The sequence below is a fragment of the Myripristis murdjan genome, chromosome 2, assembly GCF_902150065.1.
Source record: "Myripristis murdjan chromosome 2, fMyrMur1.1, whole genome shotgun sequence".
Taxonomy (NCBI): domain Eukaryota; kingdom Metazoa; phylum Chordata; class Actinopteri; order Holocentriformes; family Holocentridae; genus Myripristis; species Myripristis murdjan.
Window position 1 is genome coordinate 13,459,676 of NC_043981.1, and position 72,089 is coordinate 13,531,764.

Sequence of the window (72,089 nt, forward strand, 5' to 3'; positions counted from 1 at the left end):
TTGCACTGCTCGTGAAATATACCGTAATAGGCTATTGTAAAGTCATTTGTCTTGGGTTGTGTGAAATCAAAGCACTCAGATGTGAAATGAGGAGCTTATTAAGGAGTGCGGTGTATTTTCAGGTAAAAACTAAAGGACTTATTTATGGTTTTGTGTTTCAAAGTGTCATTTCGGGTTTATGCCATTAAGTTCTACTTTTACATGGTACATGAGTGTTTCAAATAAAGAGAAAAGAGAGTTTTTTTTTTTTTTACCTTCCTACTATATTTAATGTCTCCATGCAGTATAATTTTTACTCCACTGAATGTCTCAAGTCACTTAACCGGTCATCTTGTACCTCTATCATATTTCTACCGCCGGCATATTCATGTGTACATGAGATGTTAAAGGTGCAACATGACATTTTTTTCTGGATTCCCGGAGAATTACATGACATTAGGCTACATTGTAAATATCAGCAGGGGTTGCTGAATAGTCATGAGTGAGACAAAGTGGATAATTTGTGACACACGTCTTCCTGGGATTGACGAATTCACAGAGGAAGCCGGGGATGTATATCGTTTGAGAGCCAAAAGACACGGCTCACGCTCACAATCCCTGAATTATGCAATGATTACGGCAAAATTAGAACCGTTTTTAAATAAATACGTCCTTAAGGCATTCAAAAATGACAGGTCAGTGGGTCCCATGGGAGCTACATCATGTTAGCATGGGTAGGCCTCCTTTGCATGTATGTCATTTTATTCTAATCATATTTTTGAAGACAGAATAAACAACGCCAATAATAAGTGGCTCGTGTAAGTCATGACCTGCCTCACATATAGATTTCCTAATTCTAATTTCGTCTCAGACACTTGAAAAAGGACGCACGCTGGATTATTTATTTAAAAATTCTGGTATTACGGCATGTATGTGTGTGTGCGCATGGGCTCACGCTTCACTCCGTTAAAAGCTTCAGGCTTTCTTTGACAATGAATAATGCATTGCAATGATTGGCCCCGAGGATATTTTGGAAATTGCATTTTAATCAGGGCTGTGTATGAGTAGCATGAAAGAAAAAAAAAAAAAACATTTGTGTCCTGTTTGTCTCGGCTTGTTGTATGTGTAGGGTATAATGTGATCAGGGCTATAGATTAACAAATGCAGTAAACAAATGTGTGTTGACAGTGATACCCCACCCCACCGCTGTGATTAAGCAGTCCCCTTCTGGCACGGATTACAAACTGTCGGCATAATTGAGATCCAAACAATTATGTATAGTTTACAACCTGGCTTCCTATGGGTGAGGATTCCCAACTCGGAATAAGGCTACTTCCAGGGGGGGTACCTATGTTTAAGCGACAGCAAAATCAAAATCAAAGCATGGGGTTCATTGCACAGAGATTTCCCCAGTAACCTTCCCTGACTGAACCAAACAGAATTGATTTGGCGCGTCAGCTGACATATTAGACGGGCGGACGAGTCAATTCCTTAAAGCTGCACGCCGGCAACTGCACCTCGACAGCTCCGGACGGCAGCGAGAGGTAACCGGTTGAAAAATTCGAACATCAATAACCAGAAATCATATAATGCGATGTGTCATGTCTGCACGCCGCCCGCCCGGCCGCTCCGTGATCGATCCATACCAAAGGACGGAGAGAAAGGGGACAAGGGAGATCACAAGATCTGACGTCGCTTGGTCCGGCTTTCTCTTTAGCGCTGCGTTAGCCCGGTGCTGATTAGATGACAGCTTGTGTTTCACCCCCAAGTTTTGATTTGCCGCTTGCAGTGGGTGGTGAGCATGCTCAATCCCGACATCAGAATTTCATTTTGCTGCAAATCGAGCAAATTAGAGAAGATAGAAGTCTCCTCTCTGTTGTCGCCCCGGTTTTTGATTTAGGCTGAAAAGACCACAGATTCTTACATAAAATCTTGCCCAGTGTGCCTTGAGGCTATTGTGAAAACATGCAATTTAATACATTTTAGGCAATTTGCTGACATTCTTAGCCAGTGTGACTAACAATGAGCGAAACAAACAGTGAGAGGTGCAGGCATCTGTGCCGTAATGAATTGACAAAACCAGTGTTAGTATTCTGCCACTTTCTGCTAACAAATCCCCCACTCTGTCCTCTATTTGATTGTTCTGTTCCTCAAAACTGCACTGTGAAATGGCGTACACTTTGTAAACTTTGTCAATTTCAATTTCTAATGATTTGACCTTACTGTTATTCATAGTTAAACACAAATGATGAAAACTTGCAAATAAGATCTCCATAACTGATGGAACTGTGGTTGCAGGAAACTGGAAGACTATTAAAATATACAGTACAGGCCAAAATTTTGGACACACCTTCTCATTCAATGCGTTTTCTTTATTTTCAGGACTATTTACATTGTAGATTCTAACTGAAGGAATCAAAACTATGAATGAACACATGTGGAGTTATGTACTTAACAAAAAAAGGTGAAATAACTGAAAACATGTTTTATATTCTAGTTTCTTCAAAATAGCCACCCTTTGCTCTGATTACTGCTTTGCACACTCTTGGCATTCTCTCGATGAGCTTCAAGAGGTAGTCACCTGAAATGGTTTTCCAACAGTCTTGAAGGAGTTCCCAGAGGTGTTTAGCACTTGTTGGCCCCTTTGCCCTCACTCTGCGGTCCAGCTCACCCCAAACCATCTGGATTGGGTTCAGGTCCGGTGACTGTGGAGGCCAGGTCATCTGCTGCAGCACTCCATCACTCTCCTTCTTGGTCAAATAGCCCTTACACAGCCTGGAGGTGTGTTTGGGGTCATTGTCCTGTTGAAAAGTAAATGATCGTCCAACTAAACGCAAACCGGATGGGATGGCATGTCGCTGCAGGATGCTGTGGTCGCCATGCTGGTTCAGTGTGCCTTCAATTTTGAATAAATCCCCAACAGTGTCACCAGCAAAACACCCCCACACCATCACACCTCCTCCTCCATGCTTCACAGTGGGAACCAGGCATGTGGAATCCATCCGTTCACCTTTTCTGCGTCTTACAAAGACACGGCGGTTGGAACCAAAGATCTCAAATTTGGACTCATCAGACCAAAGCACAGATTTCCACTGGTCTAATGTCCATTCCTTGTGTTTCTTGGCCCAAACAAATCTCTTCTGCTTGTTGCCTCTCCTTAGCAGTGGTTTCCTAGCAGCTATTTGACCATGAAGGCCTGATTCGCGCAGTCTCCTCTTAGCAGTTGTTCTAGAGATGGGTCTGCTGCTAGAACTCTGTGTGGCATTTATCTGGTCTCTGATCTGAGCTGCTGTTAACTTGCGATTTCTGTGGCTGGTGACTCGGATGAACTTGTCCTCAGAAGCAGAGGTGACTCTTGGTCTTCCTTTCCTGGGTCGGTCCTCGTGTGTGCCAGTTTCGTTGTAGTGCTTGATGGTTTTTGCGACTCCACTTGGGGACACATTTAAAGTTGCAATTTTCCGGACTGACTGACCTTCATTTCTTAAAGTAATGATGGCCACTCGTTTTTCTTTAGTTAGCTGATTGGTTCTTGCCATAATATGAATTTTAACAGTTGTCCAATAGGGCTGTCGGCTGTGTAGTAACCTGACTTCTGCACAACACAACTGATGGTCCCAACCCCATTGATAAAGCAAGAAATTCCACTAATTAACCCTGATAAGGCACACCTGTGAAGTGAAAACCATTTCAGGTGACTACCTCTTGAAGCTCATCGAGAGAATGCCAAGAGTGTGCAAAGCAGTAATCAGAGCAAAGGGTGGCTATTTTGAAGAAACTAGAATATAAAACATGTTTTCAGTTATTTCACCTTTTTTTGTTAAGTACATAACTCCACATGTGTTCATTCATAGTTTTGATTCCTTCAGTGAGAATCTACAATGTAAATAGTCCTGAAAATAAAGAAAGCACATTGAATGAGAAGGTGTGTCCAAACTTTTGGCCTGTACTGTATGTCTTTTTCTTTTTTTTTTCCCTAAGAGGACAGAGCAGGTTATATTAAAAATACCTTACTCCTGATTTTGCATGTTTAACGCAATATCCACTGGGAGTCAAATGTATTTATTTCACATTTCTGCAAATCTTTTCCCAAGCAAGTGGTTGTATTTTAGATTTGCCATATAATTTTTGCCATAGGTTTCCATTTATTCCACTACGATATGAAAATGAATTTCCAGAGACTTCAGGCTTTCTTCACATCAGTTTTCCATCACCAAAATAAAGTCCTCCACATTAGTTTTCCTAAAAGCAGCAGCACTGATGTGTTGTGATGACTTGTTGAAATGCTCCTTCCACCAGAAAATAGTCCCCAGGGAATCTTTACTGAGTGAATCATAACTTCCATGGTTTAAGAATATAGGTGACTTTGTTCACTCAAAAGACCTTGCTAAAAATGCTAAAGTGAAACTTGTAGCATCTTGGTTAATTTTAAGGATACCCATCGAAACCTGCAAGATTTATTTGGAAATTAGTAGAATAGACATAAAACTGGATGCACATTCACTGGTTGAAGGTCTCTTTTCCTGCAGGACTTTGAGTGTGGCTTGTTTTGTGCACACAGGAACAACCCAGTGAAAGCTTTTTGGTGCTTGAGTTAATTAATAATGAACACTGAGTTGCTGTTTGGAGAAACTGTGAATCTGCAAACCTTAGAGGAAAAAAAAAAAAAAAAAAAGCTGACCTTGGTCAAAGTTGGCAGCACTTTGGACCAAGAAAAGCTCCACTTGACCTGATTACACCTCCAATCAGCTAACATAAGTGAAAACACCTGTATTGGTGCCCAGGGACTATAACATACGGTGCACTACAGCATTTGCATGAGCGCTGGACTGAATTATGAGTCGGATAATGTGGAAGGTGACCAGCGCATGGGCAAACTTTCCAAAAGGTCACTGTAGTCTGTTGCTCTGTGCTGCCAGCAGACATAATTTGTTTGCTGGAGTGTTGCTTCATGTAAGCCATGAGTGTTTTTTTTTTTGTTTTTTTTTTTGGTCTTTTGATCCCCCCCGGGCTGAGGCTTGACCCTCGTTTCAAAAGCAACACTAAACATACAGTATGTGATTATGGAGCAGTGCTAAAATTTAAATTGACCTGCACAGTTGATTGTACAGCGTAATGGCTGAGTTAGTGTTTATGGTGGACAGAAACATCTCTGAGCATGAATCACCCACATAATGACACACTAATTAACCTTTTCACTTGCTAAGATGTACGGCCAATTACCCCACCGGACTGGCACGGACCGTTGATCACCAAAGATGTAAAATGGGGAAAAGTGATAAGCACTGCTGGCTCCGGTGATGGGTTTGTTGCTGCCCGGTGCTCATCAACAACATCGGCCGTCACTCCCGGCGCTCCTTACGCTGAAATTTGATCAAACTCCAGTGGAGTGGTACTGTACAGTTCATCTCTGAAAAATACCACAGAGAAATAACTCATGAGCTCCGTTAGCCAATGGTGTATTATGCATGGGGTCCGCACGGAGTATGATAAACTCCCCCATTGGAAATTACTTTTGATAAAGGTCATATGGTTAAAGAGTTGCCGGATGCCGCTCACATATTTAATTTGCCGGCTGCTGCTGCTGTGCTGCACTTTCGCTATCTGTATGCTGCTTGGATGGGAAGTTAAGAATAAGTGTGTCAAGTTCAAGAGCTCGCGGCTGTAAATTAACTCCAACAAATATGACAAATATATCAAAATATCAGCCACACCTTATGCTTTACGACCTCCAACTGCAGAGCCAGGTAAAGTAAAGTGCTCCAATAACATCAAGATAATGACATTATTTATTATTAATTATTATATTATTCATTGGTAGTTTAAAAAAAAAAAAAAATAACATTCAAAATTGAATGACATGTGCGTCCGCATGTTAGAAGTGATATGTAGTTGCAAGCATGTACATCAAATGATGTTTTCTAAACTCCAAATCAGGTTTCAAGGTCATGGAGCAATCTAAGGTGACTGTATATTCTCCCATACCCTGCGGCTAAATTTGATTTCATGCAGCTGACTAAAATTATTTTTGATTATTTTATATGGAGCTCCTTAGGCTCAACGCCTGGGGCAGCAGCGATAGCCGCCACCCCCCAACACCACCCCCAATCCAGACGGCCTCCCTTTATTATGAATCTGCAGTGTGAAAGGAGGGCCAACTCTCAAATCCATATATGGATCTCCTCCCTGTGGCCTGGCTGACACTCTGTACTTTGATCTCTGTGACCCTTTCTCATGTCTACAAGGAGACAAGATGCACGAGATGGGTCGACTATCCCTCTGTCGTTTGAGAGGGCGAAAAACCAGACATATCCTTTAATACTGCTCAGCGGGTGGGGGGCGATTCATCTTCGCCTGTGTCTTGTTTCCTAATCAGCTCATGAAGTTGCAGTGCACTGTGCTATTTGTGAATGGCGCTGACAACAGAGGCTACTTGGCTGATCGCTCCCTCCATCTGCCAAGATGGACACTGCCAGATTGGAGGCGCTTCCTGGGTTTTCTCCACATGTCCATGCTCTCCCCGGTCGACTGGGTCCACACAAAATTACTAGTCACTTTGATATCATAGGGTAAACATTGCTTTGCCATTAAAATGCTGCTGTATCATTTGTAGTAATAGTAGTATCAGTAGCAGCAGTCGTTCTTAGACACACATTTGGGGTGGCAGAAAAGGTTTTATGTGTGACAGATTCTGTAATGCATCAAAAAGCACACACCATATGTGCAGCTCACTCCATGTTCCCTCAAAATTTCAGTTACACTTAACTTTTAATAACACCACTAAGCGGGTGTTACATAATTCGGAGCGTGCTTTATAGCACTGTGTGTCCAAGAACAAAGAAATTATGTAAAAGAATGGTCTAGTGTTTTACTGGAACTGACTCAGGCTTTGATGTTATAACTATATGTATGCATCTAATGATTAGAACCAACATATTGACAATGGAATAATGAGTATTATTTAGCTTTGCATAGCATCCCACTTGCCATTTCAAGGGAAGGATTTTGGGTGCATTGTGAATCGGGGAGGATGATTCAATACCCAGGAGCAGTAGAGTGAGTTCTGTTTTCTGTTTCACTTACAGAACAGAGCCAAAAGCAGGAAATGCAGCGAGCGAAAACACTCATTTTGTGATAGCTGAACTTGGGATTAAAGAGAAGAGATGCCACATGAAGGGAGATACGGAAAGCTTGTGGAGTAAGACATTGGGCTTGGCTGCTATTTCCTACACGGGCTCCGTCAAAAGAGATGGCTTTGAAAGCTGGGGCCTCCTTGATCTTCGCTCCCCCTTGAACATTTTAGCGAGGGGGAAGGGGCAGCGAGACATCGGGTTTAGGTACAATCCTACATGGCTTTCATCAGAAGAAATGGCTTTGAAGGCTAGGAGTCAAAATATAGGGAGTTAAATTTGTCAAGTCTGATTTACCCATTACTCCTAATGGAACTAGTCTGGCTGGAAGATATAAAAGGCTAGTTAAGAGGGGAGGTGACATTTTGGCTTTGAGTACTATTCCACATGGATTCACATGGGATAGCTATGAATACTGGGATTGTTCTGGGATTTTTCAGTTTATTTAAACATTTTGCAAACTAGAAATAACTTCAGTTTGGTGTGACCTTGAAGAGATGAGCCCGGCGTTTGTGTCAATCCTTTTGGTATGACGCAATTTATCCTTGAACATCATTTAACTCACTGGTTTGGTAAAAATGGAAGGTTTTTTCCCCCTTTTTATGTGATGCACTGCAGAAATTTCCATCTGAGCAAGCCATTTAGGATTACAATCAGCGCTAAACCTTGTTTGATAAAAAAAAAAAAAAGTGCAAAAGTCTTCCAATGTGATGAGATGAGCCTTTTCACTTGTTGCAGGATTTCTTCATTGAACAAGTATAAATATGCTGAAACAACATCAACCAAGAAAACAACACTCTAGTGAGGAAAATTGTGATTAGCATTGGAGACACAATGGATTTCCCTCATCCCACTGGCAAATTGTGTGTTGCTTTTAAGAAAAAAATATGTTTTGAAGACTCAAAATGAGATGAATGAATGACATGCTGAGGACATTTTTGCAGTGAAGGGAAGGTTGTATTGACTAGGTGACCGGGGGGCTGTTCTACAACGGAGGCTGAGATTAACACGAAAAGCCTGACTCGAGTTAACCTGACAAATTGATCTTGGGATTAATCGGTTCCACAAAGCCGACTTCCACCTTGTGTAATCAGGTTAATTCAAACTTGGTTTGAACAGTCAAAACAATTGCACCTTTACAACGTCAACACGGCCCGGAGATGTCAAGCACGGATCGCATCGATTTACAATACAGCAGACAGAGACTTTAAGAAAGAACGGTGATGCTTAAGGCCACCGAGCGGCAAATATTAATGCAATAGTCTGATGAATAAAAATGTTACCACAACCAAAGCCAGAGAGAAAGTTTGGCAGCATAATGCAGAGCAGAAAAGACAAGAGCGGGGAAGAACTCCCACATTCAGAAATGCTCGGCTGGCTCTGTTGGCTGTTCACCTTGTAACTCGAGTATCCTGTGTCCAACTCAAGTGGGAAAACTGTGTGTTCTTTCTCTACCACCTTCTCAAGATATTTGGTGGAAATGGAAGAAAAGATAAGAAAGCACTCAGCACCCAGTTAGTATCATTATATCTGCATTATGCCACTTGGTGAGAACAAGTGATATAACTTAAATACCCTTCATATTAGCTGTGAGTCCCTTTTTGTTTGCAGTCTCAATAAATGTTACTTTAATTTGCAATTAAATGTATTTTGTATAGCACATTTAATAAAAAAACACTAAGTTAAGCTGACCAAATTTCTCTCCAAAGATTTTAGATTACAGCTCTGCGCCCCACATTGTAAGTGCAGTAAATAGATAAAAAGAGAAATTATTATTAATATCATATTTTTTCATGTTGTATTTTATTGTGTCATTGTAATGAGGGGCCACCAGGGCATGAAAACACCATAATTCTGCCGGGTGAAAAGACTGTAATAACTGTTAAGCTGAAGCCAAAGCTAAATGCAAGGTAATTTATATTTATAAAGCGAGTTTCTTACGTAGAGGCAGATTCAAGGTGCTGAACAGAGGGAGATTAAAACAGTTTAACTGCAATCATGCGTAAAAAAAGAGAGAAAATATTAAAAAATAGAACAGATAAATAAAAAGGATAACATAAAAGATTAAAAAAAAATACAATACAAGGTTAGAAAGATAAATTTAATTCCTAGAGTGGTGCAAACATTTAACTAAAAGTACTTGAAAATAAAAGCATTTAGAGTGTGGGTTGAAAACCGGCAGGGGTTGGGACATTTCTAAGGCCAGCAGGAAGTTGGCTCCGGTGCTGTGCAGCAAAGAGACTAAAAGCATCTTTCCCCTGTTTGGATTTTGCCCTGGGCACTACTAACAGTTCCCTCTCCAGCGATCCGAGAGGTCTGGCAGGGTTATATTTCTTGAGCAAATCAGTCATACATTTAGGACCAACTCCGTGTATAGATTTATAAATTAGTAATAAATCAATTCTGTGACTGCCAGCGTGGAGATTTAAGAGCCGGAGAGTGATGTGTCCTGCCTTTTGGTCTCGAGGCTGAATTTTGGATAAGTCGCCGGTGCTCGGTGGTGTTCTTGGGAATTCCTGTCAGGAGTCTGCTGCAGTAGTCAAGTTTACTAGAAATAAAAGCATGAATCAGTTTTTTCCAAGTCATGTTTTGTCATAAACCCCTGAATTTGGCTATATTTCTGAGGAGATAAATGTTTATTTGTTATTTCTTTTATATGACTTAAAAACTTAGGTCAGAGTCAATTACGAGAGTGGTTCTCAGCCTTTTTGGAGTCAAGGACCCCCAAACTGATATATATGGTCCCATATTTGATAAGATGCCGTCACAGGAATCCCTCTCTTACAAGAGTTATTCAATAACTATCTATATTCAGTATTCAATAACAATAATTATTCAATAACTATCTATATTGTAGATTGGCAGATTAAGAGTGTGAACTGAACAGAATAGGCATTCTTATGCCTTCTCTCAAAAAATAACATATAGTCAATGAAATAATAGTGAAATTAAAATACCCCCCATATTTCTTGAGACCCCCTGGAACTCACTGAAGGACTCCAAGGGGTCCCCCAACCTCAGGTTGTGAATGGTTAAGACCCCAAGGTTCTTAATCTGCTCTGTAGTTTAAGTGCCTTGGACTGTAAATAATAATAAATAATTATAAACAACTTTGAGCCTCTCAGTTTGCTGCCAAACAAAAAGACCTAGCTTTATCTTTGTTTAACTGAAGAAAGTTTTTGGGACATCCAGTTATTTATTGTTTGATGGCATTTATTTGTTTGATTGGCCATAGCACGTCTACATGTCCATTATCATTTTGTGAAGTAACTTGTGTGTCATCGGCATAAACTATGACAGGCAATGTTGATGTCCTTAAGGATGTGGCATAAAGTGCATGTTATAGTCAAACATAAAGTGCAAACAACATACTGAAGCTTTTATACTTTGTACTGCAGAGACACCAATTTCACTGCAGTATGAAATGCACTTTAGCCTGCAATTTGCCTGACTGGAACCAAGACAGTCATAAATTTGGCTCTGTTAATAATGGAATGCAATAAAGACTAATGGTTGACTTGTGTGCCATTTTTGACTGGGAACTGATGATTTAGCCACACAGACGTCTAGCCAACCATAATATCTGACTAATTTATCCAGGCTACAAAGATATGACAGCTGATATTAAATTTTGAGGGAGTTCATCCTCCTTCATCCATATGGTGGAGTATGGTAAAACTCTGAGACAAACACTTCTGCTGCAGGATGAAGACCCTCAACATACTCTTAGCAAAAGTTGTCTCCCGTGCATGCTCTCTTAAGTTACATCAACACATTGCCTTGCTGTCATTTTAACCTCCACAATATCTCTCCGTTTTTACCCTCCAATCAGTTAGCTGTGATTGCTGTTAGTCAATCATGTGTTGCGGCCAAACTTTAAAACCGCAATCTCTCTCTCTCTCTGTTGTCATTCAGATGTCATTTCAGCGCCGTCGTGTTTTGCATCCCACCTTTACCGCGTCAAAACTCAGCCTTGAGGATGCCGCGTCCTTCTCCAATCACTATCTACAAAGGAAAAAGTTCCTTTAGAATCTGAGTTTTTCAGCCTTCTCCATCAACACCGTTCTGTCCTGGGGGAAATTATGATATATATAGATGTACGTGCATCATGGGATGCCACCCATGAAGATCAGTCTCCTGCTGTTTCAGTTTCCTCCTGTGTGACTGCCAAAGACTCATTTTTCCTTCTTCTCACAACTAATAAATATGAATCTACTGCCTTCTCATCCCGCTCTCTTTTTCCCCTCTCTTTGCCTATCCTGATTGAAATGTTGAAAGTATTAATCTGTTTGTTGGGTTGCACCTGCCCTGACCGACGCTGCCAATAAAATCTATTCAAAACAGAGCTGCTCCACAATAAACCAGATTAATCAACCACAGACGGTCCGCTTGCAATCTCAGATACACCCAGACACAGGGAGATTAGCTGGTGCTACATGGAAAGTAATTTCTGGACAACCTGGGTAAAACACGCAGCGCCAGCTACTGTTGATCCTGCTGTGACATCAACATATTTACATTACATCATCCCGTGCAAGTTTTCCTCAATATTTCAACTCTTCATTTGCTGCGGTTCGGCACCATGGAGGGACAACGTGCAGAAAGTTATGGATTTCAGCTTTAACTAGTCCAAACTATTCTGATAATCCTGATCTGATTAACTCTGCTTCTCGGCCATACGTGCCAGGTTAAGTAAGATTAGGATTTGTTGGATATATTGTATATATCTGGGAACACTGCACACTCTTACTTTGAAATAACGGGAGAGTAAGGAATCAAGAATCAAGTAACTAATATAGAATCAGTGGAGAGTAGAATTGACAGAAAACATCAGAGTTCACTGAAAGGCAGATTTGATTCAATCCTCTGTAACCCTAGATAAGTATGATGAACTTGTCTGAGCTGTTTGATAGAGTTTACTTTCTTCTTTGATCATGCCAGCTTTAGAAAACATGAAAGTCAAGACTGCTGCTCGACTTCCTCAGGTCATTTTGTTACGCTCGGCTTTACAGTATGAGCGAAAGGAACTGCTGGCTATGCATTCAAGCTGTGTGAGTTGGTGGGGTGGCTTTCCTCGGCTTGGGTTCTAGCCCGACTCCTAATGAACGAAGATTTTTGCACATATTTAGTGCGTGCCCGAGTTCAAATGACAGTGTTTTCACCTGCCCAAACGAATCGAGTTAGAGGAGCAAAAGCTGCACGGCTCACAGTTTAATGTGAACGTGCCCTGAGGCAGATTAAAGCGGCTCTAACAGCTATTTGTCACCCAGTCCTTCTGCAGGACAGAGTCACTATCACCGTGTTAACTCGGCTGCTACCTGTAGAGCTCACAGGTAATTAATATGTCTTGGTTAATGAGGTTACTGTGCGTCGGAGGCAGGGTAATGACAAACAGAAACTGCAGAGGGATTTCATCTTCAGCCGAACAAATAATTTTTGAAAGGAAAAAAAAAAGCAAGCAGCAAGATAAGAGGCAGGATCTAAAATATTTAAACATGAAATCACCCCAAGAGTTAATTGGAATTCTAGTAAAAAGTAATTATTGCTGATGCTCGCTGATAACTGACAACTTCAACGGTATCCGGCGTGTTCAGTGATGCATTACTTTGATGTTCAGTGGAGTGGATGAGCTTAAAAATGTGTTCCCCTCCCAAAAAAAAAAAAAAAAAAATGACTAACTATTCTTTGCAAGGAACTATGTAAATAATGATTTTAACCATAAGCTGCAGAATGATAGTCTTTACAAATTTATCTCTATGCTGATGATGATTCATGGATGTATAACTTAACTTTAAATTTTATTTTATTTTGGCTTGGTGATTGAAAACACTGCTTTTAAGCCATTTTATGTGACTTGTGTGCCAAAGTATAATCTGAAGTGACTCCTCAATTACTCCTCCGTCTATCCATCCATCCATTTATTAACACTCAGGAAACACAGTGCATCATGGGGGTTGCTGGGCTGCATTTACAAATCGCAGCTGCGTGTGTGACAGACGTCAACACAAAAACCGTTTCATCACGTTTACGGCGACCGCTGTGCGCATACATATTGGGGATACGTCCTTGTTTTAAATGACTCAAGACATGCATATTTCAACAGAGAGCAGATTCAAATGACTCACTCTCCAAACACAATTGGCTAATTATGGAAATGAGCTCGTCTGATCTAAATTTAACTCATTCGGATTCATTTCATCAGATTTCTTGGCATTTTTTCCCCCCCGCAAGTCTCCGCAGCAATGAGCTTTATTTTCTCATTTATATTAACAAGAAGGGCAAATGTTGAATATTCCGAAAATAATCATTTACAGGCAGAGAATTGGTTTAATGTTAATCAAGACGTGCAGTTGGAATAAAACATTATGAGGTCGTTCATTTCAAGGGAGTTGAAATCGAATGTTAAGGATGTTACACTTGCTAGGCTTCCAAAAAACAAAATACAATCCATGTCTGAGTCAGTGCAATCTATTCAGAGAAGGAGCCGGTGTTCATTAGGTCGCTCAAGGACTTTTCCATACTCTCATAACTCACACAGCTAGATGCAACATCTCCGACTGCTGAAATTGACTGGACTCCCCCAATGTTGTCCAATTATTGGCTCACACCCCTCCGCTCGACTTGAAAGGTGACAGGCATAAGCGGCCATGTAAAAGTGCCATTTATTTGAGGTGAACAGCGTGCTGCGAGTCACGCTCAATGACACAGACGCCTGGGTTTCTGGAACTTGCCGAAACAGGAACGTCTGCACGTGGCATGAAAGGTGCGACGCCGCTGATGTCTCATTTCAGAACCATTTTTTTTTTTCTCTCTTTCACCTCGCGGTTCTTATTATGTTTACCGTGTTCATTTGCTTCATGTTATTATTGAATCTTTGCCCTCTCTCTCTCAGAGCATCCTGAAAGGGCGGGGCGGGGACGAACCTCCCTGTGAGGTTCATCCCAAGGTTTCTTCCGCTTTTTGATTAATGAGGGTTTTGTGCGAGTTTTTTTTTTTTCTCGCTCTCATTAAGCGCTTGAGGTTGGCGGGTCTGAGTTGCGCTTCTCATTTCCATTTATCGTTCCGTAATGTGGGTGTTATGACGGCCTTTGACACCGTACCCGCGATGAGGGCCTGAACAAATAAACCCAACTCGGCTTTCCGTCAGACGCCCAGTAATTGTATTGTACCTAATGCCAACAATCCCCAAACCAAACGAAGCTCAATAACCGCAGCAGCAGAGCACAAACTACCGCCACTCTTTTGTTGTCGACACAACAAAAGAGCTCTGGTGGATGTATGTCTAGCCGAGGCTGGCAAGACGGCATGTGGGTCCACTATTAATGGATGGCTTTGGTACTTTTCACCTCAGCCCCTATTAAAATGTTGATTCCCATCATTTATAACCATACATAGCACAACCTCACCGCTAGTTTAAGTGACAAGAAGCTTCTTCCTGGCTAGAAATATCCTTAGAAACATTAAATCCACTTCTCTACCACCTCAGACAAGAATTTCACACTGCAGGAGACCAAATACCCAAATGGCCTTCCTTCAGTGAACATCAGCTGCGTTTGCTATTGTAAACACATAGTGCACATTTTTCCAAAATGGTAAGGTCTCATCATCCCTTATTTTTCTATCCTGGATTCTGAGACAGCCACCACGGGGAGAGCAGGGCTCCTGTGACGGCTATGTTTGCATTTTATAAAATTAATATATGGGTCAAAATGACACAGGGCTTAACTGAATGCAATTTTCTCTCCAATTAATTGCACAATATAGCAGCCATGGTCCGCCAAGCAAGGTAGCTTTATGCATCATCTGTTAAAGATGCCCTTCGCTTGGAAGATAACCTTATTGTTAACTCATGATAAGGCCTACCAACCAATGTCCTCTCTCACCAACTGCTGCCGCACTTGAATAAAACATAAGGTCACAAATGACTGGATCCATTTTTAATGCCACAAAACAAGTTGGGAAAATAACACACGAGTACATGTTGCTTCCAGCTTACATGATTTGAATAATATCTTTTTGGAATATTTCAACGCTGGGACATTTTTTGTTTTTCTGAAGCATTGCCATGGTCAAGTGAGCTGGTGGATGCAAAAAATTCAAATTCAAATTCTGACTCCACCCTGAAGAATGGCATCAGACAAAATGATTAATTAAACACTTGCCACACACTTTTCTTTTCATTTCTACTTTTTAAAAAAAATTATCACACATCACTTTAGCATCATAATCGGCACCAGTAACCATAAAATCTCTGTATACGCCACCATAGATGAAAAATGTATTCCTGTCAAGCAGTCATTGCCACATGCTATTACACTGGGATAAATGAAATGTTATAAGGGGCATCTCCAGGTGAAGAGCAGCTGCACAGCAAAGGCCGGCTTCAATGGTGTACTGTATATCGCCTCTGCCTAATGCAACTGAGGGATTTCTGTCAGGAATGTGAAGCTAATGCTTTTATCACACACTGTTTGTTTTTGGTACAGCGGTTAAGTCAATATTACTCTGTCGCATCTGGAAGACATAGGGAAAGGGACCCGGGCAGGCTTTGATATCGGCATTGTCTCTCTGTCATCCTTGTTCATTCAGTTCATTTTCTCTTTCTTTCATTTCCTCTTCCTCTCTCTCTCTCTCTCCCCTCCTCCCTCTCCCTATTCTGCCAAGAAATTCAACTCTTTCCCCTTGCAAACAGCTCAATCTAGAGCCGAATAAGAAAAGGCAGAACACCCTCTTTATTCCCTTTCCCTTCCTCCTCCATTCGAGGCCCTGATTTAGTTGAGGCTGACCGCCTTGTTATCAGGGCTCCCATGCATCCACACACATCCAGACCTGTATCCTTTCAATTAAAAGCCTTTTGGAGTCCGGCAGAAGTCTGCTTGCCCATTTTGCAGCCTGTCAGTCTTTTTTTTGGTTCGTCTGCCTCTGTCAGTGCGTTTGATTTTTCTCTCTCAGTATGTCTCTCTGCCTATCTGTTAGTCAGCCAATAAGTTTTTCTATCTCCTGCTTTGTCTGTCTGCCTATCTTACTGTATTTATGTTTGTGTGTGACAATAGCCTTCATATAACTCACCAATATTGAATTATTAATGCAGAGGCATTTTACACAGTCATGATATGTGCAGCACAGCATTAAATAGTGTGTGTGTGAGCATGTATGTCAATAAAAAATGCCCTTTCGCCTGTATCTTTGTCTGCCTGCACACAGGTGATGTAATGCACCCTCTGGCAGTCATAGTGGAAGCCCTTGGCTCTTTCGGCTGTGAAACCGTGATTGCATTTTTTAAATGTATGACTTGGCCGTCTCTGTGGAATTCAGCCGACATGATTAATTTATGTGGTGTTTTCTGAGGTGGAACTGATTTTTTTCCTCCCACTAATAAATCTGATTGATTTTGTGTTATGATAATGTCTGCACGTTAGCTGGCGAATCAGGCAATCTAGTCAGAAAGCAGATACTATCCTGGTAACACGTCTGCAGAGTAGCCCAGAGGCTGGCGGCCGTGGGTTTTGGTTGTATGTAACATTGCTTGCTTGACTATATTAGCATGCTGGCAGTGGGCTCTATAAGCAACAACAACAACTACAACAACAACAAAAAGAAAAAACAGGAGGAAGATGTATTATTGCTTCCTAATGTGCTGGATTGATTGTCACACTGCATGGACTTGCTAGCTGTTAATAACTAAGCCACGTTTATTGAATCATAAATCAGTTCAATCAGTCAATGTTGACGCTGTTCTTTTAATATTTTTTCAATCAACAATTTCTTTCAGCCACCGCCTTAGAAATTGAATGGGCTGAACCGATGTTGGGGCTTTGTGGGTCTTTGCTTCACGGCAAATCAGAGTATTTCCGGGTGGTTCACCTTGCTAAGACAGCTATAGCGTTCACTGATGTTGCCATGTCCGTAAAAGAGTTTGTTTGAATAGTTTTATTGCAATTTCTTGGCGAGGTGAACCACCTGGAGATCTCTGATTTGCCGGTTCGACCCATTCAAATTCTATGTCCACCACCCATTTCATGCTTACAACAGCCGCCACTGGGTTAAGCCACACCTGCTTCCAGTTTAAGCCCATCCCACTCCAAGTATGGATATGGATCCAGATAAAATGTCTCACTAATAGTTACAGATTTAGATAACTGTGTGCTCGCTCACCCCTGGTTAGGACGCATGTTTAGATTTTCCTTGACATGAACGTTATGGATAACCACCATCATGGTTGGAAGGTGTGGTGATGAAATTAGAATTAAAGTTCCTCTTCTTCTTCTTGTTATCATTTAGTTTTTTATGCAAGAGAGGACCAGCAGCTAAACAAGGCAAAAGCAAAGTATCAAATGCATGGTAAAAACTGATAGGATAGCTTTTGAACAGTAATTTAAAAACATGTTGGAGTTTGCACTGGCCATGTGGGTGAACATTGGACAGGAAGACTCCCCTGGGGATGAGGGCACACACACTTGGACAGTGAAGAAAGCGACAAAGTCTTTAACAAGCCAGTCGTCGTGATGGCAGCAACTAGGAAAATAATGCCCTCGCTGAAAATAGCCAGACTAATTCTTTAGCAAAGTCCTATCTGCCTCTCTCATTCTCTTTTTCATTTCTGTGCACTCAATACCCCCCAAAATTCAGGCAACAGTCAGAAGTTGCAGCGCAAGCATAACAAATGTCATAAATCAACATTAAACGCCATCTCCAGTGCACTTCCGTAACTACTTTGCCGGGGTCATTTGTGATCATGTAATTACACAGTGTCCTGCGCATCAACTTTTAAGAATGATTTACAGTACGGGGTTCATCTGGGCACATTAATCATTCTCACGTTAATAGGTTCCACTGCTGATTGTCTTTTTCATGGCCCTGGGTGAACAGAGGAAGATATCAAAGAGCTCAAAATTAATGTTGAACCTTTGCATGCCATTACTCACTGAGGACTGCGTTGCCAATGTGGAGGCTCATTGTGAGCGGAATTTCAATGAAAGTTAGCGATGTGAAGGCCATTATCTTCTACGTATGCGGAATTTATACATCGTTTTATACGATGTACTGAACACAAAGAATGGACATCATAAAATCAGTGGCGTGAAGACTTGCCCGAGCTCTGAAAACGTGTGGCTTGTTTTTATCTGGTGTGCCTTCGGTCCAGTCATCTCCTAAAAGAAAAGGTCAGTGCCATTCATTACTGGCATACAGTAATGATTTTTGGTGCAGATGGGGAGTCCCTTTTTATGACGGCGGTGGAAAACTCTGCCTCTGACATATTTTTCACAGTCTTATGTTATGTGCTCAATTGTGATCATATTTGATGATTCTTTCAGCTGCTGGGTTGTGTCTAATCGATCGCGTCTTTGGTTCCCCCGTAGTTTCCATTGAGCAATATGTTCAGCACAGAGGAACTCAAAAAGGTCATCACTTATGTCGAAGTGATAAGACTTTGCCCTGTCTTTATACAGCTCGATGATTTCAGGAAATGCACAGAGGATGGATTAATAGCCACTTGCGTCATTCTCTTTTTTTCTAGACTAGCAGCAATTCATATTTTAAAGAATATATCAATACAGTCAAAAGTTTGGACACACCTCATTCAATGTTTTTTCCTAATTTGTATTATCTGGTTTAACACTTTTTTGTGTTCTACATAATCCGGTATGTGTTCCTTCATAGTTTTGATGGCTTCAATCTTAATCTACAGTACAATGAAGAAAATCATACAAATAAAGAAAAAAATATTAAATGAGAAGGTGTGTCCAATCTTTTGCCTGGTACTATATATCTTGAAACCATTTATTTTTCCCAGGACTTCCGCAGCATTCGCACGCGCTCCAGACTGAAATAAATAAAAGCTCAAAGTAATTGAAAGTGAGCATAAATTAATCTTGTTTACAGAGCTGTTCTAAATCTCGCAATGCTTTAGTATCGTGACTCTTGATATTCTAAAAGTGATTTGCAATCAGGTTTCACTGTGGTCAAAATAAATAAATACATTAAAAAAATAAATTCTGTGGACAAGAAATGCTTTATGGATGTGTACATGTTGGTATTAAAATGGGTTTCTTGGGCCTCAAGGTCAATGCAATTCAACAAGCCCATTAAGGATGAAGTTCAGTTCAATTCAATAAAAACAAATAAATAACCCAATAAATTAACCCATCAATACAAACACAGCAGACGGATCTAATATGCCAATTGCAGAACAATACTTTTGTGGTCATATTAGTCATAAACTTGGTCTCAAGTTGAGATTAAAGTTAATACTATTAATGCTATTTTTGATGCCTCATTGTAATGCCAGGCTATACAAATTGGCATTGTGTATGAGATCTGAGGGATGATGTGTTCTGGCTTACAGCTAAATCCCCTGATTTGGTGCTTGCCGTACTTAATGAGCACAACTGAGAGCCAGATAGACAAATTCCAACAGTGTTCTTTTTGGAATTAGTAAATGTGACGTCCTGGTGGTTAGGAGGTCTAATCCTTATTTGAAGAAAAAAAAAAAAAAGAAAAATCTATCAGTTTTATATACTTAAATCACATATAAGATAAGAGTAACGCAACACACGCCATAGATTTATCCTATTTGCCCAACAGAGATTCTGCTGTTTGGTATAGATAATTTCCACATGAGGACGTTAGATATCAAAGATGGACTCAACATTTCTTGCCCCCCTCATCCCTTTGATGTCTGTTAGTATAGAAGTGATCACAGATCATATGAGCTGGTAAACATGAGCATGGTACATGCAGTTTACTGACGTCACATGATTTCTGGGTAAGTTCAGCCATTTCAGACTGTGAACTCCTTCCTGCCCTTTTGGAAAGCGGCTTTAACTGCATGCACATGTTGCTGCTCTGACCCCAGACAGATTTATTTGCACCGTTATTGTTCCTCTGTTTTCCCTTTGCCTCTTTTGTAAAATTCAGTTTAAACTTAACCCACAGCACAGTTGTGAAAAACTGGATGTTATATTTCAGTTTCAGCTTTTGCTACTATATATCAGAAATTTGAAGACAACCAGTATGAATGATTTTGCATCTCGGTCAAATTTTTCACCAGTCACATCTTGGTTCGGTTTAGATTCGTGTGTCAGCATAAAAGTTGGCTGGTTCATTTTTACTGTGAGCCCTTTAACATATTCTGGGTTCATGAGATTCGGGTGCACCTCATTATTTTGGCTGCACACTTGTCTCTCCTCCATTTTTCTGCTCTTATTAACCGATGTGGACTACCAGCAATCAGGAAAATAAGTGTTACTCACCAGCACTTCAAGCTAAGCTTGATAGCTGCTGATTTACTGGAGAGTCTTGAAGACGCTACATGCCAGTGAAATGTTTTCTACCAAATTCTAGTGGAATAGGACACACAATCATAATAAATAAAAAAGTACAATGTTATTTTGAAATGTTCCCTATTATGTATTTTCACAGTTCATTTGCATCAAATGATGTGAAAACAAATTTCTAATAATATTGCACAGTTAGTATGCCATATTTTCTCACATTTGCCTTCTGTATATTCAGTAATATACAATATATGGTAAACATTATACCTATATAGTATGATTAACGCAGTGTTAATCATACTATATACATATAACAATACTTTTGTGGTCATATTAGTCATAAACTTGGTCTCAAGTTGAGATTAAAGTTAATACTATTAATGCTATTTTTGATGCCTCATTGTAATGCCAGGCTATACAAATTGGCATTGTGTATGAGATCTGAGGGATGATGTGTTCTGGCTTTCAGTAAACATTATACCTATATAGTATGATTAACACTGCCTCCCACCCTCAAACAATGTTAAAATACTACTACTGCCACTACTACTACTACTAATAATAGAAATAATAATGATCATAATAGACCCAGTACTTGTGACTGCAGACTCCAAAACAAAATGTTGCCTCAATATATATCCCTGCTGCTGACTGAAGGCACCTGTGTGTTATCAGCAGCACGTGGGCCTTAAAATGTAATTCAGTATGCACACAGCTGCTTTGAATTATAAATTATAGGGCAAAGATGTACATTTCAGGAACTAAAAGACAGATCAACCTGATGAGATCAAAGGGAAATAAATTTGGTTTCTGTAGTTACACATAAGCTCCAAATGATTGGATCATACCCGTCTGCTCTCTCCAGGTAGGTCGTCTTTCTGTCCGTCAGGCTCTTCGTCAGCTTCAGGTTTTCCCGTCGAAGAGGAATTTAATGTCCGCTGAAATCCACTGTTTGCTGTTGGGAAGGCAGGGAAGTGTTTTTGTCAGAAGTGCAGCATCCACACAGAGGTTTAATGTAATCGGTAATGTGATCAATGTCCTCACCTTGCGCTGCATGGGGCAAGTTCCAATCAGGGCATTCAAAACAGTCTTCCTTGGAGCCACCATCGATCACAGAGACCACACACACACTCACAGTCCTGGAGGTTGAGCACTTCTGCTGGCACACAGCTGGACGCCAGAGGGATAAGGGCAATGGCAGCTTTGTGCGAGCTTAACATTTGCATAGAGCAAGTCCAGCGTCTTGTTCTTCCAATTCTTATATCTGACATTTCGGGAGAAGCTTAGAAGGAGTCACCAGAGATTTCAAAGGAGGTGCTTAGATGTTGTCGACAATATCCTGACAACTGAGTGGAGCACAGCATGCGATGTACACCATAAAGCATGGGAAAACTCCTGCAGCAGGTAATATGGCTGCAAACCTACAGCCAGTGGTTCTGGACTAGAGACATTACATTTCCCGCTGTAACATCCTCCAAATTACACCATCAAGAATGAGCGGAAATGGCAGGACCCCCTCCCTCTTCTTCTTCCTGCAACCGCTTTGTTTTTCCTCTCGCACCAGTTGAAAGCGCTCCAGCGTGACAATAGAGTCGAGCGCGCTAAGTTGAATCTATGTCTCGGTGAAACATTACACCGCACTGCTTATATTCCCATGGTGTCTTGACCAATGCAGAGAGCTCATCCATCTTGCTAGTCAGAGATTTCACATTCCTCGTGATAACAGATGGAAGGTAGGGTATGAATCTGCTTTCTCTATTTTTCTCACCTCCACCCTCAGCTCATGTGAGGAGGTTCTCTGGACCGGGGGCAGGTGCTGGCTTCAGGGTTCAGCTCCCAAATGTATGATGACATACTGCATAGTTATGCTGCAAAAATGTGGAAAAGGGGTGAAAATGTGCTAAAAATACAAAGAAACATGCTTGTGTGCTCAACAGAACTTAGTCGGGCCTATGTATTCACTGCAGAACATAGGCCACTGATGAAGTTTCCGTTCTCGCCTGTGCAGGGCCATTTTCTCCAGTCATTGCCAGGTCAGTCCATTACCTTGGATCTGAAGACTGTGAAGACATATCCTAAATGAGAAAGAGCAAATGATGACGCACACTGAAAATCACACAGACAACGTATGTCGAAATCTTCTATCTCCTTGGCAACCTGACAACGATGCAACTTTCAATGTCAGGACCGTATATACAGGAGGGAAGACATCACTTCCTGTAGAAAAAGAAAAAAACTAATGATAGGAGATTAATAGTAAAGAATGCAAAAGCCAGTAGCCATCTATTTGTTTGGGGAGAAATCTTTGAAATGTGCTGCTTTTCTTTAACCCTATAAAGCCTGAACTATGAAAGAAATTCCATTTTTTTGAAATTGAACCCTTTATTTAGTCCTATAACAAAATATATATTTAAAAAAAATCTTTTTAAAAACATTTATCATTTAAAAAACTTGAAGTGCCAATGGTATGGTCCAGGGTGAACAGGGGAAGTGTTCAAAGGTATACAACAGTATTTTGGTCAAGTATTGATTAAACTGAAAACGAAAAACGGAATTGAAAATGTGAATCATATATGATGCAAATGGCTTTATAGCGTTAAGAGATGAGTTTTGCAGCTTATCGGGGCAGCACAATTCAACTATTTGCAGGTCAGGAGGGTGTATTCCATCATGGCAGGTTATCACAAGAACTCAGCAGGGTTCTTCAGGTGACGGTCTGTAGGGCAGGACAGTGGGTTAGAGGTATTCACTGGTGCTCCTTTTACAGCCTTGTACTTGGTATGAGCTGGCATTCAGTGGAGAAGTGCAAACAGGGGCTGGCACTGGGAAATTGGAAAAACCCTTGGCAGGGAGCGCTCACAGAAGTCCAAACTTGAGATGATTAGAGCACGGGCGAGGATCTGGGCAGAGTCCCTGGTGAGGAAAACTGGAGGTTTTGTCTGCAAGGAGGATTTATGGCTTCGATGTGGGCCTCGCATGAAAGTTGGCAGCCGAAGACTGCACCAAGATGCTTAGCAGAGCGAACAGGAGTCACTGCGGTGTTTTCATCGGTGATAAGCTTCAAGTTGTGGGCAGACAGTGGTGGGAAAGATATGTCAACTAGTCAAGCGGAGATGTGCACCTGTGTGTAAAAAAAAGACACACAGAAGGAAAAGAAAACTAGAGTTGCACTGCCATTTTAATGTTAATAGAAATTGAAGGGCATGATGGAAGAACCAAGAGATTTATTATAAGGAGAAGAGGAAGGGCACATAAATGAACCCTGGGAAATCGCTGCAGATGGGGTAAGAAGCAAAGACAGAGACCTTCTCCACTATACCTGATAAGAGCGGCTGGTCGCGCAGGAGTTAAACCATCAAAGTGGAGACTGTGAGGTCAGCAGGGGCAAGACGAAACATCTGCTGGTTCACAGTTTTCAAGGTCAGAGGTCTAAAAGGATAGAAGAGACGCGACTCCACCAGCGTGGAGTACTTCATTGAGCGCAAAGAATGAAGCCGCCTGGAAGTCAGACTCTTTGAAGTGCATCCATTTCTGCGAAGGATGAAACAGTTTAAAGTTGATTGGCAGCAGCACATTCAAGAGTTTTACAAAGGCATGAAAGACGAACGCACACACGCGCATGTCCACACACAGAGAACCTACTGACCCAAAGTTTGGGGTCTGAACGAGCAGATGCTTCATGTGCTGCACCCAAGAACGTTCAACCTATAAACAGTAATAAAATCACAAGACATGAGAGCGGAAGACCAAAATGCAACATTAACCAAGATTCTTGCAAGATATTTTATTGTCCAGCAAGAACATGATGTAAACCAGTTTTTCCGATCCATAAGACCACACAGGTCATTTCTCCCAGAGGAGCTCCTAAATTAGAAGCACATACAGTTCACAGGCGCATCTCCAATACAACCCAGAGGACTGTTTCCTGAGCGAGCTACTGGCTGACTAGCTCGCTAACCACTAACTAATACTTGGTTAAGGTCAGGGTGGTTAAGGGAAAGGTTACTGTTAAGGTTAAGGAAGGGCAGCTTGGATTTGAACCCAGGTCATCTGAGTGAAAGGCATGTTGATTTACCCATCCACCACCCGCTTATATTGACTTTGTTGCCCCCTTAATAGGCCCACTAGACACAGTGTCGTTACTTACAGGACCACTAGAGGTCGCTTAAGTTTAAAACGTAACTATAGGTCATAATAAGCTGCTGTCGGGTTGGGGTTTTCTAGTCTCCATGACAAGACAAGCATTTTATCATTTAACATTATAGATAACATGACAACTAGTGCACATACTGGACTATTATTATATTATTAACTACTATATTAATCGTCTACTGTTATTACTATGATGTACTCTGAACACATCCGGTGTGCCTGGGAGCGACATGAATCACTCCCTAAACCGTACCCACACCCTATCCAGCTTCCACTTAAAAAAAAAAAAAAAAAAAAAAAATCATACATCCTGTGTGTGTGGTCTTGTATGCAACATACAGTAATGTGTGACAGGCATTAAGTGGCGTACATTTTCCATGAGCATATATAATCCTTCACAACACAATGTGCTCTGTGCTTCAACTTTATAAATAACACACAGAAACCATGGCCGACAGCAAGCTGGGTCATTCCCATTATATCCTTACATCGTCATCTCCGACTTACAGTGCGTCTGACCTGTGTGAGCACCTTTGGATTATAGCCTACACACAGTTAAACCAGGCATAATGTCAAAAGCAGCTTATTAAATGTATTCATATTTGACATATATGCTGATGTTATTTTGCTGGCATGTATCCTTGTCTTGTCTTATTCTCAGACTATATCCTCATATATAATGTAAAGGTGAGTGCTATCACATCACTGCTGTGTTGTGGAAATCGTACAAATGGCCAGTCTTGCTTTTTTTATTGCAGAAAACGTGGAAGCTGATGCCTGCTTTTGCGGCCGTACTGTAGATCCTAGCCGGAGCGTTGATATTGCACCGTAAATTTCCCCAAATACTTTGGCATCAGTGAGGGAAAATTTTCTTGGTTCCTAAGAAGCTGACATTGGGTACACCATTTTATGTGGTTTTGCAAGCGTTTGCCAGAGCACTGACAACGAGCACTGACAACTACAACAGTTTTCTTGGCGATATTGTGCGTTCTAGCACCCTGAAAATAATTGCATCACTACCAAATGGTGCTGCGTAAGGGTCTTGTTTAGGACCTCCTCAACCTTGTGTGTGTTTTTTCCTTTCTTTTTTGTAAACAGCAGAAATAATTTCTTATTATCCCTGGGCGTCCCCATTATAAAGACATAATATGGCATTATATACTGGCAATGGCATGCTGATTCAGTGGTTAGGCCTATCCCAGCTCAGCAAGGAGCCATCAAAGCAGCACAATCCAGCCCCTATTACATTCCTCCTAATTATCTTGGGCTGGAGTGGACTATAAACTGATTATGCCGACATGGTGTTTGAAACACCCTGGAAAGGAGAAGGCCAAGAAACAAGCAAACACTCTGGTTTCCCATGGAAAAAAATAAATAAATAAATAAAAAAAAATAAAAAAAATCAAGGGCAAGGCACAAAGCTGGTGATTAGGTGTGTGGGTTGATTTTTGTCGATGATTGTTAAGTTTCAAGGTTGCCTCAATGGCAAAGTGAGTGGTGTTTTTACAAGTTTTCCAGTCAACAATGTGATGCATATAAAATAAATCCATATTAATACTTAATAGTTTTTGTTGCTGCTGCTCATGTCTATCCATATTATTATTTTTTATTTATTAAAAAAAAAAAAAACTCATCATCCTAATGATGAGGTTGTCAACTCACAACAGCTGCATAGTGAGTAAGAAAAAAAAAATAGATCAAAATAATCAGTTTCATTACTCTACATCACTGAAGGGCTGTATTTAAAAATCACAAGAATATATGCTCTGTGTAAAAACAAGTATGAATTTTGCATGAAACATTCCTCCTCAGAAATATCTTTCTATAAAAAAAAACTAAACTGATTCATGTGAAAAATGACACAAAAATGACTGATACTTTGCTGAACTCAAATCTAGAGGCGTATATGTCTTTACTTATAAATGCACATCACTGGCACGCAAATCCAACAAGACATACGACTAATATTTTCATGTCAGACCACCAGAGTAGTGTGAGTTTGACAACAACAACAAAAAAAACTTTTCCTTGAGGTATATTTTGGCCATTCCTTCGTTAGATATGTATTGTTTGTACTGACACAACCTGAGGCGCAAAAAAAAAGGAGATTTTCACATCAAAGCCGAGCAGGGGTGGTGGGAACGAGGCCCAGCCAGTTGTTGCGATCTATCTCTTTTACTTTGACTTACATCAGGTGTATTCCCGGGTGACACAAATAAGCAAGGACGCTAACTATTACTTGAATATCTCAAGCCTTATGCCTTGACATGCCGGTTACATGACAGCGTGCTTTAGAGATGTCAGGTGAAGTCACATTTTCTTGTAGAGGAGAGGCAGTGCAGCTGTCAAACGTAATGGCCTTAATTGATCCACCTCAACCGCCGCTGGACATGGCAGTAGTTACCTTCCCTCTCTCTCTCTCTCTCTCCTTCTCTCTCGCTTTCTCACTCTCTGCTGCTCTGCCTTTGGTCTCTCACTTCTTTATAAATTGAATTGGGGGTGTTTGTCAGGATCTGTGAATCCTGGCTGCACTCTGTGTTAACGCTGCTCTGAGGCCGACTATGGAAATAATCGAAACCGTGTCACCAGAGCCGGAAAGGTTAATCTTCACAGACAGAGAGTGGGCAGTGCAGCTGAAGAGATAGACTTTGGAGTTTACTGCCCTGCTATTTGTCATACTAAGCCTTGCTTTAGACAAGGCAACTGGACACCTTGATCCGCTTAAATTAACTGTCAACATAAATGCAGCGCAGGGGAAAAAATAAATAGGAATAAACCCGCACCCCGCCGCACCCCGCACATCCCAAAACAGAAGTGCTCCGGGATGGAAAGGTCGAAACTGTGTTGAACGCGGGAGTTACGACAGCTCGCAGAGATGAGTTTGAGATCCATAACAAGCCCTTAAGGGGTAGAGACCTGCAGAACTTGACCCGAGCCATCACAGACTTCCCTGGCATCTTGCTGACCAGCTCTTGTATGAGGAACATAATTGGAAAAAAAAAAAAAAAAAAAAAAAACTATGCCTGCCAGCACACCAAAAGAGAAGTCCTACACAAGGCAGATTGCTTTTGCACATTTAAAAAAAGATGAAAACCTATGGCGAGTGATGCATGTTTTCATTTAAATAAAGCAGTCTTGGTCAATTTATGCAATTTATGAACAATACAGCATCCCTGGGCAGGTGGTGTTTTCATCCATCATTTTAAAGAGGCAATTAAAAGAGACAAAAACAATAAAAACGTCTACAGGACGTATCATCACAATCTTTTGGCGGTACAAACTGTCTTCGCACATAAAAAAAAAAAAGCCACTGTAGATAATGTAAAAAAAAATAGGCTACATATATTTTAAGATTCATACACAAATGCACACTGCTGCCATTTTGGAGCTCTCGCTGATGTCTCAATGGTGCAGTGATGTCTTCTACATAAAACATAGAGCGTGGTAAGGATTTTAAATGATGAATCGTTAGAAGGGGGTTTGTTGTGATTAATTTAGCATAAAGAAATGCATCTGCACGGATAACATCACAGGAAAGTTGTTGTCATAAAACAGCAGATTATTTTAGCAGTGCGGTTCCTCCAGTATTAATGATACATCGGTTTCACAAATTAAAGCCAAACCGTTTTGTTTTTTAAGAGGACCACACGGTGCGTTTTTAGCTTCTGTCATGTTTGTCTCATTACAGTAGGAAACATAGGACATATCCTGCTTAGGTTACTTAATTTAACAAAATTCAATGGCACATGGATGTTTGAAGGCAAGTTTTGAATTAGTGATTAGATAACTTTACGTTACCACTAGTCATATGACGTTTTCCTTCTTGGGATTTTATAAATTTATGCAACCTTTTGGACAAAATGGGTTCCTAATAAGCAAACTAGATACCAAGGTGTTGGGAAGCCTACTTGCAAGTGATATGCATTAACACCATGTATCTACTGGCTGTATAAAAATGTATTGTAAGAACTTCTTTCTTCTCTCTGAACTCGAAATTTTAAAAGGCCCTTTAGGTCCTGCCTAATTTTCATCACCCTTGAACCCACACAACCCATTCAAAATCACCCACGCGTTTTCTCATTTGCATGGTTTTAATCCCTCCAAAAGACAGGTTTTTGTACATTCTGTCATATTTTCATATTTGCATATTTTCCTGCATGCGTGTGTTTTTGCTTAATCCCTCAGAAGTTTGTGTACATGAAACAATCCAGTCTACCAGAGAAGGAGGTGCATCACAACCACAGCTAAAGCCTTGCTTTTTTTTTTTTTTTTTTTTTATTCCCCAACCCCACTGTGTGTGGTAATCAAGGATGAAAAAAAAAAAAAAAAAAAAACACTCAGATTGTACTCAACTGTCTCCTGACCTGTGACCGTACTCTCTCTTCCACATAAATGCACCACCTCATAGTGGATGCCTGGCTTTTTGATGTGTAGATTTTTGGGCTTCTGCTCGGTTCCCCACAGGCGTTCCGTGCAAACCTCCTGAACTCCCATGCCGTCAAGAGGTTTGGGATCCAACAGCGACTCCGCTCCATCTGCCCAACTCTCTCCAGGTGGACTGCACTGACATTTTGTTCAGTTTCTGGCATATAAAATGGTAAGCGAGCAGAAAAATGTGTGGCTGTGACATGCTGCACCACATCGCGTAGATATTTCATATAACTGTCACCCTAAATACTGTATATTATTCATAAAAAAAACCCCTTTTAATAGAACTGGTTATGATAGGGAATTAGAAAGGATTTAATTTTTGTAAATACTCAACACCTACTTTTAGAGTGTTATATGATAACCCCCACCCCCCCCCCACACACACACATACACATAACTCCTCCTTTCTCTGAGCCCCTGCAATCTCCCAAGCTAAGCCTATGCTTAACGTAAGCCTAGGTCAGACTGTTCAGATCTTGCCCAAAGAGGACAGCTCAGACTAAGATCACACACTACCACAATTTGCTTTTTTTTTTTTAAAATTCAAGTAAATTTATATATATTTAAAAAAAAAAAAAAATCCATGGTACAAAGGGTGCCATTTACATTTACACTACAAATGTATTTTGAAGTGCAGTGATTACAAGGATGGCATTAATTAAGAAGTTTGTGTGAGGCTTCTCTCACTTAACTTTTAATGGCATAGTTATGTAAACAGATTCAGACACGCTGCCTTTTTATATCACGGTACGAGATTTATTCCTCCGGTTTAATGTGTATAGCAACTTATCAAGAGTACATCAGGGAATCTGTGTGGGCTGTGAGTCTTTCTTGTTAAAAGTTACTTCTTGTCTGGTTAATTCACATTTTCTTCCCTCTTGAGCCGAAATTCCCATTGGCTGTTGTCAGGGCCGCTGTCAGTCTTGGGGAGGGAGGGGAAGGGGGGGGCATCTTGGGGCACTGCACACGGGACGGGCGACAAAACGTTGGCGTCAAATGCCTCCAACCTTTTCACACGATGGGACGTCAAAATCCCTTAATCTTAACCCATAATGTGTTGTGAAAATAGCCAAAAATGACCACATACAGTGTGGTCACGGTGACAGTGCTTTTCAGACTATTACATAATCTACAAAATTAATGCTGCCATACCATATAATACTATTTGACATCCACAGCTGACATCCTCTGTGGGTCTGCAGCAATGTAACACTGAGTGTCTGCCTGTATAGTAGGAGATAATCTGGGAAACAACCAAACTTGGCCTTCCTATTGTGCAATAACAGAGTTTGTCATCTATGTTGTATTATACAATGCCTTATTATGACACTGCTATCTGCACCCACCACTGGCTTTTCTTTTTTTTTTTTTTTTTTTTTTTTCCTGGACTCCAGCAATGTGTTTGCCTCTCGCTGTCTGACAAAAAAAAAAAATAAATAAATAAAAATAAAAATAAAAAAAAAAGAGCAGTGCTCCATGTGCGTGACCATTTGGTCAAACTTTTAATATACAGCTTTTGTGTTTGCTTATATTTGCAGAGTGACATTATTGTCTCCCTGCAAATATAAGCAATTACGCAAGCTGACCATTAGACCTAGTGTTAAGAGGAACTGGCTAATGAACTGAAAAATCTCAGCTGACTCAAACCCTAACAAGTGAATAGTCAAACAAGCAACTGAGAGGGAGCAGGGCTGCCACGAAGACCAAGTTGTTTACCCCACAGTGCTCTGGAGAGGAGTAACACACATATACACACTCACATCTGCCCAGAATTATTACAGTCCAGAGGAGCCAAGACAAAAGCTCGGGATTCAAATAGCAACATTTCCATGTGTTTGTTCTCTATTGTCTATTTCTCTGGATTTTTTTTTTTCCTTCTGCGTGAAGCATTTTCGGACAAATATTTGGTCAAAGTGCTTCATACATAAATTTGACTTGACTCAATTTGACTCGAGTCCGCTGAGCCGCTCTGCTCAGCTGGTGATTCAGTGGCTTACTCAAGGCCTGCTGAGGGAAGGGAGAGTGCTTTTCGGTCACTTATCCCAACCGGACCGGTGATCTTCCGGTCACAAGCGCGCATTTTAACCACGAGGCTGCGCGCGGTGCCTCGGGGATCTGCAAACAAGATTTTACTTTCAGCCACCAAGGGCCCGCTTTTGAAAACAGGATGAAAGCAGCTGATGAGCCGCTGGTGTGTGAGAGCCACTGAAACTTTCCTTTGCTGTTCATACAAAGTAAAGTTGGAGAATAATTTTGAATTTTGAACTTTTTCTCTCAGAGGATCCAGAGGGTTTCACTAAATGGACAGCTTTTGCGCGTCTTACTTTTGCTACTCAAGGGGGCTAGATTGGAAAAATAAGAGGGTCAAGGCGATTGACCTCTAGTCGATCAGTAGACGGCCAAGATAAGTTACAATCTTGTAACCCCAGTTCTATAATCACAAGCGGAGCCCTCTACCTTTGGACCCTGCCGCATCGATATTGCTCACTGAAGAGGGTTACTGCTGTTGGTAGCTTGGTACATGGCCCTGATTGGCCGCCTATGCTGATCGGAGGAGAGCGATACCCACAGGATCCAGCAGAGGGCTCCACTCTTTCTTATAGAGCTACACCACCATGCAGGTCCAATTCACATTTTCACACTCGAGCCTCGCTCTGTGTGCGGCGACTGCAAGATGGACGGCGTGAACCTTCCTGTAGTAAATGTTCTTTCGCACCTCGTCGTGAATGAGCACTGTAAAGCTGTGAAAAAAACCATTCTGCCAGCTAAACGCTTCCTAAATAAAACCCTTTAACACATCTTCGAGGGTGCACGGGCTTCAGAGAGAGAGAAACAAAAGTGCAAGAACACCGCGACAGACGGTGCAGATTGCGCATGTGAACGGTTAAAACTCGAGCCGTTTCAGAGTTGCTTGTCTTGAATGTGAAGAGCATTAAACCCCATAAATCCCCATCCTTGTCTCGCTAATGGATTATTAGTAGCACCAAATGCTAACACTCTTTCAAAGGGATCTTTTACAGGGACTTTATCATCGATCTCATGGGGTTTCTTTTAAGTTTTCCATTTATCTATGGTTGGAACCGTATTCATCTTGATTAAAGCCATAGTTCTAAAATCTAAGAGGTGATTTACGTGGTTAGTGGTTGTTCACGTTTGATCATTTATTTATCATCTTCGAGAGCATTGGGGAATACTGAAAGCAAAGAATAACAGATCAGAAACCTCGGTTTTGAATGTCAGATGTATGAAGTGGGAGAAACAAAGTGTGTGGATGCTACTTTTTTTTCTGAGGGTGTGCAGTTTGAAACACTGCAGAGAGAAAGAGGCAAGAAATCTCACTGGATGGAATTGTGACTCGGGCCTCAGTGGTATTTGCTTTGTGTTTTGCATTTTGACAGTAATGTATTGGCAAAACGGGGAAAGAAGAAGAAGAAAAAAAAACACACTGTAGTAGCCTTGATGTTTGTTTGAGTTTGAGTAAAATCCAAGTGTGAATTTAGCCGGACAGATTTTCATTCAGCTGGCGTAAGCAGTAAAATGGAGCACACAGGTTGAGGGGGTCTCAAATTGTATGCGGCAACCTCATAAAAGATGGGAAATTGTGTTGGTTTCTCGGCTGATATGCAGAGCTAAGGTGAAGGACATGGTTTGACTGCAGCCACGAGCGCCGGAAGCAATTGTCTTTATCGTGCCATTGATCGATTTTGCGGTGCTTGCCTTGCGGATTACCATATGTAAAACAAAGTTTACGTTAACAAAACATGTGATTGAAATTCATGGGCTGCATGTATACAGCCCATACAAATATGGATCATGACCTCATACCTGTGTGTTTAGTGTAGCCCTTATTGTGTCCACCTAGAAACCTCCTGTGGCCTGGAAATACTGCAGTTTGTCCGAATGGTGCTGAATGTTTGAGTTGCTATTTCCATAGATTAAATCGAAATCATTTTGAATAAATAAATCCGCCGTTTTGCAAACATGTAGCAGTTTTATCAACTTTGCATTGTTAGAGGGGCTGTAAATAATTAATGAAAAGAAAATTATTTGCCCTTGCCTGTGCCTTCCCATTCAAGTCGACAGCGGCGGCAGATAAAGCCATTTTTTACGACAAAATCAGCACCATGCGAACATAAAACACAGCACATTAAACCACACTGGCAGTCAGGGAAATTCCAAAGGGTGCAGCAGAGAGTGCTGATAAGTTCAACAGAAATTGTTCAATGGACTATTGAATAGTGTCATTAGGAGAGGATTGCACCATTTGCAATGCCTCAAAGCCAGAGACCGGCTTTTAAGGTCACGGGATAAGTGTGACACAGACCTCAGAAGTGTTTGGAGGAGAGGAGGAAGGATGCTATTTCTGTATCACCGCTGCACCACTTAACTCCAAGGAAGCCTACTGTATACATGTGCGTTGCTTTTATTTGAGCTCTGCCTTGACAGGAGAGGAGGATGTAGTCCCAGCGACTGTCTTTATGTACACAAAATATTCTGATTTACATGCATACTCCGACATGTTCGACTGTGCAAAGTCAGCCTCCCGGTTTCATGCGCTCAACCACCGCATTGCAAAGGTCAGCGTTGTGATATTTGCGCATATCCAAAAACCAGCTGATATCCAAGTCTTTCATAATGTTTAAAAGCAGCTGTTTTTTCTCCTTCCGACGAGAAAATGAATGTGTAACCCACATTAAGTGCATAAGTTGGACCAGTAACTACGCTCGTGAGAGGAGTAAGCAATTAAATACCAAATGAGAAGACTGAACACAGAGATAAAATTTAAGAAAAGGCACTGTATTAACATACAAAATACTGATGTAACAAATATTGCCATCCTTTCATTTTGAAATGTCTTTTTAAATTGGGTGCACCCTAAATAATAATAATAAAAAATGTCCCAAACCTTAAATAAATAAATAAATAAATAAATAAAATAAAAAAATAAAAAGTCCAGTTCAAGTTTCTTTTGAGATCCTTCTCCACAGTCCTACCACACTGACAGCAGGGCAGATGATGAGGTGAAAGGACTCCGTAATCCCGGTTCTCAACATGGGTGGCTCGCCATCTCCCTCGTCAGGAAGATAATCCAGATCCAATCCAAGGGTGTTCAAAAACCCAGCCTGTGGAATACAACACGGCTTATACTGTATATCGCATAGGCAGATCTATTCGAAATCTAGTCAAACTCTTCTGACTGTACACTTTTGTTTTATCAATATCAATACACAATGCAATGATTAATAAGAATATAACTGTTACATTGCAATATCAACTTAACTTGCAATATCAAGACCACTTTAATTGTAAAAGTCTGAATAAAACTCTTAAATGGCTATTAAATATTACTTCAAAACCATTCGAGTTGCAAAAAATGATTTGCTAAAGCCACTGACAGTTAAAACATACATTGGCTACTACATTGGAAGAATGTAGAAAATAATAATAAACAAAATAAACCACCTATGAAACTCAAGCTAACCAATTTGTCTGCTTACAAAATGTAAACAACATATACACACACTCACACTGACGTAAAAAACACGTGCACATGTTCATATTACACACAAACATCTTCATTTACCTCTATTAATACAGAAATAATGAATTTTAAGAGCTTAATGCGACAATTCAGTGGTTTAACACCACTGGACTCCGCTAGCTTAGATGCTAGCTCAGAAAGATTTTTGCTTGCGCAGTACTCACCGAGAAATGAGGGAAAAAAAACAAAAAAACAAAAAAACAAAAATAAAAGTACATCCGACAGCCTCAGGATCACTCCAACTGTTGGCTGAACTTGCACTGGCTGGGAAAGTTTCTCCTTTTCACTGAATCAAAGACAAGAATGAAGAAATATCACTTTGAAATAATAATAAGTATCTCTGCTTACTGTACTGGAGAACAGCGCTTCCCTAGCCTGAGTGACAGAGGCGGGACTTGGGCTGTTTTTGCACCAATGGCAATGAGTTATTCCTCTCTTATCCAATGAGATTGTTTGTTATTGTTTTTCCCAGTAAAATAATTCCTGATTAACATTAGATCTCTGAGGTACAATGAATTAAACAGTAAAACAATTTAAATAGAGAGGACAATTAATAATGTTGTAATAATTAAATGAAAGAAATTCTCGATGAATATAATTACACATCATTGTTTTTAGTCACCATTATTTTCAGTGTGTTACAATTGCAAACTGTTGGCTAGTTGGTTTGTTTACAACACACAGAGGTGACCCTAATCAGGCAGCCGTGTGTTGCAAACTGTGGTAAAAACCCCAATTAAGTCACTCCTAATGCAATGTATTCATGTCCAAAGAATGCTCCTAAACCTTAATAATATCAGCTAATCCCAAAATGTCTTAATCGGTAAATGCTGAATTTGGAAAATAGGAATATCCATGGAATATGCTGATTGCATGACCTGTATCAAAAGTGGAATAATGTCCTATTCAGAATAATAGTGGAAAATTTGCATGCATGTAAATGTAGTGAGGGTCTTGTCTCATCTTATTCTCTCTCTCTCTCTTTCACTTGTCTTCTTTTGTCTGGCTTTATGCCTCCAGCTTCCCCTGCGCTCCCCTTCCATCCCTGCTCTCCTCCTCTCTCCCCGGATGAAGGGAAACAACAACAAAGTGTATGACATCACCATTAAACTCGGTCATATCGCGGCCGAAGGGAATACGGTCGAGTCCAAATCCGACTGTGATTAAAAGTTGGAGGACACGTGCATGATAAACAACCTCCCCAGAGTGAACGGCAGACGTCAGATTCGGTGATGACCATATTGTTTTCTAGCTGGCATAATCAAATGTCAACAGCAAAGCTTGGGGATTTGTTGAACGTGCCCTGGGTCTTCCGACCTCCAACAGCGCGCGAGTCTAAAAGCATAATCCGCTCAAGTCTTGTTTATTATTCAAAAACACCCTCAACCAAGGATTTAGAAAATACTTGAGACTAAATTGACACGTTCTGCTTTCGCTACAATCCATTTGCAGTGAAAAGCATAAATATTGGGACAGTAAGCTCAAGCTGGTCTTTTTTCCTCTTTGTTTTAGCATGGTGAACACAGACTCAAATAAAAACCCACAAATAAAAAGTTGGCAGTGTAATTTTGCTGCATATTCATCTCTTGGATTGCAAGAGGAGTATTATTGACAACGCACTTTGTTTTTTTTTTTATGCGAGTAAAACCCTCAAACCTCACAAAAGACCTAGAACTCAAATAACCGCTCCAAACCCAAATCTTCAGCTCTGCGTTAACAATTTCCTGCAATGAGGGTTTAAAAAAATCTGCCTTTCACAGTCCTGTGGCAATGCTAGTTTGTGTATTTCTGCACTTACTGCATGGCAGATTGCGTCAAACCCTTCCTCCAGACGGCCTAATGCGCAGAGACAGCTGATTTGCACATGCATTGCTATATCACTCTCAATCTTTACAGCACCAAGAGGGAAGCTGTATTCTGTTTGGCTGCCAGTTGTTTGGTAGTCACCCACATGCATCATATGCATTGATTTCCATATTGTTTGCTGTTAGGCTTATAAAATGTCAGCTGCAATGCTTCAGGATTTCATGAACGTGCCACTTGTCTGAGGACCTCTAACCACAGAATAGGTTTATAGCATAATCCACTGAAGTCTTGTTTACCATTCAAAAGCACTCTCAACTGAGGGCTTTAGAAAACGGATAGAAGTGAAGCAATGCCTGGGAACATGGCTCTTCAATTGTCACCATAACAGCCTCTGCACAGAATTGTACTGTAAAGTGTATAATTATAATAATTGGTGCTGAACAACAGTGTAAATGTTTGATGACATACAAAATCTGTTGGTGTATGTATATAGGTGTCGTGGCAGCTCATGGCTACATATCAAGGGAAAGGGTAAAGCGAGGACTTGCAAATGCCACAAAGAGAGGAAAAGGTCAGGAGCTTTCCCAACAGTGGTATTTTCAGGGAGAATACAACTCTTTTTTTTTTTTTTTTTTTTTTTTTGTAAGAATGAATGTGTCCATGTAAAATATCCAATAAGCACACAGTCCGTCCTAAAGTAAAGCCAAACCAGACCAAATTGCGATTTCCTAACAATGCACAGCCTGGCGTTGCGAGTTGGAAAGAGTTTGTGGAGTTGCAAAGTGGCTGTGCAAACTTTTACATCAAAATGAGGCTTGTCGTGTTGCAGCGCTAACAATTCACAAGAAGAAATATCCACCCTTATTCCCAGGAAATCACCGGGGGACAAAAGAAAAAAAAAAAAAAAAAAAAAAAAAAACAGAAACGCTGCCGATTACAAAGCTGCCATCTTCTCTGTTTCATCCATTTTATTATCTGAGAAGCTATTCGTTGGTGTGACATAACAGATTTTGGTCGGGTGCAAACTCTTGTTGAGGACTTTGCTTTCCAGTATAGAAAAACTGCTCTAGGGCATGAGAATAATATAATTCAATTTGAAATTCAGCACTATTACCTTTTACATTTGTTCAAATATATCACATCTTCCATTTTTATTTCATAATGGCATTTAACAGGTTAACAAAGGCCCCAAGATCTCTAATTTATCCCTAATTTATTTACAAATAAATGGATAAGAAGTCATCACACACAATGACTGCATATTCTCTTTAATCTCGGCTCTGTATGCATGAACTGGCACTGGATGGGTGGAGATCAGCGCCGCGCGATACGGTGCAACGGGTCGGAGCGCCGTTGATGGAGTGTAGCTCTTGTGTTCAGTTATGGTAGACTCCATTACGTCTCCATATATAGATGAGCCACTAGTGGCAGTGGAGGAGAGGATCCCCGGCAAATTTGATCAGTGAGATTACAAACCCCGGAGTAGTAGATCATTTAAACCTCATCTCTGTTGCCTGCAAGGACCACAATACATTATTCCCTCTGCACAGCGCATCTATCAATCCCAGCTGCAGGTCTCCCAAGATCAGATGAGGGAAGAGGGGAGGATCGCGCTGACCGAACGGGGGTCCTAACCTGACGGGGTCGAGAGAATGTGAAGCGCGACCGACAGCGTTCAAATGACTCTTTGAATGGTTGCAGATTCATCATGCAGGGGTGGCAGTGGGCAGGGAGAGGTGGCCTCGATAGAAGCTATCTGAGATGATAGACGGCCGTACAAGTGTCTCAAAGCCCTCGGAGAGTTTTCTGCCCCGGTCTGCACATTGCAGAAGGACACATAATCTACTGCTGTAATTGGACGCTGGCAAAGGGGAAATCAGCGATGGATCTTGCCAGCAAACAGCACCAGTGGAGATATACTGTATCTAGCAGGAATTATGTGGAATACATTGCTTTTGCTGGATTTTTATTTGATGTATAATTCGTTAATATTACTTTGCCATTGTTAGGTCGGTTACATTGCTCAACACAGGGCCCAAATGGGAATTCTGCACTATCACAATACCAAATTTGCTTTCGTAAGATAACTTAATGAGAGATCTCCGAGAAAACAAAAGGAGGGCCTCTCAAAACACATGCTCGATTCGCCCTCATCTGGCATCCTGACGGTGTTTTGCTTCGACCACCCATCGGCACCTTCTCATTATCTCATTTGCATGTTGGCCCTGTCTCAATGTTAATGTTGCAAAAATGGCCAGGGGGTCAGGGGGTAGGGGATGGGAGTGCGATGCCGGAGAACTGGCCTTAATTATGCATTTATTTACTCAGACGCGTGTCCAGATTTGTAACCGCTTCATCGGCCTGACCCGGCTCTCTTCGCGAAGGCACCTGCTCTAATATTAACAATTTGCCCTGTCAGATCCCTCTGCGGAGTGCAAACCACAGCTCTTGACTTCTGTTCCTCTGCTGCTGCTGCCAAATTGCTTTGAAGGGAGCAACTTTGGCATATACGGCAACACAAAACACAATTTCATTTGCACACACTTGGCTATGCTCCTCCCATCCTCTGGAGTTACAATTATCATTTTTTTACTATGACTTTTAGGAGCTGCTTGAGGGCTCGGCAGACACAATAAGACACAAGTCCTCCTGTTTACATAAATAGCATGTATATGACATTTTGCACCCTGCTGAGAAGTTGGACTATCAGGCGGATTTGCCGGCTACACTCAGCCTTGTTATGCCGCTCTTTTGTTCCCTGCATCTCCGAACATTTTCTTTGCAGCGGTTTGAGTTAATACTATCATTAGACTATTGGATCCTGTAGCCAAATTATAATGTGATCTCCCGCATCATCCATTCTTCTCTTCCCTCTGAGCTGATGAATAGCTTAAGGTCAGACTATCAAATTAGTGGCTCCCATTACTCCCCAGACACTAATGGCATCTTTATGAAAGGAAAGATATGTAATCTCTCCGAAAGCCTTTTGGAGACCAAACAGTTTGTCTGTAGATGAAATGTGAGTGTAGTGCTGGGTGAATTGTAAATGAATTGGGAGGGGGCCTCGTTGTGGTGCATGCCTCCAAGAACCAAACCCAGTCTCTCTCTGTCTCTCCTTAATACACACATACACACACACTTGCTGTGCTGTGTATTCAATTCATCTTACTCTGCCTGTGTGTTTGTCTGTTAATCTGTGTGCGTCACTGTGCCCTCAATTACGGAGCATCTCATTTCATATCTGATGAAGAAAAAACAAAAATCAAAAACAAGGTCAAAAAATATGGCGCGCAGAATAACACAGCCACCGCAAATTGTCATCGTCAAAATGGGCTGACCAGATAATTAAAAAGTGCTTCCGACAACCAGGTCAGACTTAATTTGAGGACAAATTTCAATGGCGCCCTCCGTCTTTCATCCCCCGTCGGCACGGGAGGAAACCTGGAGACCGGCCAAGGACAGCTTGGTTGTGAGTCCCTGACACGGGGTCACAACCTGGATCCACGCCCGTCCAATTGTCTTTGATTTCTCCAACATCAGTCAAGAAGGAGGGCCCGAAATGAGGCATGTCTACGTCTAATTCTGTTCACTTTGTAGAAAAATGACAAAAACACAAGAGCTCAACACCACTGCAGGCTTTTAAAATGTTTCTCGAAACATTTGAACACTATCAATGACAGAAACTTAGCCATATGTGAGCTGTCAAGTATGTTTTTTATTCTTTTTTTATATATATATAGCAGCAGTGTATGGGCTTTATTTGGAATTGCAAAGAAACGCCACATCCTAAATTGACCACATTTCACTTGATTTTCCTGCACCCCGGCACAGAGAGGCTTGATCTCAACCAAGGCTGAAATCCAACAGCTTGAGACCCCCTGGACAGCCGCAATGAAAGTCCATCACTGGGTCACAGCCTCAATCCGTCACTGTCTGCTGCTGCTATCAAGAGCAAGTCCAAGGAGAAGACAGGGATGACGCAGGACTGCAGCTCTTAAGTTCACTTTTCAGGTCAGACAGTTCCGAAGTGTGGACAGGGTCACTTGTGTAGCTCTGACATTTATTTAATGCCAGACGATGGTCTTGTTGTGATAGTATTTTTTTTTTTTTTTTTTTTACACATTGAATGTGCAAACTGGGGGCACTGTCTCCTTTTACTCACACTGACAAAGTGAACATGTCAAATGCATTATCCCTTATTGATTTCCGTTATTAAATCGACTCCAGTCGCACAGGAAGAGATGGAGATAAAGTTAGAGAATGTTTTTTTTAAAAAAGCTTTGAGATGCAGTTTACACAAAAGGGTGTGCAACTCAACATCAGGAAAGCACCTGATTTAACTGTTATCCCACCATGGAATGGACGTTAGTCATAATCTCCCCCACAGGTACGAGTTAGTTGGACCCTACTGCGCCTTTTAGTGGGTCAGAAGGCTACTATCATCTATTCCTATCATCGAAGAGTCAAATGAGGCCCTGGAGTCAGATGTACCATGACCGCCTATGACGTAGCAACATAGGCGGTCATGGAAGAAGGTGGTTGGGGTGCTGGAGGGGTAAATCTCACAGATTTCACTCCAGAGTCCCGGGACGGAGTCCTGACTCAGGCAAGAACCAGGCTAGTTTCCTAATCTTAGCTATCACCATTTCCCAAGCTTAACCATGACAAATAAACCCTTTCCTAACCTTAAACAAGTAGCTAATGAAAGCTAATAAAAATGCGAAAGCTACTGTTTGGATGGTTAAGCGTGAATGATGATAGGAATTGATGATAACAGCCTTCTGTCCCACTAGAGGGCGCAGTAGGGCCCTGATAATGACTGAAAACATCCATTCAGTGGTGTGATGACAGTCGAATTTGGTGAGGAAAATATTTTGTACATATTCTCTATGTCCGTATATTGCTCTTATTTCCTTTGGACTTAAAGTGCAGAGACAATTGACTGGCTGGTATTCGGAGATTGAATCTTCACCAAGGCTGAAATCAAGCTGGCTGGCTTCACTCTGAGCTACCTCCCACTAAAACCCCAGTCCCACACTCCCCCCTCCCCCTCACAGCTGCAACAGAGGTCCGGGTTATCACCTCAATCCCTTCCTCTACCACTCAAGACGGGCTGTGTTCACTTTTCGATTCACGGCACAATTGTAAATAGGAAATTGCATACCAGACATCACCTTGAGATAAACACGCGACGGCTGTGTTAATCCTGACTGCGCTTACCTTCTGCAAAAGTTTCTTACCATGCCTGCCATTTGTTTGCTATGGTCCTATGATTTTTTTTTTGGTAGGTTTTTGTAATTTATAGTTTGTTTTTAAGCCTCAGAGCACTTTAAGCAACTAGTTAAATTGTATTACATTGGCATGCATGATATGGTCTTTCATCAATGTTCTGTTTTCAACCGCCACCCACCACTGTACATCATTAAGGCTCTCGAATAGCAGCCCGGCACTGTATTTCACCACCGGCCAGGTCCACTTGTTATTTTGGCTCTTTAATGATACTTTTCAGCCCAGGGGATGGGATTAGCGGTGACGGGGGTGAATCCAGTTACTTCCACAGGGGAAGTAAGGCTCCTTTTGGATTTAGCAACAGAAATTTGTGCGCCCACGGGCTGACTTCTTTTCTCGGGGGCCCGAGTGCCAATTCTGGCCACACATGGGGTGAAAGCCTCACAACAGGATTGGCAAAAGGGTTTTTATTTATTTTTTTTTCCTAATACCGATAGAATTCTTGCCGCCTGATATTATTGAACTGGTCGAAGAGCGGTTTAGAGATGAAATGGTGTGACGCCAAAATGAGACGTGAAAGTGCCGACCGGCAGCCTGCGGAGTTTTGCGAACACAAATGGACGTCAGGTCGTGTGCGGTAACATTGTTAACCCCAACAAGTCCTACTTTTTTTTTTTTTTTTTCTCCCTTGTTTCTTTTTCTCTGGTGGCCTAGTCCGCTAAGTCACGCCCTGCATGAGGTGCATTGGCTGCATGTGTTTGAGGCTCGGCTCATACCGCGCGGTCACAGCTCTCTACCCTCTTTCCTGCCCCGTTGCTGAGTCCTTTGAAACCCAATAAAGAACGCCTGGTTTGACTGCTGCTGTCCTTTTAACAGTAACAACAACAACTGCAGAGAAGAAAAAAAAAAAAAAAAAGACAGAACAGCAGCAACAACAATAAAACAACAACAACGATAAGATCAACCACAAAATGCCAGTATAATATTCTGGACAAATCCTACAGGCTTTGAACTAGTGGCCGTTATTAAATGATAACAGCCAGTTGTAAATACTCAGGGCATCAAATTCTCTGGGAGGCAATAACTTTCTAAAGGCTGCTGGAAGCCAAAAATTTCATTTAGTCTTTTCTTTTTGTGTTTTGCCCAGAGTGGATAGATGTCGTTAAAGTGGGATGATCTTCGCCAAAAGTGGGGGGGAAAAAAAAGACATTCCAAGCACAGTTGTCTACTTCAGATTCTCGTTGACATGAACGGATATACAGCAACGGAAAGGAGAGAAATACTCCTTTCAGACCCACACTGTTATCATTTTTTTTTTTTTTTTATTAGCCTTTGTCATGGCATTGTCCTTGCCTTTAAATGCTGTCATTCTGCTCCATTCGAGTCGCTGCACTTAAACGTGTGCGCCAGTGACATGAGAAATATTGCACTTCTCGCATATCCTTTGAGCCGGAAGGTTTCTCATCCATAAAGCACTCGGTGTTGGAGTTCAAAATCCAAAGTGTGCCTTCATGATTTAATTAGCGGGCTGCAAACGAGGAGGTCGGCCGGTCTGGAGATGGCAGGCTCATAACTCACCACTCCTGTTGCCCCTCGGTCTTCGGTCCCCAAGACAAATCGAGAGCACACATCACTGTCCCGTGCTGCGAGACGCGGTATATCTCAGAAGTGAGGAGTGACAGATTCCCCTTTGCGGTGCCCATCTCGCATGAAACAGCACTCACACTTTCTATTTTTTGCATGAACCGGTGACTGTATTTTATCACACAGGCCCTTCAACCCTATGTAAAAAAGGCTGCGGTTTTGCCAACAATCCAAAAATAACATTTACATTTGAAAAGACTAACAATTGTGCTATTCATTGCTGTTATAGCACTGATGAAAATTCTTCTGGACCACCCACAGATTATGCAGAAGCCATGTATGATCATCAAAAGCTTGTTACTGCTCATTCTGGAGACACCAGATGATCATTAGTGCCTGATACTGTTGAACTTTTCGACTTATACATGTGTTTGCTGTATTTTACTTTTTTTTTTTTTTATGTATTTAATATGTTTTCTGTGTGCAGTGTGAAAGCAGGCCTGCAATGTAGCGCCAATTACATGGTTTGCCCAAAGGGAAGAGCACTGAGGCTTGCTTGAGCATCTGCTTCTTTTTGACCTCACACTGTTTTCCTTTGGGCAATTATTTATCATTTTGGAGTAAAATAAATAAATGAAAGGAAAACAAGAAACTGCTCGTCCAATAATTAAAAAAAAAAGTGAAGAAAAAAATGTAACTTATGGTTACATTACACAAATAACATTCATTCAGTCATTCATTCATTCATCCACCCAGTCACTTGTTGAGTAATTTAGGTGAGGCTGAAGAATGAAATGACTTTTCTAGCAGAGTAATCAACACCGCCAGTTAGATTACACAACCATAACTGATCTCCAAACACGCACCATTTCCATTTTCACATTATTGCAATTATGTACTTTAGCTAAAGATAATTAAACAAATGCATCACTAAAACTTTACAGTCTGAGTAATTGCCATCCATAGCTTTCCAACCAATATTTCATGTGTGCTTAAAAAGTGCAGGGATTCTCTCAAACCTAAGGGGCATTTGTCTGCAGGCTGACACAGTGGCAAGACAACTCTATCGCTTAAAAAAAAAAAAAAAAAGATCTAGGATTACAAAGGTCAGCCTCGAGAGAGAAACAGTATTTAATCTAGAGTTCGAGCAAGTTTTCGAACTCTTTCAAGATGTATTCCCAACTTACGTAATAATAATAATAATAATCACGAAGCAGTCAATGAATGGAGATGAAAGAAAGAAAGTTTGGAGCTGCAGTCTCGCTTTGTCATTGAATTCCGGCCAAAGGAAACCGAGATAATGATCACTGAACTTGGGGAATTTTCAGTCTTGCCTTTGCCTGTGCCATTATAATGTCAAGGCAGGGTTTTTTTTTTTTTTTTTTTTTTTTTTCACAGTAATCCACTCAAAGAGGCATTTGATTCCAGGATGTCTGTGCTGCCATTATACTGCTGAGCATTGCTAAAATTCTGTAACTTTATCGTTGGAAGTTACGCCGCTTCCAAACTTTCACGACTGCACATGATCTACTGCAGACGCGACTTTTGTAATGCTGAGATTATACCCTCACCATGTCACACTCTGGTTCGGAGTTGTCTGAAGCCTTCAGATAAAGTACCTTTTGAGTTCGATTTTTTTTTTTTTTTTTTTTGATGTTTTCCAAATCTCATTATGTAAAGGCTGCTAGTCACAGTTATAATCCAAATGATTTGGATCAAAGTACAATGGTAAATGCACTTACATGGCTCTGCGGCTGAGTGATTCGGCTGGTGAAGGAGCGCCACGCACCATGCATGTCTGACCTTATTTTCACTCAGTTATACGTTGCATAATCAAAACGGGGCTTGTGGATGATGCTAATGAAGCCGACTGCATTCCGGCACGGGCCTCCCGCTTGGGCAAACAAACATCTGCTCGTCAGCTAAAAGGGAAAAAATCAGCCAGCCAAGGAAGATACCCAGTCTTCTCAGGTCGTGGGCCCGCGTGGTTTCCCCTCAACCCCCGTCCTCTTCGCCGTGGTCTACGCTGAACCGCAACACCCGGTCTTTTACCTTACCTTGCTTATGAGAGTGGCTTATTAATGGATTTAAGATGTGCATCAAGGGGAGGGAACTCTATTACAGCAGCTGTGGTGTTGGAGGTATTCGCTCTGACCCAAACGACCCCATTCACTTAATAGCACATAACATCGGCACATACAGTGCAACCTAATTACATACTGTGGGCACGCACGCGCGCAAATGTATGGACGCACGCACGCACACACACGCGTTCGCCTGAGCTGTTACATTATTTGCGCGTCTTCTCACGCCGACCCCGGTGATAATGCTCAGCTGTATAAATATTTAGCAGGACCAAAATAAGCTGTGATGCTGATTGTGATTTACATTAAGGGCTTTTATGGTGCATTCTGACAAGGGGCCTCGCTGGATGTGATGGATTGGCGTCCTTTCACGCGGTGGCTGCTTGATGGGTGTGTCGTTAAAGTACTGCGGGTGGAGGCCTGACTGATGGTGGACGAGCGCTCCTCCGTCTTCCCGAATATTAAAACCCAGCGGACAGTAGATGCGAATGAACACAGGACGGTTTGCAGAGCTTAGTTGCTTTCATTTATCATGGGCCGAAGGCTGGGCCTGATTGGACGAGGTGTGCTGTCCTTTATTTCTGTGTAGTTTTCAAATGAAGCAAAAAAAAAAATAATCAGAGGCTTTCTCTCATTTCACATTAAAAGTTCACCAAATTCTGCTACTTGATTCATTTTTGATCTACAACAGCTAGTTTATCGCAAGGTTGGTCGCTTTCCATTAGAGCTTAAAGGCCTGACATTGAACATAACACGACCATGGGTGAGGAACTTTTGTCCAAACTGTCCGCCAGAGGAAAATTTATGAATTCAATACAAACTGAAGCCCAAAAAGACACATAAGTCTGAACCTGACCAATAAAACTATACATTTATGTTGTAGAAATGTATCTTTAGGCTACTCATTAGCTGTAGTCGGCCTCCTTCAGAGTGAAATGTGTAGATTAATGGAAAATTCAAATTTAAGAAAAAGGCTTTACTAGTAAATCCATCCAAAAACACAATCCAAACTTATATTGAAAAGCCACAAAACAAATAAGACCATGCTTATTATCCATGCTAAAGGCATATGTAAAATCTAGAGTTATGACAGCAATTAAATTTTTTTCACATTATAAAAAGTTGGCTTTGTTTATCGCAAAATGTCTTGGTATCCTTTTGTTCATGGGTACACAAAACAAAAACGAAGTATCAAGAGTTTTACAAATTACAAATGACAGTAAGAAGTCATGGAGAGGTTTGTGCACAGACCAGAAAACAGGCAGCTGTGGAAGTCCATTCTGAAACTCGGTGATGTTTTTTTTTTTTTTTTTTTTTTTTTTAAGCATGTATTCCACTGGCAGAAGCATTACTTCTATTCAGTGAACTGTAATCCTTCATTTTCCGTGTCGGCACCAAACAGAGACCCACCTGCGAGCTGCGCTGACATGGCGGGACAGTGATGGAGGACGGGGTGGTCGGGGGACACCGAGAGCCCTCTCGGGTCTTAACGCAAACAGGCTCTTTGTGTGCCTTTTGTACCTGCAACAAAAAAAGGATGGAAGCTGTAATTCTGCATCCGCCACTACAAGAACACTGTGATGGAGTTTCAGGGCTCTTTTCAGCCTAAACGGATGGCCTGGCGAGACATTGAGACATCAAGGCCACTGCAAAGACCCGCCAGCTATACACCCTGTGATTTTCACTATCCACTATTTATGATACAGGTTGTTAGATGTGTAAAAAAGAAACCAAGCCCTCTTGATGTGTGTGTCACTTTATCCTGACACCACTTGTGTTCATATGCATTTTAGTATTTGTGTTTTTCCCCGTTTTTCTGGAGTGGACACCCGGCTAACACAACACAACCACCTAGGCTCCTGCTGATTTTTCATACTTCTAAGACAATAATCTGCTATGTAAGTCGGGTAAATGTCGTGCACATCCCGCAGATTTTACAAACGCTCACCTGTCCAAGAGAAGCAACGAGGCAGCCGAGTCGTTCGCTCAGTCCCGTTTCTTCCTTCAGCACTTTGAGGAAAAGCTTCACCATGGGTTATCAGGATTTGTCTTTGCTGTCAGTCGCGTACATTAATCCTTCTTCTGAATGCAGAGTTTCTCCAACTTTAAGACAATGTCCAATGTGCACTGCAAGTTAAAATCGGTTAGAAAAACATAAAATCTCAAATCTAATCTAAGCCTTCGAATGGGACCTTTGTACTTGGAATTTCTGTCCTGTCTGAACCCGACCTGACCAAATGGGGACAGGTGGGTCCCGCTGGATTCCGGTAACCATCCTAAGCTGGACGTAGGACACCCATCATTTCCATAAAATAGACCAAGCAAATGATGATCCTTTGCTTGCTGCCTTCCTTTGAAACCCTCAGCCGCAGCAGACTCAGGTGGCCCGGTAAAATTGTACTCTTTCCTGTTACTCTGAGTTGCGAGGGTTTTTTTTTTTTTTTTTATCATTCCTTTTTTATTTATTTATTTATTTATTTACCCCCATCCATCCAAAGCAAGCCATTTAAATTGAAAAAGACATCAGTACTTTTCCGGCTGAAATATCTCCGTCTCTCAAGTAATGTAATTGCAAGGATTGTTTACTTCCACGGTATTTTCGAGAGTTGCATTCGCTCATTTAATCAAAGCAAAAATGGAGAGGGAAGAAGAAGGGGAAGAGAAAAAAAAAGAATCCAACAGCTGCTTTTCAGGTTGAGGGGAATGATGCGTCTCTATGACAACAAACAGGGGATTATGGGAAATACCATCAATCAAGCGAGAGAGAAGCAGCGAACATCACAGCGGTGCTGCATTTAGAGTTTTCAGTCGACTCTCTTTCTCCCAGTCTCTGTTCAGTTTGGTTGAATGAGGTGCTGATTGAGCTGGGCTAGGTGAATTACGTGATTGTTCCTTTTGATTCACTACAATGACGTGGAATGAAACTTAGATTAAAAAAAACAACAAAAAAAAAAAACAAGGGATAGGAGGCGGACACGACACGGGGTCAGTTTCGCCATTTCTGTCTGCTTGACAGGAGAAGCTGAGTTCAAGATCAAGTTCAAGTTCAAGTTTATTTAAAGCCACATGTCACTGTTTACAACAAACAGGACGACTCCACCTGACTTAATCCACAGTGGATTCAGAAAAACCCAGAGGTAAAAGCGGAAAAAAAGGGGAAAAATCTTGAGAGGGACCACAGAGAGAAAAGACGCCATTCCTGACCAGGCAGGTGTGCAACAGGCGTCGTCCCAAATTACACAACACAGTCTTAATATTAAAGAAAACACATGAGCAGGTAATATGACAAGAGAAGCAATAGAGTAGGGTGATGATGAAGAAGAAGGGATGAAGGGATGAAGAGGACTGGGAGTGGAGGGAGGCGGGTACCTGGGAGGAAAATAGCCACATTCACCCAAGGCATTGATCAAGCAAATGCAACACACACAGAAGATGAGAGAGTGGAAAGGAGGACATTAGGGAGGCACAAGGACTTAGTGAGGCAAACAAATAATAAAGTGCATTAATGCAGCAGAGCTAATGGCTGTGGAAGGCGCAGGAGGAAGCAGGGGGCCAGGGACGGCATGGGGCAACAGAGGAAACAGAGCCAGGCCAGCGACCCGAAGACGGGGGAGCCACATCCGTCCGAAGGGACGTCCGCGCAAATCCACGTAGTAGCGAGCTGCAACCGATGGTAATCGTCTCCTGTTTCCTTTGAGACGGCTCTTTGTCTTAGTGCCTGGAGCAGGTGACCTTGCTGCACTTTTTAAATAACCTTTTCCATCATCAGGCAATGATGAAAAGACCAAAACACTGCAGACTGACAGGGGCAGGCTAATTGATTGTGACATTTTGCACAGTCTCGAAAAGGGTGGTATTTGCACAATCAGGCCTAAACATTACAGTTTTCTCCATCATGTATTTTAATATTTTACTGATCCCACTGATGGAGGAAGGGATGAATCGTCAAAACTAAAGGTGATTATAGTCCGATATTAGTTTTAGTCCATTTTAACCTCATTGTGGTGTTGGAGCAGTCTACCTTCAGCTGTCACTGACTCTGTTCCCGTCTCACTGCTGCATAAGACAAAAAGGAGAGAGAGAGAGATAAAGAGTCGGAGACAGAATCAAAACAGACCTGAAGACGAGCTCGTCTATTGTTGATTAAGGAAATAAAACATCAAGTCCAGATGTCTCAGATCTGAAAATACTGTTGACAGTGTTTTGTTCTGCTGTAACACTGTTTGAAAAAATGCAGCCACTGAGGCAGAAGAAGAAGAAGAAGAAAAAAAAAAACGGTGGATGAAAGAGCTTATAGGTTTTTGAACATTCATGTGGTGAAAAATAATTGGGACATCATCTCCGCATGAAGTTATTTCTTCAGATGACTTCACTATATTTTGAATACATTTCTCATTTGAAATTTGCATTAATAATCCCAGTGCCACAATGAAGGAAAGGATTAACTTTAGCAGAGTAATTGAAGAAATGGATTTTGGGATTGATGTTGCTTAGCAACCCCTTAATTTGAGTTTCTAACGGAAGCTTTAATTTCAGTCAATTAAGTCACTCCAGAATCATACACTGTTAGCACGATCCTCTCTCTCCATCTTGCTGGAGTTAACTCCACACGAGCCAGGGATAATAAGCACTTGATGTGACCGTTTAAATACCAGATGGAAAGTCATGATACCAACAGATACAGATACACACCGGCCAGTCCTGTTATTGTGCAGAACAGCTGACTCAGTCAAAATGCTTCCAGGCTCTTAACATTACAAAGTTATTAAAGTCGCCCGCCAGCCATTTATTAAACACCTGAAGAAAAAAAAAATCTTTGTTCATCAATATTACATACATTAGAGCCATACACACGCACACGCACACACACACACACACACACACACAGACACACACACACAGACACACACACAAATATATATATTTATTTCCCTTAATGTCTTAGAACAGCTTAACAGCTTGCCCTCATTAAAAATGTGTGGATCTATGAATATGCAAATAGTCCCCGCCTACTCCCCTGCCTGCTGGCACACCGGCTCGTAACTTGTGCTCTATTTGATAATCTAACCATGTAATTTTTTTTTTTTTTTTTTAAGTGAAGCCATTTCAAGTTGGTCTTGTTGATCTTATGAAAATAAAACAGCTCTGTGTTCATGCAGGCAGGAATTCCCTATAGTGACATTGACATTGTAGTGTAGTTAATGATCTAGCTGTTAAAGAATATATTTTTTTAAGTAAATCTCTTGGTTACACTCATATTGTTCATGTGAAGCAACCATTTGGAGTTGGTCTGATCTGGCCTGTCTGAACCTGGAGTTTTGATCTTGTCCTCGGCCATGACATTTCCTGCCTATTTCACTCCTAATGTGTCTTGTAGCAAAAGAAAAACACCACATGGACATGTTAACAAGATTAAAAACTTGATTTTCATAGATTTTATGTCCCTCGTTTTTGCTAATTGCCTCTGATAAAAAAAAAAAATATTGTCAATTGCATAATCTGATCTCAACTAAAATTCCTTTTAAAATCTAACTTTGACAGCCTCAGAAGATCTTTTACCCTTTGCAACACCTTTTTTTTTTTGTTCCTTTGCACCTGTCCTGCCCATTTTAGCACTTTAAATCACAAACCAAACATAAAGGTTAATCCCAGATTGCACACCCACTGACAACAGCTCCATGGGCCGGCCCACTTTGGGAGGGACCGCTGTGTCTTTGCTTCATCGTCCCTTGGCTATCATCGCCTGCCCTGAGAGAAACCTTGGTGGGAATGCGCTGGCAAAGGATCAAATGGACTAAAACAGAGCAAATATGAACATTATTCAGCATGCAGCCTTTGGCTAAAAATGTTTTAAAAACCGAGGCTGAGTGTAATGCCCCCTGATGCCACCTTGTGGTGCCGATTCTGATAATTGTCTTGAATAAATATGAATAAACATTTTGCAAGCCTCACTCTTCCTGCACTTCCAGCGAAGTTAGTGCTAAAAGTACAGGCTCGGTAAACACCACAGTGAAGTTAGTTTGATATTGATTATTCAGTTCATGCGTATTTCCTCCCTTCAATAACTTGCAAACAAACAAGAAAAAATACATCGGCGGATAGCTACGTGTGATTGCTAGAAGAGGAGCAAAAGTGCTTTTACTGTTTGAGAAGATGTTTTTCTACAGCATGAACACATTTCCGCATGAATTGAAGGTTGTGTAAGAAAAACACCTTCTAAAATATTTAAAGCCGGCCGGAGATTATTCTTCCTCTTCCAGTAATCACAAATTCAATAATGTGCTTGTACGCGTTTGCTGTGCGAATTACTGCAGGTGTCAAAAATGAATATCCAATAACCGATATCACACAGTCCGACTCCAGTCACAGAAAATGGAGCGGGTCCACGCCCATTATCTGGGCGTTGTCCAAAGGCACACTGGGGGAATATAGGAAATCACTAACAGAGGTAGGAGTTAACAAGACAGTCTGGAGGAAAGTGGGTACAATAAAGTGGTAAATCACAACACTTCATCACAGAATGGCTGCTGGAATGCATCGGACATCTCCGATTGTAGCTGTTGTGTAACAAAGAGGCTGCACGCCACAGTGAGTGCATCAAGTGGCCATCAGCATTGCATCAAATTGATGGCTACACAGGCGCCGAATGCAACGTAGCGTTATTTGGATGGAAGACTGACTGGGGAAGAGGAAAAAAATAAATAACTAAAACACGGCTGTCTGTTTTCTTTTCTTTTCTTTTCTCCAGTCAATCAACTTTTATAAGTAATGTTTGGTATTACAAGTAGAGAAAAATATGAGTGTTCCAATATAGCCTGGGTTGAAACAAATGCATTTTTTTTTTTTTATCATTTTATCATTATTATCAATGTACTGAATTGCCCAACTTAAAATGCCCCTTTAAAGTTTAACTTAAATTTATTTTAGATAGATAGATAGATAGATAGATATACTTTATTGATCCCAACCAGGGAAATTCTGAATTTTCCCATTCACATAATGATGGCATTAACTATTTGGAATTAGTTTTAAGGTGAAATTTGATGGCGGATGCTCTCCAGTTATTGCCATTATGTGTATATTCATTTATATAACACATTATGCATTGAATGCAGCTCAAAGTGTAGAATTTGAAAAATTTGACATAAAATCAAACATATAAATCAGAGTTAGCACAATAAAGAGTAATAAGAGAAATATGAAGTAATGCAATTTTATCAGGGTCATTTTAACCGCTTGAACTCTGATTTTCCCTTAAATTTTCCTTCAAGTAGCATAAAAGTTTGAAATAAACAACATTCTTTTCCATGTATGACAATGCCACACACATATTCTGGATGCAGTACCGAGTGAAATATTCAAAGCCAAGATGCTGTTGATTTATGGCTGTAGCATCACCTCAAAAAGAAAAATATCTAAATGTCTAGTGCATCATTTTACACACATTTCCCTGGAAATCCAGTGGGACATATTTGGTATCTTTGGAAACTTCAGGATCTCCACTAGAATTTAAAATACAGTTCTGTGGGTTTGAGCAAAGCTCGGCCACACAGCGTGCATTTGTAAAGACGAAACCACCGATGGAGCCGGGTTGAAGAGGTTTTAAAAAAAAGCCACGCTCGCTCAGTGGCTGGCAACAAAAATATGTGGCTCAGATTGAAGAAGAAGTCATTTTCGCCTCACCTCTCCATTTGTGTCCGTACGTTTTATTTCCAACATACAAGCCGCCCACGTGTCTTTGTGTCGGCGATGTTTGGCGACTCCACCTGATTTCGTGGCGGAAGGAGAGGCTGCTAAAAATTCAAAGCAAACCGTTTTCATTTCCATGTGTGTGTGCGCGCGTGCCCTCCTTTACAGTTAACCAACACTGATATCAGACTTGTTGTTTGCACAGCTTGAGTGATGTGGCACCAAAGTGACCTACAAAACAGCCGTGGTGGGGCCATAAATCACATTGGGTCTGGAATTAATCACTGTGTAGAGGACATCTTCTGCCACCGCTGTCCTCTCACAATCACTCTCCGCAAAAACGCTTGCCCCCCCCTGCCTCCTCCTCCTCCCGATCCTTCCCTTCCTCCATCGCTCCATCAGCCACCACAGCAACCCGCTATTGGTCTCGAGAGAAAGAGCGAGCGCGCGCCGCGAGAGAGATGTCCTTTCCACCACTCATTTAAAATGCAGGTTAAAGTTTATGGAGTTGCCGGCGTGCCAGCCGTCTGAAACGCCTCACGACAGAGGAGAACGAGAAGACGCTGAAGACTTTGTTCCTGAAATTAACCGCAACACCACTTTTTATTTAGCTCCCCCGCCCCCCCCCCCCGCCACCGCCACCGCCGCCGCCGCCGTCACCATTATGATAACTGTCACTTTTATTCCAGGATGCTGACTACAGGGACCGGGGTGAGAGCGAGCGAGAGAGGGGGTGCGCTTGATTTATTAGACGACACACACAGTGGGGATCCAATCAGTGTTGCATTGGATGCCAACACCGAATCCGTGTGAGGTTTAAGGCACTTCACTTCAAGGGCAATTGTCGTCAAGGCGAAGACAAGCAGCCGCGGTGGCCCATTGTCTTCGCTGTGAAGCTCAAACAATCTCTGTGATTTCTCACCGCCGCCCATATTGTGCTCCAGCAGTCGGCTGCCAACTTGTAGCGCTTACAAGGATTGTCATTTTGATTAGTCAGTCTGTCATAATAACCTGGAAATTAATACGTAGTGCTTTTGTGTCACACCAGGAGACTTTAAAATGAGGACTGTAGTAGACATTTCAATGTACCTTGTGATTCAAATTTCAATTTTTCCCCCTCTGTGGGCAGGGCAAATATCTGAGGCCCTGTATGGATTTGGAGAAACTTAGATGTATAGATCTACTCTTTTTGCACCAACTGAGGTGGCACTTTCTTACCCCTTTTCCACCAAGGAAGAACTGGTACTGCTGTGGCTTATGCACCAAATTTTGAACTGTTCTTTGCATTTGCACCCAACATAGATCGGCTCCCGAACTCAAAATTGGCTCGCAGCACGGACCCAGAAAATAGTTCTCAAATGAGACCCGAGTGGTAAAAAAGTAAAGGCGAGGACAACAACCGGGGAACTTGGTGTTCTGGTTAAAAATAGTGGTAAAAGAATGTTTTTGCCAACACTCACGCTCACACCGGGACACTGTGTCTGTGCGCTGCCAGAGTGTTAAACTCTGTGGCGCATGCTTGCCATCGATCACGCGGTGGCTCCGGTGCAAAAACTGGTCGAAATGCAGGCCAGTTGTTTAGTTTGCACCCCGGATCCAAGAGTCTTGACCCAAACTAGTTCGGGAATCAGAACTTTTTTTGGGTGGAAAAGGCATATCTGAGTTCCTGGTTGCTGTCAGGGGGGAGTTTAACACTGCACATCCCTGATCTGAGCTTCTCTACGTAAAAGCAGCTTCCTCATTTCGGCTCTTCCTCGATCCACAGGCCACAATTCTTCGCCGGTTCCAAATGCAACATCACAGCAACATAATAGAGAATAATCATGCATGGCTTCAGCATCTTCCATATTTACTGTTTTTTTTTTTTTTCCTGTTGGCAGTTGCATGAAGAATGATTCGACACCTCCTCCTTATTTGCATGGAGTTTGGTATTCTTACCGTGCAGAGGAAACACAAACACAAACACACAGGAGTGTCGGGAGCTTGTTTTGCCCCCAGAACCCTCTTCCCCCTCCAAGAGCAAGATGCAGAAACTTTGGCCCTGGAATGTTTTTGTAGAAAAGAGGAAATTGCATGTAGGATTATCACCACAAGAAAAGAGAGGGACTTTTTAAACTTTTACACATTTTTTATTTTTCAAATGGTCACATCAAATGGCCATGGCCGTGCATCCCTACATGAATTTACACCGTTCCACTCACAGGATGAGGCTTCACATGAGAGTGCTGCAGCCTTTTGCCAGCAGCTGTTATTTATTTCTGTTTTCTCCACCGCAGGTCGAGCTCCTTTGTTCACTTTGTTGGTCTCACGCTGACATCACCCCTCCCCATGTGACTGAAGTGCTTCATAAGTCACAACTCAAAGCCAAAAAACTATAAAAATGCTTTCACACTCTGAAACATAAATGTGTGGGCATAAAAAAATTCCTTATTTCTTTTAAAAAAAAAATAAAAATAAATAAATAAATAGAAATCACTACTTTGGTCTGGGCAAATGCATTTTATTTTTGTTGGAAAAATAAAATGGGACCACTGGGAGTGCAAGCTTTCACCTGATAAAATACTATGTATATATATTTCAAATATTCTCTCTCTCTCTCTCTCAAAAAAAAAAAAGAAAAAAGCCACATTTTTTGCTGATGTTGACTGAAAATTTCTCTTTTTTTTTTATTTTATTCTATTTTATGTTTAGTCCTCCAACTCTCCTTCAGACATATGTGTCAAGTTGTTGGCTTGCGTGAATAGAGTTTGGTCTCCATCCATCACTCGCCCTGTAACCTGGCTCCTTTCTCTCATCCCACCCCCCCCACCCCCACCCCCCCGCTCGATCAACCAAGTCTCTCGCTCCCCTCGGTTTCTACAGCTCGTTATGGTTTATGTGACAGGGCCGCTCGCCCCGCGCCCAACCTTCGTCATTTCTGGTTCAGAGAATTTTGCTGTTTGCTGTACTATTCCAACACCCATGTCGTTTGTCCCCCAGGTGGCCTAATGGATTACAATCTCACGCTACAGGAGACTGGACAGGTTCGGGGTGGAAAAGCCGTCTCTATATGTCAAGCTAAATCCACAGCTGGGAGAGAGGAGCATCCCTCACCTCTCACCCGGGTGGGCTGAAACAGATTTGATAGCTGATGATTATCACTGACAGCTGTCCAACATTTTTCTCAGAGGTCATTCGGAGGCCTTGATGTGTGAATAATGTCCAATTTTTTACTGAACTTACTGTTTTCGGAACGGCACATACAGACGTACGTCTTCGTTTAGTGGCTTGGCAAGGCAGTCAGCTGTGAAAAAGTAAAAAAAAAAAGAAAAAAAGAAAAGAAAAAAAGGATCAACACAGGATCAACACTTTCTTGATTTCCCCAAAATGCCTTCTTTACACCAAGACTGCCTTTCTTCTATGATTCACAGACAATGGAACATGAATATTCTTGATGTGAGAACACTTGTGAAATACAACAGATCAGAAGCCGCTTTTGTTCCGCTGAGAACGGCGGTAACTCTAAATCACCGTGTTTTCATGCTTTGTCACCATGTGTACATTGTACCGTTGCCAACCATTCATTCAAAACACTGGTGCAGTCAACATTTTCCTCCTATACACATGGGTGTCCACACATACACACACAAATAAAACTTACACTGTACAGTAAATGAAAAAAAAAAAAAAATCCATTATTTTTGAAAATACCATGTTAACTGCATATAATTAGTCAAAATATCTCATTACACTTAAAATAAGACATGATCACCTTCAAACTTGTTTGAAACAAGTGAAAACCGTCTAAAAACAAGTTATTTCTGAGGTGATCATGTCTTATTTTAAGTGTAATGAGATATTTTGACTGGAAATAAGACATTTTTACTTGAAATAAAGCAAATATTCTTGGTAAGATTTGGACTTTTTGCAGTGTAGCTAAATAAATGAAATGATGGCACTTTCAAACTAACCTCAAGTACATAACTTGATAAATTAATGCATTATAGACCAATCATTTCAAGACTTTACCTTATAAAATTTTGACAAACATGGCCTGGGTAGCCGAGTTGGGCTCCTACCAAAAGAGCTTGCATTGAAAATGATTTGAAGCTACCCTGACTGACATACCAGCAGCACGTGTAATGCTGTTGCCTAAAGTTACGCATCACTGAAACTGACCGCTCTGTGGTCTGAACAATAATTTGAAATGCTTAGTTTCGGCTTTAAGTGGCTTCTGTCAGCAGTATCCGATCCGCACTGCTGCACACACACACATACACATACACACACAGCATCCACAGAGTCCACCCGTGGCACAGAAACACACCTGGCAGTTTAAAATCAAACAGTTGGTACAGGAGTGTTTCATCATTAAACTCCAGGCCACAATCATCATCCACTGCCACCGTGTGATATGAGCTGCTGGAAATTCCTAAAGTTGGTAAACAGCCGCTGTCATAAACTTCCCGGTCCTTGCGCAGGTAAGGTCAACGGTTAGTTAGCGCCCATCATCAGTGAGATAAAGTGAGTACAGAGTGAAGCCTCCAGGCACCCACCCAGGTGTTTTCAGTTCACTTGGCTGATTAGAGCCCAGGACTGTCTGGGTGTGTACTGACTGGGCTTGATTGACATTTAACTGGCTCCCCTGTGACAGTTTTGTTGCACCTGTTAGGACGGGACAGTTTACCTCTCCTTTATGATGGGATATTGAATTGAGCTTGGTCAATCCTGACAGCACTTTGGACCCGGCATAGCTCCCCGCAGCATCCACCTGAGTCCAGCTCTCATCAGCCAGCATGGCTGAAAATGCACAAAAGCTATGAATCCCCTCATATTTCACATTTAGGCGATTTTTTATTGTTGAATCATGCAGAGCTGATAATAACTCACCCCTGATTGGGAAAGTATGCAGTTTGAGTGTGAGGTCCTATATCAGTACATTTACCACCACATACAGTGCATCGGAAACAATGTCAAAATGAGTGGGAACAAAAGTGAACCCTGTGTTATGAGCCACACTGCATGTTGGCCTATTTTAGTTGTCAGCGCTGTTATTGTCCAGCACCAGGTGGTCGGTGAACATAAGTGCATTGCCACTTACGGAAAGCATTACCCTGCTGACCAGTTTGTTTACACTTGATATTTGGAGACTGTCCTCCAGCCAAAAAAAAAAAAAAAAAAAAAAAAAAAACAACCTCCTGGGTTTTTGTACCAGCAGCTTATTTTAAAGTTACATTAAAAAAGTGAAACACAACTTTTTTAAGCTACTATTGTGGGTGATGTCTGGACCAGGCCAAAAAACCAAAAAACAAACAAACAAGCAAAAAAACTATCCATTATTGAAGGCGACAGCTAAATTAATTCATTGTTATGGCACAAAAGGCATCATAAATACCTTAACAGAGTTAAAACATAGCTGTCAGAATCTCCACTGCCTCTGTGTGCTAGTAAAATCCACTAATGCTGCTGAGGCTCCATGTTAGTGGGAAAGAAAGGGGCTACAACTGAAGGACAAGGCCTCCAGCTTCACTCAGGTGAAAGTCAGTCAAGCTTTTATTTGCATTTCCATCTTTTCTTCATCAGTCTCATCCACTGCAACTGCAAACGGCCAAACTCAATCAGTACCCCGTCTCAGTTTTTGGACACAAGGCCGGCAGCTGCTCCTCACATTGGAATGAGAAGTACGCATTTGTAGACACAATACAGCATTATCAAGGATGCTGTATTGTGGAAAATGTGTCGGCATTCTGGTGAGAGAGGCAGGGAAGAGAAATCTAGACATCATGGATATAAGGGTTGGAAACACGTGAACATAGCACGTTATAGAAGTGGAAGCAGCCGAGCTCATTAGATAGCTGAGGAGAAATGCAATAACTACAGAGAATGCGACAAGTCCGACTGTGGCACAATCATCCATCAGCTTGTCAGCACAGAGGGGCGACAAGGTGAGATAACGGAAAGAAACTTAAACTTGACATCGTGCTCACATGTGCAAAACTAGTTATCTTTATGTGGATGCTGAGAAAATGAAGAGGCAAAAAAAAAAAAAAAAAAAAAAATGCTGGCAATTTCCTTGAGCTCTTTAAACTCATTTGCAAGCGTAATCCAGATATACAAAAACGGCTTGCTAAATTCTGCATCCGCTCCTCCGCGATGATGCATGAGGGACTTTGTGTGCAATACTAGCAGACAAACGCAAGGACATATAAAAAAAAAAGGAGTCTGAGATTTGTGTGTGTTGGATCTGCAAGGGAACGAGCAATCGGCCTTGTGGATACAGCTGAGATGACAGCTGAGGCCGTTACCGAAACATAATCGAAGTTGTAGCACCTTTTGAGTCGGATTGAGATTTGATTATGCGTCTGTTATGGCTGGTGGGGTGTTCAAGCCATCCTCAGGAGCACCTTTCAAAATGCAATCTACGTGCACTGTCACTCTCATGGACTGGATCTAGTCCCGGCAGCTGTGGCGGGGACATCGGCTGATGCATCACCTTTCTTCACCACCATCAACTAAGTCAATGGACCACACATTTCCTAGATGCACAGACAAAAGACCCGTTTCCACCAAAATGTTCCTGGTAGGCCCTGTAAAGGTTCAGGAACTCTCTCCTTCGGGTGGTTCCGGCGGGGGAGACACGTGACAACGGTCCCGGCCCCGTAAAATTACCCCGAAGTTCCTGCGGTGGAAACGGTACCCTGATTGGAGACCACTGGATCTGGAGTGAGGATGTGATAATAAATGGAAAGTAAAGTGTTCACTCTTCACGATGTAGTCCTTGAAGCACCATCAGTATGTGCAGAGGAGGCAGGACAGAGTCGTTCTTACAGCAGATGCAAGCAAAGAAATTCATATTTCCCCTGGCACTCTTTAGAGGTCTGTTGAACAAATCAGCCAACCAAAGGCCTACAGTCCATCAACGTACCAGTGACAGACACAGTGGATTTGATTTAAAATCTTAAACAATCGCTGACAGACATCTGCTCCAGAGACAGCTGTAACAGTGACTTCCTGAAAACGCTGGCAATGACGAATGAGATTATGCGGGATAGTAATATTGACAGTTGGGGTACATCTCTGCCCTCCCGCTCATGAAAGCTCCCAAGTCAGTTTGAGGAAAGTATTGTTACATCCTCAATGGGAAAATCAGGGAGGGTCAGGAGTGACAATGACTTGGGAGCGATATTAAACCAGCTATGAGACCGCCAGCTTAATGAATTCACTGCCAGGTTCCACAATGACTCGTACGGCCTGATGAAATCAGCAGCCACTTCATTGGCAACCTCTTGTAACTTGACCGACTTGAGAAAAAGTCTGAATGATGGAGGGAAGCTTGTCCATGTCAGCGTAACGGAGTCAGGGCTTCCAGTGTTTCTCAGGAGGAGAGGGCCAGAGGAGGAACTTTTAGAAGTCTTATGGATGTGATGGACATATGCAATGAGGAAGTCTTCCCTCATGGTCATTGCTTCTGAACTGATTACTCCACTAGTGACATCTGGCACAGTTGAGCGTGTCTTCTCCGGCGTTAAGAGAATAAAAACTCCCAGTAGGCGCTCTGGGCTCGCCGCTCGCCTCGGCTCGCTCTGTCCGTTAACATTTGAGAGAGATCTTACAGCAGCCCTCGACGATGATGAAATTATTAACATATTCAAAGGCAAACCCCGCCGACTCTTCCTGTAGGGAGAAACACAGACAGATGCAAGATGAGAAACCCAGATGAGACCTGTCATATGCACTTCTAATTTAGGAAACGCCCCCGTGGGTCGTATTAGAGGGATGGTGATATTGTTTGGAAGGAATTTTGGAAACTTTAGGTCTGTTACCATCTGACACCTGACACCTACAATGTGATTAATAACGTAATTTAGCAATTGTTTTTAAGTAGTTACCTTCACAGACCTTTACTGCAGTAAACTTAAAGTATATTTTTATCTATGAGCAGCAACTAGTGTGCAATTCAAAAAAGATTTATATGTCTTAGAAAGCCATGCTGACAGTGGAATTTGATGCAGGATGTGGTTTTGCATTTAGTTTCAGAGTGAGGTAGGTCACATCTAATTATAATGTGCTTGTTTGAAGTAGGTCTATTATTAGTTTACTTTTAATATGTAATCTATTAGTTGTTGAGACTAGATTGGCACATGCATTGGATTATTTTTTTTCTGAATCAATATAAACTTGTATTTATATTTTAAAACTGCATAATTCTGACCACTAGAGGGTGTTGAGGGCTCCATTTGTAGATAAACACAGTCATTCCTGCTCCTAGGTTCATGACAGCTTGGTTGTACGAAACTGAAAATAAAGGTGAAAAAATCCATTTTTTTTTTTTTTTTTGTAAGGAGATGAGGGATGCATTTCACTTTATCAGGCTCTTGTTGGATTGCCGGGATTATTTTTTTCTCTGAGCTCCAAATTGAAAATGTGACGCTGCAGACTTTCAGCTACAAGGTAAGCTGCTTTAAAGGAACCTTTTCTGTCACCGCCGTGCTGATTGCAGCGACGGAGGCACTTACACGATTGATCTGAAATTTGGATGCATTTATCTGGAAAATGTGAGGTTTCAGAGAGGGTTTGAAAGGAGCTGCAGCAGTGAGGAGGTGAAGTGGAGGGTGGAGGAAGAGCATATTGAGGCTGACACAGAAATTCAGAAAGTCATAACCAAGAAATAACCCCAGGCTGGCTGAAAATTGTACAGTGGATGGACGACCCAAAGTAATGACTCTCACATGGCATGGTGTCATGTAACTTTAGGTTTTAAATTAATAGGGCAAATGGTCTATCCGGTTTTATTCCTGTATACTCCTACTATAAGTTAATAACTTAAGTATTCTGTAGTATCACACCTTTTGCAAAATTGTAAAAAGTATTCAAGCCGAATTCCATAATTTAATAATGACTATGACTTCCAGTGTGATATAAAAATTAAAACAGAGTTTGTCAGACCAAATCCAATCCATAACTTTAAAGGTTTACACATGTTGCTCAATCCCAGCAGAAACAACACTTCCAGTTGTATTGACTATATCATACTGATTTGCCCCAGTAGAAAAATAGTTCCCCCGTTGTCACAGTAATTCACTGGAAACAGCTAATCAAGATCTATTGAGGGGAATCCACATCAGAACAGAGGAGCTCTCCTCTGATTGGTGGCTGGCAGTAGGAACTGGCTGTTAGAAAATCAATACATTCCAATTAAGTGACCTTCACTCCCAGTGAATAGTGATGTCCCATGGCATGTTCCATCATGTATTGTTTTCAGCCGCACTTCTCTTATTTGTCAGCTGGTTGTTGTGATTTATATTATTTTACATTGTGCTCCTATGGGGAAAAAAAATAATGCAATGAGAATAAAATAAATTTGGATGAACTGACGGATGAGTTGACACCCAAAGTGTACATTCTGAAGGTCAGCGTGCTCAGTTGTAATGTGAAAACAGCGAAAATGTGACACGGACCGGAAAACCCCGACAAGCAAAACACAGAGGAGCACAATGAATTCCCAGCAAATAAAGCAAATAAAAACAGCCGGTGAGAGCGCACAACCGCCTGCCAAAAACACCATCAGCTACAATATGAGCTCGGCGAAACGGCGATGCCACAAGGACGCAATCAGTTTCAAGAGCCCGGCTCGGTTGGAATTGACAGAGTTGGCATTTCATTCAGTCGACTGCACACAAACAACACGGTACGTACACATGGCACCCCCACCATCAACAGCGACCCCCATCAACCCCCACCATCACCGAGGAAATTGGAGGCAGCTAGCTCCCTGAAGCCCGGTACGCAGAGTCAATTACGTTATTGGGTTAGCAGCTGTAATGGCCTCAGAAGGGCAATAGAAATTAGGTGCTGCACTTACACCGAGGTGGGCCAGGACAATCGGTAAATGATTGCAGCATTAGCTTACCCACCTCCCCCCTCCACCTATGGGGCCCACTCATAAAACACATGGAAAAAAAAAATGCGCCCATTCTCACACCGCACAAATGAATGAATGAACTGTACGCCGTGTCCATTAACGTCAAAGCCTGACATACATGTTTCAGGGTTCGCCTATACAGTCTGCACAAAAGGGCCTTTGAGCCATTCTTTTCAACATTAAGTGGATGTATGCATTATTTATGAATAGCAGAGGTTGGTGTTTAATACCCATAAATAATTACACTTGCACAAAACTGTATTTTACAATCTATTTGGAGGAGGTGTGTGTGTGTGTGTGTGTACTCTTCCTCTGTCTCCGATGCTGACCAAAGAGATGATAGTGGAGATCAGATTGCCTGTCCCGAGGCAATTTGCCCACGAGGATTACTTAAAAGATGGTCTCGGCAGAGAAGATGCGCTTTTTTTTTTTCTTTCTTTCAGCTGTCTGCAGACTGTGGACCATCTGTGGCGAGCGTCCCTTCTCAAACATTGGCACACAGTGCATAAATGTATGAAAACACTGAGCTGAACATGATAAAAACTTACACAGATGTCAAAGTAGGTTCATCTCAACTCTTTATATAAGCATATAATAGTCAGAGAGAGAGAGAGAGACGCAAGCATAAGTGGTTATTCATAGCATGTCTTTTACCACAAAGCAGTCTTGATAGGAAAATAACAGGTGATTGTAATAAATTAACATGATTATAATCAAAGGCTCAGCCATAGCCAGTGAGATATGGATAGAGGTAGGAAATGCATGTGACATCATGGGAAAACTATGCACGGCAGAGCAGCCCCCATAACACACATTGTGCAGCGGCTTATTAGTTCAGTCATCTAAGCTAATAATATATAATTCCAATTTTCAACTGAACTGAAATTGAACCGAGACACGGAAATGAGAGGACTCAATCAGAAAGCAGATTATAGGGCATAAAAGCCTCCCGCAGAGTACATAAGTGTTTGATATCAGAACGTCTTCAATGCTCCTTTTCTCTTTTTTTTGTGAATCAATGATTGCGCTTGTCTCTCTTCTTTTTTTTTTTTTTTTTTTTTTTTACGACTGGAGCTCAACAATGCACACGCAGCCAAAATGTCCGCGACTATGCTGATTTATTTGTGGCTCGTTCATTTCATCAGGGATATAAAAACAAAACTGCTTGTCCAAAGTGCCAGAGGACAATTTGACAATTTGTAAAAGCTACATCCATCTTCAAGACAAATTATTGAACCTAGATGCTTGAGGAAATTACCAAACACATTCATTTCTGTCAAGCAAAGCCACTATGGACAAGGGGGGCACATTGCTTATATTTGCCAATAATCAATTTTTAATGAGAACATTTTTTTTTTTTTTTTTTTGGGTTGAAAACAAAATGAATCCATTCTCTGTGGTAGCAAACTTCTTGGGTATCAATAAGTGAATCATATAACATAAAGCATTTGTTTTCCTTACTTATTGCTTTGCACTGTGAAATGGGAACACAAAATCACACTGCAAACAGCCAAAGGATTCATCTTCTCTGTTATGTGTTAATGACGGGCTGTTTAAGGCACTGCAGCCTTGTTGGGAAACTTGCAGTGGTGTGTAGTTATAAGTATTGGGTACATGTATTAGCTTTAATTAATCAAAGTGACTTTCCTTGACACGTTGTGTTGACATCACTCAAGCTCAAGGGTTTTACAGATTTTCATGAATGAGCCTCCTCAGATAGCGCCGACCCTCATATTTACTATTTATTTGAAAAGAAACAGAGGACATAACCATTTCCAATTATGTATCAGCCGCTGTCCAAATGAGGTCAAACAGTACCAGAGACATTTTTTACTGTAAGTCTTGTTTTTGCACCTGAGCACTCTTAGAAACTGGTGTCACCTGTGAGCTCTGCTAATTGAAGAAAGATTAATTTTACCTTGGCCGCTGCAAATACGTGGATTTAACTGAGTGGATGGTGTCTGTTAAAAAGTGCAAGAGCTTAAGTTAACACCAGTAAACACATGGCTACACCAGGCTGACTACTATTTGTATTACATGAAGTTATGAACTCCATTTTTTAAAATACCAATTGCCTCAAATTTGGTGTTACTATTTTCCAGCAATTAATTGTGGCTTAAGGTTAACACCAATCCTGAGGTACCCAAGCCATTTTTATGTAGGAATTTGCTGTATTTAATTCATTTTGTATGTACTTCTTTACCATGTCAGAAGAGCTGGTTGGAATTGGTTAAAGACAACAACGCAAGACATATCAGCGATCTCAGTGTTACATAAAAAGGTGCGTAAAACAGTGTGTGTGTGTGTGTGTGTGTGTGTGTGTGTGTGTGTGTGTGGGATTTCATCTAAGAAACAAGCAGAGCAGACTGTGCTTCTCCTGGTTTGAAAAGGCTGCAGCTCCCTGTCCCCTCTGTGAACCTGGGAGAATATAAAGTGAGAATACATCGCGAAAAGGTTTTGCACTTAAGAAACAGCCACACACACACACCTCTGGTCTGTGTTTGACGTTACCTCATGCAGCCTGTTAGTTCGCAATGAATCACAGGTTGAAGCACAGAATTCAGTGAGTACTCGCAACAATGTGGTTATTCATTAAGGATGTATTTTCTTTCTATTTTGCTAAATGTCTGAAATCATGGTGGTCTTTTTAGGTGCATGTGTCCCATGCGGTGCTTTGATGGTGCTGCCATGGAAAAGAAATACACTTACTTTGATGGCGATGGTTTTTTCTGCTGCTCGTAGGAAACATATGTTGTTCCTACTGCCGTTGCCCTCAGCACCCCGACTGTGCAAGAGTAATGGATGATGGTGACATCTCTGCTGTATATGAAAAGACCCGAGGCCAAGAAATGAAGGGTCACTAAAAGTTTGGGTGGCGTCGGGGAGGCATGGCTCCCTGATCCGCGATTCCAAATTGAGGCTTATTTCTTCCCGTGGAGATAAAATTGCGTGACTTGGCAACTACAGCTATTTTTCACCTCGACCTCTCCGTCTGGCCTCCCCCTGTGAGCTGCAGCCACGTTAGGACACACAATAAATACATAAACAAATAAAAGACGACATGCTTTCACTATGTGTTAAATGCCGTGCACAATCGGAGCTGATGAAATGACTTGTTTAGTAGAAATCTCCGGTTTTGGAGGGATTCATTTGAATGATTTAAGCCCAACTTGGTGACATATCAAGGATACCAGTGTTGCCTAATGTGCTTGTGATTTTTGCAAAGACTCAGCGTCCATTAAGTGTGCACTGAATTTCACTGGGATCTGCAAAGAGCATCAAAAGGCAACTGTCAAACACTCAATATTTACAGAAGATTATATCCTCGCAAATGTGCCCACTTTGTGAGCAAACATTTAAGATAACAAAAAAAAAAAAAAAAACTTTATCTTATTCAGTAATGACCTACTTGCATGCCAGAGATCATTTTGTCAGAGTCGGTGTTTCGCTTCAAACGGTGGATATCTCATTTTGCGGTGAATCTCTTCAATCACAAATCTGATGTTTTATTATAGCTGCAGCTCGGCCCTACATCGACCAAAGGAGCGGAGTGCTGATTTAGAGTCACAGTGGAGGCCCCCTTACCCACCTAAGCCATCAGGATCCCGCAGAGAAAAACGGTTCCTATTTCAGCACTACCACTTTAAGATAAATATCACCTCTTATTCTGACGAGTCATCATTGCGGCGCCATCGGACTGCCTTTTATCAGGGAGATGCAATACACAAACAGCCATTTTTCACGAGAGAACTTTATGACAATCTGACAGAGAGGATATTTCAGAGGTTAACCGGGGTTTTAAGAGTTACCTCCACCACACAGCCCGGCTATGAAAGTGCTCCTAGTTGTTTTAGCCTGTTTAGTCTTTGATGTGCAAGCCTCCAACTGCAAGTCTGTGAAAATGTCCGGGGCTAGGGAAAAAAAAAAAAAAAAAAAAAAAAATGTCTGGACTCTGGCATACAAACATACCCGAGGGACGCCTTGCTCACTTTGTTTAGGAGGGAAATGTTTCCTTGCAACCAAACAAGCATAAACACTCCCTCTCTATCTCTCCCTCTCTCGCTCTCAAACACACACACACACACACACACACATGACTCAGTGGGTACCTGCTTGTGATTGATTCGTCCGTGGGGATTTCAGTCCCACTGACGGTGCCTGATCAGGAAACACACGTGGGCAGGTTAATGACGTGACCTCGCCGTGACCCCTTCCTCTGGGGGGTTTATGCGTACCATCAACGCAGTTAAAACTCGCTGAGTCAGGATCCATGTATGTGTGTGTGTGTGTGTGTGTGTATGCGTCAGAGCACAGATTTTGTTTGCCTGTGTGGTTTGCGTGCACGCATGTAGGTACATTTGCGTATTGCCTCTATGTATGTATGTGCACGTGCATGTGGGGTTTGCAAATGTGCATAAGTGTGCATGCATATTCATATTCAGCTTGTGTTTATCTTGTGTGTGTGAATGCCTGTATATGTGTCTCTACTCTGCCACAGAGCTTTGGCAGAAGGCCTGATGCGTCATTCATCTCTTCCTTGTGGACAAGCGGGAGCCTGGAACATTTGCATGCTCTTTCGGTCACTAGAGGCCCGGGCACTGAGCGTTTCATGCCGCCGGCATGACTGGCTAAATTCAAATGTCTGTTTTCATTTCAAATGTCCACAGTCACAGGAAATGTCCCGGAAATAAAAAATACATTGATTTCTTGAAGTCTGTTTGTGTGCTTTCTCTCCAAATAACTGTTGTCACTTTTTATCATCGCAGACATCCACACCCTGTCCTCAATTACCACATTTTTCCATCCCTGCTTCCATCCGTGTTGCGCAGACAATGCAAATGGTACCTTCATCTCCTTAAAGGCTATTTTTTTCCACTCTCACTTGGATTGACGCAATTGCCACGCAAAGCGGGCATGAAATGATAGCGTGACAGCAAGAAAGGCAATGCAGATAAAGAGTAAGGATGACACTCCATTTGCGGTTCAGTCTTTCAACTTTTGAATTGGAAGCTACAAAGTGCACTTTAAAATCATTTACTCTGGAGCATTGAGCGGGCCGGCAGGCTGAGGCCTACCCGGTGTATTCATACACTTGCAGCACTTGGAGGTCAAATATAGCGCTGATTGTCCTCGACGACGTCCTCCCTCTGTTATCGGAATGAATCATATGTTCCATGACAACAGCTGCAGGAATGCCACTATTTTTGAACCTTTATTTATCCAGGGAGGGGTTACCGAGGATGCATACTCTGTCTCAGTGCCGCCGTGCCTCAAATTCATGCAGTTGGACATGCTCACACCTGAGAGCCGCCTGGCACAACCACAGTCCTCCACTGCTGGCCACTGAGCGGCTCCACAGGAGTAATTGAGGGCTGAGAGCCTTGCCCAAGGGCATCTCAATTGGAGTTGTTGATGGAGTGGAGTGTTTGTCGCTTTTTTTTTTTTTTTTCCCTGACCAGACATTCCCAGCCACTCTGGGGATTCATTTAAATTGATAACAGTGTTGGGCAATATGCGCGGATAATTTTGTCTGGAGCGGTTTGTTTATTCATTCGTTTATATTTTGCGATCCACACTGATTTCGCTGCATTTTCCAATCCCCATCCCTGCCTAGCCACACGGCCTGCCATGCCTGTTTCCTCCAGGAGTTGGTTGACTAAAAATGACTTGATATCATAATGAAAGTCAGCATGACAACATGGATTTTTGACCTTACTATACCTTACTTAATTATTTCCATTTTGGCATTTACATCCTTCAGAGCAGCTTTGTTTTATTGGCTTTAGCACCTCCTAGTGAACAACAGAGCTCCCCATATGGTAATACTGGAACTGGGCTCAATTCATTTTAATGTTGTCCAGGAAGAAGAGAAAAAAATAAAACAGCAATTAAAAAATAAGTGTTTTACATATACGCAAAATGGTCTTTTCTGAATTGAATTGACAGTGAATGCTCCATCTTTAATCAGTGAATTATCATTTGATTTTATATTCTGAATCTGCTAGAAGCCACACCTGATCCCTGCAACTCTCTTTAATGTGATACATAAAGAAACAGCAGCGGGTCAAATAAAACTGGCAGACTGCACCGGTTGACCTTGAGCGTGTGAGAAAGCATATCTGTGTGTCTGCATGAACATTACTGCCGACGCATAACCCTCATAAAAAAAAAAAAAGAAAACACCACAGACCGGCTCGATATCAGACGCATCTCGTACAGCAAAGTGGACATGCCACGTAAGGTCATCCTTCCTCACTCAAGATGAAAAGTGTTGTGCAGCCGGGGCTCGCACAACAGTCACGACATTAATAAAACATAACAATATAACGCAAAATGCATACAGAATAAATGCAGCCGCTTTACGAGAAGTTGCACTTTTCACTGTTTGAATAGTGCCTCCGAGCTGGCACTCGAGTCAAGATTGCATTGCGTGCAGGACATGCATTCACACACCACTGTCTCTCCCTCTCCAAAACACACACACACACACACTGACCGACTGTCTATCTGCATCACACACCGAGGGTCTCTGTTCCGACCGGTGTGCCGCAGTAGCAGGCTGTCAGCTGCCACGAGCTCTTCATTAGACACAGCGGTTTCACAGCCATAGCCGGCCAGATGTAATAGAAATTATAGAATGGTAGTTGAATTACGCCTTTCCCTCCACAAGGCCTCGGCTGAACGGGCGGTAAGAGATACTGGGACCATCCCAAGCCATCAACGGCGCGGCGTAAATTGATTTCAGGCTTTTTTTTTAAATTAGCAGACGAGCAGGTGAAGCGCTGATATTTGGTTGGGACTCTTAAGTTGGAAAACTCATTGAAATTGTCACACGCTATTAGTCAATACCTGGGCGAGGAGACTGAAACCGCTGTTGACAGACGGAGCCCTCGCTGGCGCTGATTAACTTTGCAAGGCGTGTTGTACATTGTTATGTTCAAGATGGGACCAAGTTATCGGAGCAAGATTGAGCCTATTTTTAGCTTGTAATCCCACTAGATTTTGGTCATAATTTGGTTATAGTGATGTATACATTTCTTGGAGGTAGAGCTGCCATGAGGGCTGAAATAATGTCATTGGTTAAGTTAAACCTCAGTGGGTGGAGCCAAATAATCACCCAATGGTAAGTGAAAAGAATAAGAGAGGTAGCTAATATTATGAAGCCTAGCACTTAGGATTAACTGAAAAAAAAAAAAAAAAAAAAAAAAAGTCTATTATGTTAGAATTAGTAATCATATTAGGCTAGTCTTTTAAATATCCATACTATCCTATTACTAACCACTTTTTCTGGTTAGACAGCATGCTGATTTTCCATAAAGGATAATAATGACAGCCATGAAAGGGCTAAAGGGTAAATGTTATATCTGATATGCAATGCATATGGAGTGTTTTGAGCTACTATATGTGTTAAAATGTCAATATCTTTATGAAATTTAAAATTGTAAGCTTTCAGTAAAGCGCAGAGGTTGAAGTAACTAATTACATTTACTCTTGTTACTCTAATTGAGTAGCCTTTTTGTGTACTTGTACTTTTGTGAGTATTTTAAAAAAAAGTCAGTCATTTTACTTTTTTTTTTACTTTAAGCACATTTTTGCTTGAGTGTTGTACTTCACTACATTTTAAATCATGTCCATTGGAGAATAATTGTGGAACCTTTCACAATAAAAGCTCAGTCAGCAACAATGAGAAGAGGAACCAAATTTCACAATAAAAGCTGCACGATGAAAAACGGCAAGGACCTTTTAGACTCCGCTGGCAAAAATTAGAAGTAAGTTTGGAAAAAAGAGAGGATAATGTTAGTGTGTGGAGACACATGCAGACTCTTTTGCGTAATGCCCCTTTAAAAGAATGTAGTTTGAATTGTGTGCTCTCCTCCTTTTCTAACTGCATGGAAAAGACGACAGCTAACACAGTTACTGTACTTCGAAGCTTTCCTAGTTCTCCAGTGAGGATAAGTTTCCACTTTACCTCTTTGGGACTCTCAAACTCTCAAACGATTATTTCCAAAGTACTGATTACACAGAGGGCGAGCGAAAAATAACGTACAGTACTTTTGTGCCAGAGCATGGACTTGACACTAGCCAGTGAATTCTCATAGTCAGCATAATCTTTAACCGGCAAGGCAAATTGGGGGGCCTTGGATTGAGCACTTGGGGGGGATTAGGAGCAAGTGTTCTGCTTATTAGGCAGTCACTCTTGGCCAATCTAAAGTTAACATGACTTTCATTATATGCCCCTTCCTCTGTGAAGGTGGGACATCCCTGCTCGATGAAGATTTATCTCCACACGTCTCTTGGAAATGTAAGAATCTAATAGATATTCATGGTTGGGCTCTTTTTAATCTAGGAGGAGTAGAAACATCTGCGGTGAATTTTGGTTGAATAAGACTTTCAATTTGTCATACACATAAGAGCGCAGGCAGTAAAAGGGTCTCTTCCTGGGAGCAAAGTTGGATGTAAGGGTATTCAAGCGCATACATGACACTCCATCTGACTGACAGAACAATACTGATCGTAATTCTTTGGTGATCACAACCTAAAAGGGCGATTTTTTTTATTTATTTATTTTTTTTTTAAGGGGAGAACAGAAAAAGTTTGCCGTGCATATCTCATCACAGTGACAGCGATGATGACTTTGGATCTCCGGCACTGGCAAATGTAATATCAAGCGATGGCACATGTTTATCCAGTCACTTGTTACAGCCCCAGCGGAAAGATAAAGCCAAGGACTTGGCTCAAACACAGATGCTCATTGCTATCAAATGAATCCACAGTATGTATCATTTATACGACGGGAAAGGATACAGCAGCGTCGCCACAGCGAGGCAGTTTCGTCAACTTTTCATCCTGTGACTCATGTGCTTGCATTGGTTTCTTATAGTGACAACAGCAATTCAGAATATTCACAAAGGACAGTAAAGGAAACAATTTCTACTATAGCACTTGATTGTAAAAGACTATAAAAAAAAAGATATCACCATTACCATCAACAGAAAAGAATCCACATAAAAATGAAAAGCAGCGGTGAAATTGCACAATCCAGGAAATGAATACAAATTACATGCAACAGTGTTTGTCAAAAGAAAATATATATATATATATTAGCAATTTTTTCTGTCCCATCAGTTCATCAGTAAACATCACCCAGTGCTGTTTTCTGTCCAAAGCTAATGACGATACCACTGCTCCTGTAAATAGAAACCTATCACATGTAGATGAATGACATATTGTCCTGGAATTATCTATATGTGGTTTATTCATGCCACTGCGCCATCTGCTCACTTTACT

At 41.5% G+C, this 72,089-nt stretch overlaps 1 long non-coding RNA gene across 3 annotated transcripts; it reads right to left on the reverse strand.

The window, feature by feature from the left end:
* Nucleotides 1–34,678: 34,678 nt before the first annotated feature.
* On the reverse strand, nucleotides 34,679–57,409 carry LOC115373970 (uncharacterized). Of its 3 annotated transcripts, none has more exons than XR_003929582.1 (5): nucleotides 57,207–57,409; nucleotides 56,123–56,183; nucleotides 47,160–47,314; nucleotides 46,622–46,732; nucleotides 34,679–34,794 (listed from the first exon to the last, which is right to left on the reverse strand). It is a non-coding gene; the product is annotated as an uncharacterized LOC115373970 (long non-coding RNA). The 3 variants fall into 3 exon arrangements; XR_003929581.1 differs by having other exon boundaries at nucleotides 47,160–47,338; XR_003929580.1 differs by lacking the exons at nucleotides 34,679–34,794; nucleotides 46,622–46,732; nucleotides 47,160–47,314 and adding an exon at nucleotides 55,738–56,009.
* Between the last annotated feature and the right edge of the window lie 14,680 nt (nucleotides 57,410–72,089).